The 72,089-nt window shown below is 36.4% G+C and overlaps 2 protein-coding genes and 2 long non-coding RNA genes across 7 annotated transcripts; 3 read left to right on the top strand and 1 right to left on the bottom strand.

The window, feature by feature from the left end:
• The first annotated feature begins 19,695 nt into the window (after positions 1–19,695).
• Positions 19,696–21,128, top strand: LOC140004801 (uncharacterized). The gene is made up of 2 exons (XM_072044949.1): positions 19,696–20,794; positions 21,094–21,128. The coding sequence occupies exons 1-2, from the start codon at positions 19,696–19,698 to the stop codon at positions 21,126–21,128; spliced, it is 1,134 nt and encodes a 377-aa protein (XP_071901050.1).
• A 13,437-nt stretch (positions 21,129–34,565) lies between these two features.
• On the top strand, positions 34,566–39,343 carry LOC113740165 (PLASMODESMATA CALLOSE-BINDING PROTEIN 2). Its single transcript, XM_027267686.2, has 4 exons — positions 34,566–34,757; positions 35,341–35,580; positions 35,690–35,723; positions 38,817–39,343. The coding sequence occupies exons 1-4, from the start codon at positions 34,706–34,708 to the stop codon at positions 39,112–39,114; spliced, it is 624 nt and encodes a 207-aa protein (XP_027123487.1). The 5' UTR covers positions 34,566–34,705; the 3' UTR covers positions 39,115–39,343.
• A 2,880-nt stretch (positions 39,344–42,223) lies between these two features.
• LOC113739497 (uncharacterized) lies at positions 42,224–46,932 on the bottom strand. 4 transcript variants are annotated; one of them, XR_003460256.2, is made up of 6 exons: positions 46,678–46,932; positions 46,416–46,552; positions 45,454–46,319; positions 45,119–45,241; positions 42,839–42,956; positions 42,224–42,696 (listed from the first exon to the last, which is right to left on the bottom strand). It is a non-coding gene; the product is annotated as an uncharacterized lncRNA (long non-coding RNA). The 4 variants fall into 4 exon arrangements; XR_003460258.2 differs by having other exon boundaries at positions 45,454–46,342; positions 46,461–46,552; XR_003460260.2 differs by having other exon boundaries at positions 46,461–46,552.
• A 4,965-nt stretch (positions 46,933–51,897) lies between these two features.
• On the top strand, positions 51,898–58,859 carry LOC140005348 (uncharacterized). The gene is made up of 2 exons (XR_011813171.1): positions 51,898–52,432; positions 53,969–58,859. It is a non-coding gene; the product is annotated as an uncharacterized lncRNA (long non-coding RNA).
• The last annotated feature ends 13,230 nt before the right edge of the window (positions 58,860–72,089 follow it).

The raw sequence follows: 72,089 nt of genomic DNA, 5'->3' as shown, positions 1-72,089 counted from the left end.
CACTTGTTCCCCAACCTCACCTCTAGATCCAAGATTTTGGTCGGCACCCGACTCTCGGTCGCCTTCCATGTTATGAGATTGTCTAACTCCTCGCCCTCGACCTCTTCTACCTTCCTTGGTCTTATAGAGAGCGAACATTTTAAAATAATTATAAAGATAAAGTATTAGCAAGTCAAACTCCAAAGATAATCGAAATACTTTATATTCATATTAGAAAGGCGTACGAATACATCAGATGAGCATGCTTCTACAAAAGATATACGAAAGTCACAACCAAAAGTAAATATGAAAGTAGCAATCAAAACAGTTACGATAGCATGTATTTACAGGAATGAGAACCACTCTAACAGTTTCTTTCACAAAAGAAGGGTACACAAAAGCACTGCTTCCATCCCTACTAGCCTAATTCGCCTCAAACGCGGAAGTCTCCGAAGACTCGGAACTGGCAGTCCCCTCCTCTTGGGGTAGATCCGTCTCAACCACAGCTGCAGCCCCAGGAGACTCGGTCATAGGATCTCCTCCCATATCCTCATCACTAGGAGGTCCAACTGTAGGGTTCACCTCCTCTCGACTAGCCTCAAGTACTCGTCCAATCAACTCCTCGCACTTAGCTACAATGCCACTGGTTCGATCGCGAGCAACCCTCACCAAACTAGTCAATCGCTCAGTGGTCGCGCAAATCTTAGTTGTCTAAGCCTCCTCCACAGCCAAACGTCTATCAACTTCCTCTCATAACTCCCTATTGATCCTAGTCAGACGTCTCCTCTCATGGTAGAGTGATAGGACCACATGGTCAGGGTAGGCATGAGTCCTCCAACTCTCACACTGGCACCTAGCTCAAGTCATGGGGGTTATAGGCCACACAAGAACCTCCTAATCCCATGCAATAGCCGATCACTGGACAATGAATCCTAGGATGCTCACCATCACCCTGTTGATCCATACCCTACAAGAATAAATTGGATTAGATACTTAAACATTCTAAAACTCAGACACACCTAGTCTCTCTTGTCTAACACTTCGTTCTATCCTAAGAAAACTCATAAATAAATATCTTAATAACTCTAACACTGCCTAGATCATTCAAACTAAGGATCTGATACCACCTGTGACAGGCGCACCTTTCCCTAAGACGAACCAAAGGGTTTGGCGGGCTGCCTGCCCAACTTACGCCAGAACTCACTCATATGATCGAATAAAATACTTCCAAAGTACTTAAAATAACAATTCCACAACTTATAACATAACTAAGTTCAACTTACAACTCTACTAACAAAATATGATCCAACGTAGATACAATCAAAGTTCATCTTACAAGCTTCCAAAATATCGAATTCAAAGTTTAACAACCCAAAAGAAAATACAGAAGAAACAAGATCACACCCTAACTGACAGTGGCTTCACTCTGGTTCTCACTTCCTGTTAAAGAAAACAAATTGGAAAGAATGAACTAACGCCCAGCGTGTGACGGCCCCACTTCCCCCTAGGGCATACCCCAGGGTTCAGCGGGTCGCCTGCCCAGCTCTCGCCAGGACTCACTCACTATGGAACTCAAATCATGTATATACATCCATAGACAATAGATGCTCAAGTAAAAGATAAGAAACTTCTACACACCAGAAGTCTTCAAAGTTTTTACCATTCAAGTACAAACATCGAATATACAAGGGTTCTCATTCCTCATACAACCAGTCCGTGCCAAGCACTAGGGCGAGAACCATTACAAGGCCAAGGAACTAGATCAACTAGACTATACAGAACGCTCGTCCTTGCTCGCCTTCCCCTGCTAAGGAAAACAATTGACGTGGTATGAGCTAAAAAGCCCAGTGAGGTTCTATATATATAAGCAAGTAATTAAACAAGGAACATTAGTCATGTAATAACATTTAATCCAGAAAACATGTTCAATATAAAGCAATGATAATACATTCATTAAAAGGATACAGGCTCACGAGGAGCTATTTGTTTGTTCGTTCGTTCCCCTGACATTTTCCCTTATTCCTCCAATCGTTTGAAAATACATTTTTTTGTAAGTAGAATCCCTCGTTCATCCTTTTGTTCGTTCATCCCCTTTTCCGGACGTTGACCGGACTCCACCCATCCGGACATTGGCCGGACTCCAAGGTAATACTCGAGTATACCAAATTCACCCAGGTCACCATATCGCCCGACCGAGTCCGCTTCTGACTCGAGTCGATCGGTAACAAGAGCAAGGGCCCAGTTCAGCCAAAAGGCTTACATTCATGCGCAACTAGTATTTCAACATTTAATCACCGAAAATTTCATATTTATTTAGGTCGAGTGCGATAAAGTACACACTCACCTAGCAAAAGTTCATTTTAAAAATCATAGAAAACAAGTAACATTTAATCAAATAGTCACAAATAATCACATAGATCCAACAATCCACATAGTCATAGAAACAAAACGTATATAGAACACTCACCTATTTACGCACAATAACGTGCAAAATATCCTTCCGGATATTACCCTTAGTCACCAATGAAACCTATGGTTGAACAAGAGAGCATATTACAGTTTATCGAGCAAAACATTTAAGGGAAACAAAGAAACCCGACTAATTAGGAATGAAACGTGTAAAGATCACTTTCAAGTAAGAAGAGGGTTGTTTGAACCCAAGGATGAAAAATCATGTTTTAAAATGGAAAACCGGTCATGGTATTGGCTAAACAAAAGTATACAAGTTCAAATAGAAACCTAGCCCTCGAGCGAAATTTTGGGCAGCACGCCCTTTGTGTTTACCAAATTTTCCAGCCATTTCGGCTTCATTATTTTTCCTCAACCACAACCCAACATCACACATAAGCAATTCAAGTCAAGAGCCGTTCCATAGGCTCACAATATCATAAGAATAAGAAATACAGTAATAACAAGTGCAGAAATTCAATTTAGCAAAAGACAGATTTGACGTATGAAAGCGGAAATAACTTATCCGAGGCTACGCTTATCGGATTAACACGCAACCTATGCCGTTTCGAAGCTAAGACTCAGGGCTACAATGTTCATGAAGGTCACTTAGTCCAGTTTCTAATGTAACTTGGTCAAATGCTCGAATTACTAAACCAGAAACCAATTCGTCGGCTGTTTAAACGCAGAACACTGTAATGGACATATCTCAGAGTACACAAGTCCGAATCAGGTGTTCTTAGAGGCATTTGAAAGCTAATTCAGAATGCTATAACTTTCATGTTTTGGTAAAACACTAAATCAGAATGAATCCTAGTCAAAAAACGTGATAAACTGGACTTAACTGATCACACGGACTGCTTGGGAAATACTTAAAATAGTAAGGGTATTTTGGACTTTTCACATGCTACCAAGCTCGGATTGAGCTGAAATTTTACAGGTAACTAGAAAACATCATTCTATATAACTTTCATGTTTTGGGTAAGAACTGATTCGGCCTCTAACATAGAGTACTAAAACCGGGCAGAAAGAGAAGAAATGAAAACCCAAATCTGGAAATTCATGCATTCAAGTGTTAATCCTCCATAAAATCACATCTTTAACCAAAAATTAAATGAACAAGGACCAAGATCAGACTTTATACCTCAAAAGCAAGGCTTGAATGAGTGATACTCCACCTCCTTTGAAAAATTTTTAGTTCCACAAGCTTCCTAACTCACAACCCACACTTTAATCGGTTTAGAATTCGATTCTAGCACTTGGTTGGTGTAACTCAAGAAGAAAATTGTTTTCACTTGCTCTCCATTTCTCTCTCTCTTTGGTCGGCCATGAAGAAGAAGAAATGAGGAAGATTAAGCTTAGTTTGTCTTATAAGAAGGTTGGAAAGATAAGAATTAATTCTAGCCACAAGTTTGGCTAACACTTGGCTTACTTACAACCACAAAATTTTCTCTTTCATCCCTTGCACTTGGGCCACAAATTTCGGCCAATAGGAGAGCCAAGAGGGGGAAGATATTTTGCTTCACTAGTGTTAAACTTGTATGGCAAGAAAGTGGTGGTCAAGTGATGGTTCAATTGGTAATACACGGTACACGTCGGTGTGACGCGTTTTCTCTTAAATCGCACGTACTAGGGTTTTTACTCCCTATTCCCTAACTTTTTATCATTGCTTCTAATCACATATTATTTCTCACTTAAAAGTCACTCTTAAGCACCAAATTTGATCCCTACTCGGTACCGGATAATTATACTGCGGTTACACGAAAAATCCAATTTCACCTTGAATTGAAAACGAATAGGAAAACCCTAATTTCCTATGGTTATTGGCACTTTTCTAGGGTGATTGAACCATGGATAACATGAAATAATAGTTACCAAATAATTTTCAAATAAAAGGGAATTTTTGAGAAAAATACAAGAAATTTGCGAGTCCTCATGTGACGCCCCGAAAATTAGGGTTTTTATTTGATGGATCTTTTGTTGGACGAGTGGAGTAAAATAGGTTTTCAGCTTGGAAAAGAAGAAAAATTTTGGGAAACATGAAGGGGGCCAAATCCGGCCGGAAATCCGGCCAGTTTTTGGCCGGATTGCCTGGCCATTTTGAAAAAAATTGAGTTTGCTTCGGCCTCGAATCCGGCCAAGAATCCGGCCGGAAATCCGGCCAGATTCTGGCCGGATTGTGACGTGTCACAGCCGGTCAGCTTTGACCGGCTGCCTTTTTCTTCCTTCTTATCTCACTTTTGCACCTAAAATATCTCATTTTCTTTCCCTGGTTCAGCCGAGCTTCATAAGAGAGAAAACTCTTCAATTTTCTAGTTTTGATTTCTACCAAAATCTTGTGATTTCACCAATGATTTTGGACAATAATTCACACATGGGCTTGCTATGGTGGCTTAGAGCTTTTGATGGATTGTTTTTGGAGGGGAGGCTCTATGTTGATGGTTTTCTTGAATTTGAGGTAAGTGGCATAAACAAGTTTCCTTTTGGTCTAATATTGGTTAATTAATGATTTGTGGTGGTTAAATGTGTTATATTGTGAAGTATTTCATGGGTTGAAGGAATTGATGGTGAATTGTTGATTTATTGGGTATTTTCCTGATTTTATATGAAAGTTATGATTAGGATTGGATTGATGGATTGAAATGGTGTTAATTGAAGCTTTTATGCGTTAATTGTGATCGATTGCAGAAAATTTATGCTTGTAGTGTGATTTCCGGTTTCTAGGGTTTCGATTTGGGGAAAATTCTAATAGTTGGCTTATAAGCTTCTAATTGGCTTGCTTGAGGGGCATTGTGGCCCTAATTGAGTATATTTACTAGTCTATAAATTGTATGTACAAATGGAGTTGAATTGATATATATTTGGTATTGAATGGTAGGTTGGAAATGTGTTAAATTAAGGGGTAATACTGTCCCATTTTTGGAGAGTATATGATTGATTTGAAGTTGTGTGATCTTGATTAAATTTATGGAAATTCTTGTAAATGGGATGTTGGGTTGTTAAGAGTCCATAATGGTGACATTTCTAAGCTTTGTTTAAGTTCATTCATCCTTGTTTTGGCATGTACATGACTAGTATAGACTAGTCTCATGTTAAGTGAGGATTTCTAGCCCTTAATTGTGGTTAGTGATGGTTATTTGCAAAGATTGGCTTGGAAGTGTAATTTCAGCTTTTGTTGTATTATTTCTGCCCTGTTTTCGTACTGTACATTTGACCATGTTAAAGACTGATTCGGCTCTTGCTCAAAACATGAAACTTGTAGATATATGAGTTAGCTAGTTACCTGCAAAATTTTAGAGTGATTGGAGTACTGTAGCTTGTGAATTGACTGAAATACCCTTGACTGTTCATAGACCCTATTTTGCGGACAGTTTTCTGCCCTCTTCGAGATTTCGATATTTGATCCTGAAAATGTGTGATTTGGCCTTGGAAATCTTCATAAGAAATGTTGACATATGTTTTAGCTTTGTAACGCCATAAGATTTGTTTCGATCGGATGGGTGTAACTTTAAAATGCCAAAAGGCAATAGAAGCTTGTTAATGTTAGAATTTTCCTTGCTTGACTTGATATTTGGTTTTAGGATTCCAACTTGATCAAGATAATGAGGTTTGCCGAATAAGCTTCGTGAGCCGTGCTTGGTGAGTGTATCATTAAATGGTTCAATGTACTTGTTATATGACTTGAATAGGTCGAGAGTGTACTTGATCGCTCTTGACCACTTATTTGCATTTATCATTATCGTTTGGATGTGAAATGGTATATATACATGATTGAACATTTGATGGGGCAATGCCTTAATATTAATGTGAACTTGAGCTCATGCCCTTAGACCGTTATTCGAGTCGTGCCGGCAAGGGCTTGGGCGATTCGTTAATGAGCCTTTGGGTTCTTGATAGGCGAGTGGAGTGTTAACTCCTCGACCTTGTGGTATACTCGAGTATTACCCTTTGAAACTATGAGGTGTGCGGGCCCGATCAGGGGGTGAATGGTGGAAGGAAATGGTGAGAAGAGGTGTCTACGGTTCTTGGTTATCCTCGATGGTTGACGGAGTGTCAACGAGTACGATCAAGTATGGACATCGGAAACGGCCCTTGAGGGCCGAATGTATCCTTTTATAAATGGATGTTTGAACGAAGGCACTTATGCATATATGTTATTTGGCCATATCATGTAATTGTGCATTTGGTACCTCACGAGCGCAAGCTCACCCCCGTTGTTTTGTTTTCCTTACAGGGACACTGTTGGACTCAAGTTTTGAAATGAGTGGAGCTAGTTTTGAGTTGCTCCTCGAAAACTTGGAATTTTGATGTAAATGCATTCAAGTACTTCTGAAGTGTACAATTGAACCTTTCTCATGTATATATATGACACATATATATGTCCTTATCAAGTCTTGGATAAACTGCATTACGTGTTTGATGTGTTTATGCGAGTACCGGTTTCGAACAAAGGAAGAGCTGTATTACATTATCTGTGTACCTGGATGGCTTGTAATTTGTATAGTTTAGATTTGGAATCGTTTGTGTAATTGTTGGGCTAGGGGAAATTGGAATGGATGGAATTACACCTTGTACGGTTTGAATTTGGATCGCCTCTTGTGTAATAGCTTGTGGATATGGTTTGTAATGAATGATTGGACTTGAATGGACGTACGTGTACATTCCGCAGCGTTTGTGATATGTAGTTCTTGGAGAATTTGATGTATATATTTGGGATTTATATTGTAATTTTTGGAGAACTGTAGTGATTGACGGAGTCCTGGCGAGAGCTGGGCAGGCGGCCCGTTGACCCCTCTGGTTCGCCTTAGGGGAAAATGGGGTCGTTACACCTCACACAGCGAGTTCCTAAAAAGGCATACAGTCACATAGAACAGTTCAAATTACACTTCAAAATTCACAATTCAAGCAAGTACATAAAGCAATTCACAATATCAAGGGGTAGGATACGGGTGGTTCTCAGGAGCCAATGTCCACGAATCTTGATCTTATTTCACGTAATCGATACTCCGTTGACTTTCAAGTATCATCACCATGTAGAACTCCACTTACTTCATTCTCCTTCCAATGACTCCCCCAATCGGGTTCGTAATCCAAAACACTTAAAATGGGTATTGCTTGAACATATCATAGTTTTCACTTCAAAAGGGACAAGTCTAAACACCAAGTCCAGTGAATATAAAACACTCTTCTATGACTCGTCAAATCTCCTCGACCAAGTCCCATGACTGGTTCGAATCGACAGACTTACCTATAGGACTTAAAAATTTCCAAAAATTAACATGCACAATCAATCACTAATCATCGATGGAATAACAACCCAGGCAATATCACAACGCTTCAACAATTCAGAACACTATTCATCTCAGTCATAACATCAAGTTCACATCTATGTCACATTTGCAAATTCAAGATAGATAACATGCATGAAAACTCACTAATATATCAAAACTCCGATTCCAAGTTAGGATCGGTATCACGGTTTTCAATCACTCCTATAAACACAAAAAAAAAACAATAAGTGTCGCCCCAACAATTCGCGAAACTAAACCAAATTCACTTGAAATCGACACGTAATCTCGAATTATGAAAGCAATATGTATCTAGAATAGTTTTCCCTATAATTTGACGCGTGAAAACACAAAATCAAGGGCAAAATAATCTCGAATTCACCATTGCTGCTGGGATAGTTTTTAATCCAAAAATAGTGAAATAAAGTGACTTTTAACCATTAAAGTTCCTAACCTTCAACTCCAATTCAACATATAGTCATTGTTTAACATAATACCAAGTCACTTGAGTGAGATTTAGTCAAAAAGGGCACAAAAATGTCGAAAATGAAGGTGAAAAAATTAACCCTTTTCATTCGGCTAGCTCCTCTGAAAATTTCTCAAAAATTTCACCAACAAAATAACGATTTAGTCAACAAAACTCACTCAAATCTACCTTAGATCTTACTTAAATCAAGTAAATCTAACATTTTCATGGCTAGAAATTAAAGATTAAGGGTGATTTTTGGTTCTTACCTCAAGATCTAACTAAATCTAGTGTGATTCAATCTCAAAACTTCCTTCCAAACTTCACCCCTTCAAGTTTCCTCAAGAAATGTCAAATCTTCTAGGTTGCTTGGTGATTTCTTCCACAAATCCACAAGGAGCAAGATGGATGGTGTCCCTTCTCTCTTGGTTGTACACTCTCTCTCTCAAGCTCTCTTTCTCTCGCTCTCCGACTTGCTCTCTCTCCCTCAGTCCTCTCTCTCTCTCTGCCCTCAACAACAAAAGAAGAAAAAGAAGAGGAAAAATTGTGGTGGGTGATGGGTTGATTTTCAAGAGCAAGATGGAAGAAGAAATGGAGAGCTTCCAAGTCTCCCTCTCTCTCTCTCTCAAAATTTCGGTTGGCTCAAGGGGAAAGAGAGAGAATGAACTGTCAAGTCTAGTTTCTTCCTTTAAAGTGTGGTAGGGGACCACCTCACCTACTCGTTTATGTGTCGCATTCTCATGCGACATCTTATCCATAACTAGATTTCCCTCAACCAACATTATCCTATCATTTTTTTTTATTCTTTAAAGTCTCTGCATGCTTTAGATTTCATCTTAAGACTAAATTCCAAATCACCATTCCAAAGTTTCACACTTAATACTAGCCAAACGATAATCGAGCAATTATTAATAACAATTCAACTAAGATATAAAATGACATTTTAATAGATGAAAATACCAAAAATTTAGCAAAATCACATAATATAAATATTTTCATCATTATTATTTACCTTTCAAAAATAGTAAAATTTTTAGATCCTTCACATAACATATCTAAATGTTTTCTCAAACTTAAGTTGTGAATGTGTCTTTCGACACAAAAATCGATATTTTTAAATGAAAACCCCCATTTACTCAACAGTTGCAATCTTGAGTTGTTTTGCATACTATTAATTCAAGTATCATTTCACACAAAAGTCAACATTTTTAGCTGAAAAATTCCGATTACTAAGTCTAGAACCATTGAAGTAGAATAACTCTTTTTCACTTTTTTTCCCTTTTTCTTTTTTTCTCACTTTTTCTTTTTTCTTATTTTTTTTCTTTGTTTCCTAAAATAAAGATAATAAAATAAACTTTTTCTCAAAAGAATAATCATAGGAAGCATAATGCATTTATTAACTACATTTATCAATCAACTTTGCAAAATCAAGTAAAGGGAAGGAATTTCATCAAACATGTAAAATTTAGGTATAATTTTCTCCACTTTATAAGATATACTTTCCAAAATATATAAAATTTCTAATCACATAATAGCCATTTTCAAATTAAATAAGAAATAAATTTCTCAAGTCACATATATTTATCTCAAAAGTAAAAGAAATTTGAGTTACTAATTGTATGGAACATATTGTCCTTTGGATTAAAATGAAAAAATTTGACAATTTTGGGGGAAATTTGAAATTTTGGACAAGTTCTTGAAAAAATTGTGGTAGATTTTCTCCTTATAACAGGAAGAAACTTCCTACCAACAAACCCACATTTGAAAATTTTTGTATCACAATAACATTTCCAAGCTCAAATCCAATATTTTGAATCAAAATTCAATCACATATAATGCATATAAGCACAAGTTTTTCCCTCCCCCACACTTAGACCGCACATTATGCTCAATGTGTAAAGCAGGTAAATAAGATTAAAAAAAATGAATACTCCCCTATCGATCTGATTGAAGTCTTACGGAAAATCATGAAGTACACGATTCATTGTCTACTTAATTCCAAATCTTCGCGGGTTTCACTTGATAACTAGTAGTACCTTAAAAACGAAAATGCAAAACAAACTTCAATGAGTCAAGAAATGCAAAAATAACAACAAAGACACACAAAACAATGCTCTGTAGCTCTACGCATTTTGTCTCGAATTTGTGCCTATATAAAATTTGATAAGAGACACTTATGGTACAATGCAACACTTCACTTCCTACACTTCGTATGCATTTAAGTGGCCTACAATGACCACACATAATATTATTAAGATATTCTCTCATTAATTACTCATTAATTAGAAGGATAAACAACTATGGCCCCATTTGGGGTTGCGGTACTTTTGGTAAAACAATCACTTTTAGGTGCTAAAAGTGCTTTTAAAGTGTTTGATGAATATTGTAACATCCCGAATATTAGGAGGTTGTTTGTGAAAAAAATATTAAAGTATATTTCTTCGGGTTTGATTTAAAACCTTATTTTATTTTAAAAGACTAGAAACCCTAATATTTTAGTCAAAAACCCTAGTTTACTTGTGACTAACCGGTTTTCTTAAATCTCTCACATTTTAATTGAAACCCTAATTTTAATTACTGGAATTGGAAAATTCCACACGTTTTCTTAAAAATTTCCTTTTATTTGGAAATTATTATTTATTAAGGCCCTACTACCCAATTGTTCAACAATAAGTGCAGATGAACCTGGAAATAGGGTTTTACACTTCGGTTTCAAGATTTGAGCAAAATTAGGGTTTTCGCGATTTTTCGCCGGATGAATTTTCGGTACTGACCAATGATCAATTTGGTGATTAAAAGTGACTTTTAAGTGAGAAATAATATGTGATTAGTAGCAATGATATAAGGTTAGTGAATGGGAAGTAAAAACACTAGTACGTGATTTTTCAAGAAAAACAGCGCGAACCGGCGGGTCCCGCGCACTACCGATTGAACGCACCGCTTGACCACCATTTTTCTTACCAAACAAGCTTATTGAACTTGAGCAAAATATCTTCTCTCTTGGCAGCAAGGTTGACCAAATTTGAGGGTAGAAAAATAGCAAGAAAGAAAGAGAAAAAAAAGAAAGGTGGTGGTGGCGACAAGTGTCGCCACCTTAGAGCTTCTTGACCAAGACTTGGTCTTTCCATTTAAACCCAATTTTCACATCTTCTACCCCTTATTTCTGTTGCTTGGCCGAGAGGAAGGAGAAAGAAAAACACTAAGGGAAAACACTCCATTTCCTTCTTGATTTACTTCAACCCAAGTAACAAATCCAATTCTAAACCGATTAAAGTACTAAGTGTGAGTTGGGAAGCTTGAGGAACCAAGAAATATCAAAGGGGGTGAAGGATCACTCTACCAAGCCTTGCTTTTGAGGTACCAACATTTGATCATGATCTTTGTTGCTTTGAATCTTGCTTTAAGATGTGTTTTTAGCTTAAGTTTTGGCTTGATTTCATGATTATGCAAGTGGGTGTGATGAATTTGGAAGTTTTCCCCTTTTATATGATGAACTAGGGCTTGAGGAATTTCTGCCCAATTTGTTGTATGATGCTTGTATGTTGCAATTGAGGTTGTATAAGGTGTTTTGGTAGTGATTAGAACAAGAAAATTGAGAAAGTTCCATTGATTACAAAAAATTCCAGAATCTGGAAAATTTTTCCCAACATTCTGTCCGAATTTGTAACTGTATGTTAGAGGCCGAATTGGCCTTAGGTCAAAGAAGGAAAGTTGTAGAGAATAGTATTTTATAAGTTCCTAAAAAATTTCAGCTCAATCAGAGCAACGTAGGTTGTGAAAAGTCCAAAATACCCTTACTATTTTAAGTTTTTCCCCAGCAGTCCGTGTGATCAGTTTGTCCAATTTATCGCATTTTTTGACTAGGATCCGTACTGATTTAGCTTTTTACCAAAACATGAAAGTTGTAGTATTCTGACTTAGCTTTCAAACGCCTCTAAGAAAACCTGAATCGGACTTTTGTAACCTGAGTTATGACCATCACCGTACAATGCGGTTAGACAGCCGACGAGTTAGATTTTAGTTCTTTAAATTGAGAATTTGACTAAGTTACATTTGGAACTGGACTAAGTAACCTTCATGAACATTGTAGCCCTGTGTCTTAGCTTTGAAACGGCATAGGTTGCGCCTCAATCCGATAAGCGTAGCCTCGGATATGTTATTTCCGCATTCACACGTCAAATCTGTCTTGTGCTAGATTGTATTTCTGCACTTGTTATTATTGTGATTCTTATTCTTATGCTATGATGAGCCTATGGAACGGCTTTTGATTTGAATTATGATATGTGTGACTTTAGGTTGTGGTTGAGGAAAAATAATGAAGCCTAAATGGCTGGAAAATTAGATAAACACAAAAGGCATGCTGCCCAAATTTACGCTCGAGGACTATAAAATTACACTTGCGACTTGGGTCGAATTGATATGAATAGTACTTGAACCATCTAGGGTACTTGAGTCTTCTTGTTCCGAGGTATATAAGTAAGGACTTGGCCGAACTTGTACCCTTGAGAAATGCAATCATGATTGCTCGAAGTATGTTTTCCTTGTATTTTCCACTCGCATGACAATTTCAAGTATAAAAGTTACAAAGTTTTACCGTTTAAAAAGCGAGCAAGTGTTTCACTACTACCATCCGAGTGAATTTTAATTTCTTGATTTTATTGAACGAAACGTCTAAGTTTCGAATCTTAGTCATGTTTCAAAGTTCTCAAACTGAGTTTTATCGCAGATTTGGACTCCGAACCCGGAGTATAACCTGAAAGTGACCAGTAAAAGCACTATATCTTTTGGTGAGTGCTTTCAAATACTGAATTGAACTTGATACTTGTACTTGATACGTGCCAATATGATTACATGCCACATGCGTGAATTGTTAGGGCAAGAGTGTACTTTATCGCACTTGCCCTTACATGATATACACTTGTTTATTGTTGCAATTGACTTGACATACTTGTTATGATGCCCGCACTTCTTGGAATTCCAGAAACCCTGTGGCTAGTTAATCGAGTCGAGCCGGCAAGGGCCTGGTCGATTAGATAACGAACCCTGGGTTACTAGTTAAGTCGAGTGGAGTGTTATCTCCTCGGCAATCCGGTATACTCGAGTATTACCACCCGTGTTTATTGAGGATTTTGGGCCCAACTGGGGGTTTGAACGGTGGACGGAGAGTCGTGTAAGTGGTGTTCTACTGGATTGGTTACTTACTTGAAAGTTGACGGAGTGTCAACTACTACGGGATCAAGCTTCTCGTAATGCAATGGGAATTTGGCTCCTGAGAGTCATCCGTATCCTTATACTTTGGAGTGATTATTGTTTATTGGATTATTGTTTCTTTTGAAAAACTTCTACACTTGCTCATTTTAAGATTGCTACTTGACATGTTACTGCTCACATTTATGAACTCTTTATGCTCGTTACTTTGCTATATCGAAAACTCGTACTTATAAATAATGGTCAATTTGCTATTTGGAACCTCACTGGGCTTTTAGCTCATTCCACTCCATTTGTTTTCTTTTCAGGGGTACGAGCGAGGTGTGAGATATGTAAAGTCTAGCATAGACTAGTTGTTTGATTTTGACTTGTACTCGCGCTGTTACTCGAATAGAATGTTTTGTATCTGGATTGTGTATACTTTGAACCAGTTTGGGTATATTGAGGTTTTGTATCTTGATTTTGCATCAATGTAAATTATAAGCTTGAATTGCGATGTTATTTGTGGTCCATGAATGAATGCACGTGATACGAGTGAGTGAGTCCTGGCGAGAGTTGGGCAGGCGGTCCGTCAAACCCTTTGGTACGCCTTAGGGGGAGGTGGGGTCGTCACAAATATCATTCCATAAAATTAAGAGTAGAGTTTTTGGCGTTAAAAACACTTTTAGCAAAAGCTCAAATTTGGTGCTTTTAGAATAGTTTTTGTGGTTTAAAAAATAAAACATCAAATTTAATCATTTTATCCTATATTATGAACCCAATAAAGAGATAAATACTTTTAAAAATTTTCAAATTACATATTATCCAATATAATAAGTACTTATTGAACTATGTTTGCAAACAATATATTTAAAAGTACTTAAGTAGTTAATAAGTACTTTAATTAAAACTCTAACAGGGAAGTACTTTTCAATGAACTACCACAGCTCCAAATGGGCCCTACATAATAGAAGATATTGATAACTAATTACACAATTCTGAAAGGAATAGATAATTAATGGAAGTAAGGAGATGTATGTTATAATAAGAGATCGGGTCAGCCAATCAATTATAACAAGAGGATGCAACAGTTCCTCTCGAATGCTAAGTCCTCTTTGCTTTCTAATGATTAATGCCATAAGCATTCTTGTTTGGAACATATGGGGTATTTCTCGATCAGACACCCAAAAATTTTTATTAAATATATGTTCTAAAAATAATGTAAAGATTTTGTGTTACTTGAACCTATGACAGATATGGCTCAAATAGATTCAATTGGCCGAATGCTTCATGTCTCTAAGAGCCAGTCTTTTTGAAGAATAAAATCTGGGCTCTATGGAAGGACGAGGTGACTATGGTTCCTCATGTTTTGGTGAGCAACTTGTTCATATGGAGGTAGGACGGTTAGGCTTTCTTTTCAACTTTTCGGCTGTCTATGCCAAATGCACGAGAGTAGGGAGACGTGAGTTGTGGGGGATGATGGCTATGGTACATGCTCAGTTTTCTAGTCCTTGGACGGTGGCAGGGGACTTTAATGTCATATTTAAGGTTGACGAGAGGTTGGGTGGTGCCTCCCCGAACCCGCGGAATATGGAGGAGTTTAATGAAGCGATTTTTCAGTGCAATTTATCTGAAGTAAGTTTTGACAGGTCATCTTTCACATGGACTAATGGAAAGGTGTGGCAACAGTTGGATCAGGCTCTGGTGAATGTAGATTGGGCAAGGTTGTTTGATTGTACTAAAGTATCACACTTACTGCGAGAGCGTTCAGATCATGCTCATTTGCTGATCAAGTATGGGAATCCGAGAAATAGAGGTTTGTCGTTCCGTTTTCTTAATGTATGGTAAAAGCAACTGGAGTTTCTAATAGTGGTAAGAGAAGCATGGTAGGCGCCAGTTCCAGTTGGAGGGATGGCTGGATATTTTTGGAAACTGATGAATACCAAGGAGAAACTTTGGGAATGGAATGTGCAAGTTTTTGGTAATATTTTTTCAGCTGTAAAGGATGCGGAGAAGGTTCTACAGCTGACGGAGGCGGAGTATGACCAATATTGTGATGAGAAATCTAAGACGAGAGTGGCGGAGGCAAAGGCGGACCATGCTTGAGTTTTATCAATAGAGTGCGAGTATGGAGACAAAAATCTGCTATTAAGTGGATTATAGAGGGTGACGCAAATTCAAAGTTCTTCCATTCTGTTGTTAATCAATGCCGCAGTAGGAACTTCATTGCTTGAATAAAACATAAGTCTGGCCACTGGTTTGAAGACGAAGATCAGATTTTTAATTCAGCGGTTTACTTTTATGAGAAGTTGTTCCAATCTAACCGGGTGGGTAGGGTGTTTCCACAGTTGGACTTTCCTTTGCTTGGTTTGCTACTAGAAGATAACGATTTCTTGCAGAAGTTACCCATATTGAAAGAATTGAAGGAGGTGGTGTTCTCGATGTCAAGAGAGAGTGCTCCTGGGCCAGATGGGTTCGGTGTAGGATTCTATCAGGGCTATTGGGAAATCATCCGTGAGGACTTGCTGCGGCTTGTACAGGATTTTTTTAATGGGGTACAGCAACCTAGGGGTTTTCTAACACAACTATTGTCTTGATTCCCAAGATACCAGGAGCATCTTGTTGGAAAGAATTTAGGCCAATAAGTTTATGTAATTTTAGCTCCAAATTACTCTCTAAAATTCTGATCAAGTGATTAAATTCCTTGCTGAACAAGTTAATAGTTCCATGGCAGTCCGATTTTGTTCCTGGCAGAGGGATCACTGATAATATTTTGTTAGCACAAGAAATGGCCCTGGAGTTGGATCAAAAGTTGGGTAATCCAAATCTAATGTTGAAACAAGATCTGGAAAAGGCGTATGGCAGGGTGGAATGGAGCTTCCTCTTATTGATGTTGTGCCAATTCGGGTATCATAAATAGGTGATCGACCTTTTGTTTAGGACCTGGTCTAATAATTGGTTTTTCTATGTTGATAAATGGGGTTCTAGTTGGGTTTTTCAAATCTACCAGGGTTGTTCGTTAAGGTGATTCGCTTTCTCCGGCATTATTTTTGCTTGTCTCAGAATTTCTTGGTCGGGGATTACTGCATTTGCTTATGCAGAATTAGAGCAGATTTTATGTTACAGCAGGTTCCAAAGTGCTGTATCTTGCCTTTGCGGATGACTTTTTATTTTTGCCATATGTTCCGAGAACTGCTTAGACGCCCTAGTCGATCTCTTTTCCCAATATCAGGAATATTCGAGTCATTGGATTAATACTCATAAAAGTTCATTTTTGATTTCGAATAGAGCAACAAATGGTCAGGTGGCTATGGTGATTACAAAACTGCACTTTCGACATCAATCTTTCCCTTTCACTTACTTGGGAACTTCTATTGCAAGGGGTAGAACCGGTGTATTTTGTTTGATCTGATTCTTGTCAAAATGAGAGACAGGTCATTTCATGGGAGTGCTAAGTTGTTGTCATTTGGTGGCAAACTGGTCTTGTTGAGGCATGTTATCTCTTCTCTGCCTATGTACTTGTTATAAGTTTTACATCCGTCCAAGGCTGTCTTCCAGCAATTGGCCAAAATTTGCAACTTATTTTTATGGGATAAATCTGTGGAGACTGAAGGCATACATTGGATATTGTGGGAGAGAGTTTTCTATCCGCTGGAGGATGGGGGTCTTGGATTTCGATCATTTGAAGATATGTCCTGGTCATTTGCTTGCAATTTGTGATGGCGATTGCGAAAGAAGGAATCTATATGGGCAAAATTTATATATGAGAAGTATATTAATGGTTGTCACCCTCTAATAGCTCAGGTTAATAGAGCACCACCATCCTGAAGAAGGTTACAAGGTGTTCATGATTTGGCTGAGAGTAAAATTTGGTGGTGTTTGGGTAAGGGTTTTGTTGATTTCTGGTATCATTGATGGCTATTTGAGACGCCAATAGCTAATATGGTTTCTATATACGATCCCTCTCATATGTTATTGGCCAAATTCTATAGGGAGAATGGTTGGAATGTAGAGCGGTTGAAAGCTTGGTTGCCAGCAGAAGTTGTCGTTAAGATTTAGGAAATACAGTTGTACCCAGACCAAGAGAACTGCATGGTATGGCTTGATTCACCTTCTGGGGATTTCACAGTTAAGTCCGCTTGGGAGGCTCTAAGGCCACGAAGGAATAGATCTACAGTTGATAAAATTAGGGAAAATCGCCAATTTTGTTCCTAAACTTTTTTTTATTGTCGATTTAGTCCCCATAAATTTTTTATAGCCAATTTAATCCCTAAACTTATATTTCGATTCCAATCAAGGAGTTTAGCGGCGACGCCACCGCATAATTTCCATCAGCTCAACCCAGAAGGGGTATTTTAGGAACTTTCATTCTGGAGCCTTAACCAAAATTAATCGAAACCAGTCTTATGAAAAATACCCACCCAAAACCCAAAATGAAAACAAAAATGACCTGTTAATGTAGATTACTCAAAACAATGCTTTCTTCGGCTTCTTCTTATAAGCAATTTATCTCACTTTTAGTACTCACAGCCTCTTTTTTTGGAGCAACGGCTTTTTTGGCTTCTTCTCACCGGCGACAACAATGGCAATAGTAGTCTTCACAGGAGCAGGCTGCTTGGATGCATTATTCACCTTAAATAGTTCTTCCAATGCCAAATGCCTTTTTCAACTAAACCGACAAAAGCTACTTGAAATTTGCCAGCAATTTCTACTGCTTTTTATGAAATTTGCAGACAATCGGGTAGGGACCAGGTCTAGCTCTCTCCTTTATCACAATAATTGCCTCCTTAATCATCTGAAAATTGGCCATGGATGAAAATTGAAAATCGCCATTGCTGAAATTGAAGACCGAAATTTGGATCAGATTCAATAGCGACCTTGTTGCGACCAAATTTGACATGGAGGAGATGGGTGGAAGTGCTAGAGACGGAGAGAAAGATGGAGGAGGGGGGTAGAATAGGAAGAGGGAGGTAGAGAGGTTGCGGTTGTGGGAGAGTGCGGCAGTGGAGGTTGGGAGGGGAGTGATGGTGAAGGAGGGGATGTTGGGATGGGTGTCGGGAAGGTGGTGGCGGTGGTGATGGAGGAAGGAGAGGTGGTGGTGTTGGTTTGGAGACGCAGGAAATTGTGGAGCAGAGGAGAGTGGCATTGGAAAAGTATTTGAGGAGGTTGGCCAAGCATCCGCCCATTCGGAGGAGTGAAGAGTTGAGGTTGTTTCTAGAGTCGCAAGGAAAGCTGCCACTGGTGAAACCTACGGATGCTGCGTCGAGGATGTTCGATAGGGCGGTGAAGTTGCCGAAACAGTTGTTTGGTGCGGAGGTTGTTGCAGGAGTGGTGGATGTGAATGAGGTGACCCAGCCTGCAAAAGGTGGGAAGGATTTGCTGAGGCTTTTCAAGGAGTTAAAGCAAAGCGTTACTGATGATTGAGGTGCAACGAAGCCACCTTTGGTAGAGGAGGACAAGGAGTTTATGGAGAGGGAAGATAAGTTGCAGGAATTGGAATAGCGGCTCAGCAACGTCTCTCAGTAGGATTGAACCTTTTTTTAATTTTGGTTAAGGCTCCAGAATGGAAGTTCCTAAAATACCCCTTCTGGGTTGCTCGATTGGGAAGCTGATGGAAATTATGCGGTGGCGCCGCCGCTAAGCTCCTTGATTGGAACCGAAATATAAGTTTAGGGATTAAATTGGCTATAAAAAATTTATAGGAACTAAATCGACAATAAAAAAAATTTAGGGACTAAATTGGCGATTTTTCCATAAAATTATATGGAATAAATTAGTTCCGTTAAAAGTTTCCTTTTTCTCTTGGAAAGTTGTGCAGGGGTTTGTGCCAGTGGGGTTAAACCTTAAAAAGCATGGAATCAACTTGGTTTCACGCTATTTTTGTTGTGGTAAGCATGAAGAGTCTGTGATCATCTATTTCTTGCTGGCCTTGTAGCATCCAAGGTTTGGAATCACTATAATTGCAGATTTGGCATTTTAGAGGTCAAGGCTACATCGATCACTGCCATGATTTTATCTTGGTTTTATTCATCCACTTTTGTGTCCGCAGATCATATTAGGGTTGCGTTGCTGTTGAGATATTCAATCATATAGCTGTATATATTGTTACCATATATATTTCTGTCATGACGTGATTGTAGGAGTAGTTTTAGCTTTCCATTACATGATTTTAGGAATGATTGTATCTTCCCATTTTTGTCAAATTCTTGTAACTATATCAGTAGACTATGGCAATCAGTAATACACGCTTGAAGTTTTTCCCAATCTGAATCCTTTTCTTCATGGCATCAGAGCAGGTTGAGCCTTAACAATTGTTGACAATAAAATATGTCAACTCCAGAGAATTCAACGAAAGGGGGAGAGGTTACAATATATGATGACTCCCCCCATGTATTGTACCCTTCTGATCATCCAGGGCTGCAATTTGTCTCCACACCATTCGCAGGAGAAAATTTTGCAGCATGGAAAAGCACCATGGAAACAGCCCTATATGCCAAAGGCAAGGCTGGTTTCATTGACGGCAGTCTAGAAGTGCCAGATCTAAAGTCACCAGACTTTCAACGGTGGAAGAAGAATGATGCAATGGTTAGAGCCTGGCTGAGGAATTCCTTGGCCAAGGACATAGAAGAGAGCGTTGTCTACACCGGCACGGCACGAGAAATTTGGACTGAGATTTGTGAAAGGTATGGACAAAGTAATGCACCTCGACTTTATAAAATAAAAAAAGAATTTTTCAACATGTTCCAAGGAGATGGGCAGCCTTTAACTCAATATTATACCAAGTTCAAAACTTTATGGCAAGAACTGCAAATCTGTGATCCATTGCCTTATTGCAAATGCGAGGCAGCCAAGGATCACTTATTACGCCGAGAAAAAGAAAAAGCCCTTCAATTTCTACTGGGATTGAATGGAAATTTCGATCGGTTGAGATCTAATGTGCTGTCCATGGAACCTACACCTTCACTCAGTAAACTGTTTTCCTTGGCTTTACAAGAAGAGCAATCCTTTGTACGAGTAAATGAACAAACATCACACAGCCTGGAAGGAGCGGCTTTTGCAGCAAAAACTGATCGTAGGGGCAACGAAAATACCAGGAGTCAAGCCCCAAGAAGTCGATCAAGTAAAAGGTGTGAACATTGCAAGAAAATGGGACATCTCAAGGAAGAATGCTTTGAGATAATAGGGTATCCAGCAAATTGGAAGAATAATCAACAAAGCAAAGGTGGCAATCGTGGTGGAGGCAAGAACAATTCAGGGCAGATGCAAATCTATGGCAACATAGCAGCAACTGACCACCAATTTATCAACCCAAGTGAGAAGTCACAGTCACAACAACCTCTTGGATTGACAATGGACCACTACAACAAACTCATGCAAATCCTTGGACCACCAAATCATGATAATGAGGCCTTGGCCAACTTTGCAGGTAAATGCAATTCATTCCATAACTCATGGATTTTGGATACTGGTGCCTCTAACCATATGGTTGGAGACAAAAGTATACTTGACAATGTTAAATGCATCTCTTCATATCCAAATGTGAGAATCGCAAATGGCTCTAGTCTCCCTGTAACTCACGTTGGTAATGCCTACCTAACACCAAATATCAATTTGAAAAATGTTATTTGTGTGCCTGGTTTCAAGTTCAATCTCCTCTCTATTGCCAAAGCTACAAAGGAATTAAACTGCTCAGCAACCTTTCTTCTTGATTCTTGTTTTTTTCAGGACCTGTGTACGAGGATGCTGATTGGAGTGGGTAGGCTCCGAGATGGGGTTTATCAATTAGAAGGAGGCCACGGGCTCGCAAGTCTTAGTGTTACTGAATCTGATGCTACCTTGTGGCACATGCACTTGGGTCATCCTTCCTTTAGCCGATTAAAATTAATTTCCAGTATTCCTTTTCCTAGCAATTTTAATCACATTTGTGATGTATGCCATAGGGCCAAACAAACAAGATTGTCTTTTTCAAACAGCAATAAGAAAAGTGTTAAACCTTTTGCTTTGATTCATGTTGATCTTTGGGGAGCATATTCTGTCTCATCACTTAGTGGTGCTCATTATTTCTTAACTATTGTTGATGATTTTTCACGATGTACTTGGGTCTTTCTTTTGAAAAATAAATTCCAGGCCTATGATTTTCTAACCATGTTCTGCCAATCTACACAAACTCAATTTGGTTACCCAGTACAGGTTGTGAGAAGTGATAATGGGAGTGAATTTGTCTCAGGGACCATGAGAGTTTTTTTGCTAGTCAAGGGATTGACTATCAAACCTCTTGTGTTGATACTCCACAACAAAATGGGCGAGTGGAGCGCAAACATCGCCACATTCTTGAGGTTGCGCGAGCATTGCGTTTTCAAGCCCATTTACCTTTGAAATTTTGGGGAGAATGTGTTTTGACAGCAGTTCACCTTATCAATTTGATGCCCACTCCTACTCTCAAAGGCAAGAGCCCATATGAGGTACTTTTCAAAAGAAAACCCAATTACAATCATTTGAAGGTGTTTGGATCACTTTGTTATGCTCATAATCATGACAAACACCGAGATAAATTCTCGGCTAGAGCCCATCGGTGCATTTTTCTTAGTTATCCCCATGGACAAAAGGGCTATAAAGTCTATGATTTGGAAAGAGAAAAAAATATTTGTATCACGGGATGTGATATTTTATGAGACAGAATTTCCTTTTCAATCAAATAACGAGTCTAAACCTTCAATGTGGAGTGTGCAACCCCATATAGATCAGCATGATTACTCACAATCTGACCCAATTCCACCTCCTATAAACTCCACTTTGATGGACACCACACCATCTCCTATTGAACATACATTTTCCCAACAAACCCAACATGAAAAAGATAATTCTACACTACAACCACATACTGGCAGCCCTAGTGGAAATATAATTCCTTCCTTGCAGCGTCTACATCGAGTAAGGCATGTGTCCACAAAGCTTTCTGGTTTTGATTATAAGTTGTTACCCTCCTTGGAACCATCTCGGGAGTCCCCTCCATCAGCAAACTCAGGTACAATTTATCCTTTCTCTCATAACTTGTCCTATTCTCATTTCACTGATGCCCATAAAGCTTTTTTGGCCTCCATCACTTCATTAGACGAACCAAAGTTTTTTTCCCAAGCAGTTAGGGATCATCGTTGGAGACTTGCTATGCAGCAAGAAATTAAGGCACTGGAGGAGAATCAAACTTGGACCTTAGAGCATCTACCACCTGGTAAGCATGCCATTGATTCCAAGTGGGTGTACAAAATCAAGTACAAGTCTGATGGCACAATTGAGCGGTTTAAGGCACGTTTGGTTGCTAAAGGTTTTACACAGGTTGAAGGACTCGATTACCATGATACTTTTGCTCCAGTTGCAAAGCTTACAACTCTACGTTGTGTATTAGCTATGGATGCAGTACGACATTGGGAATTACATCAGCTGGACATTAATAATGCCTTCCTGCATGGAGATCTACGTGAAAAGGTATACATGAAAATACCACAAGGCTTTGCAAAACCAGGTGACAATCGGGTTTGTCGACTTCGGAAGTCCCTCTATGGCCTTAAACAAGCCTCTAGAAATTGGTTTCAAACATTTTCAAGTTGCTTGCAGAATATTGGTTTTAGTCAATCTGCTACAGATAATTCACTTTTTACATTCACCAATGGAGCACACTTTACTGCCTTGTTAGTTTATGTAGATGATGTTATTGTGGCTGGAAATGATTCAACCACCATCAATCGTGTGAAGCATCATCTTGATTCAGCTTTTCGCATCAAAGATCTTGGGCAACTCAAATATTTTCTTGGCATTGAGGTGGCTTGTAATAAGGAAGGAATTGTACTTAGCCAGCGAAAATACACTCTAGACCTCCTTGAAGAGACTTGTCATCTCGACGCACGTCCTGCTGACTTTCCTATGGAACAACGACACAACTTGGCAGCGGGAGTTGGCGCAGTAGTTAAAGATGCTGGTCAATATCGTCGTCTCATTGGAAGGCTACTTTATTTGACGATAACTCGACCTGACATTAGCTATCCAGTACAAGTTCTCAGTCAATTTATGCAAGATCCACGTGTTCCTCACTTGGATGCAGCTTATCGAGTCCTTCGCTACCTCAAAAGGGCACCAGGCCAAGGTATATTCTTGTCATCTGCTAGTTTGCTACAACTCACTGCTTATTGTGACTCAGATTGGGCCAGCTGCCCAACATCTCGACGATCAACTAATGGTTATATTATTTTCCTCGGTAATAGCCCAGTTTCTTGGAAGTCCAAAAAGCAAACTACAGTTCCCCGCTCATCCGCTGAAGCAGAGTATAGGGCAATGGCCAATGCTACTAGTGAACTTCTCTGGCTGCGTTCTTTGTTTGCAGATTTGAAAGTTTCGTTAGCATCACCCATGTCTCTCTTTTGTGACAACCAAGCTGCTCTACACATTGCTGCAAATCCAGTTTTTCATGAACGAACAAAGCACATTGAAATTGATTGCCATTTCATTCGTGATCGCATACTAAGCAACGAGTTGCAGACTGTTCACATTCGCTCATGTGATCAAATTGGCGACTTGTTCACCAAAGCACTTGGGAAAACTCAGTTCCACTATTTGTTGAGCAAGTTGGGCATTCGCAATCTCCATGCTCCAACTTGAGGGGGAGTGTTGAGATATTCAATCATATAGCTGTATATATTGTTACCATATATATTTTTGTCATGACGTGATTGTAGGAGTAGTTTTAGCTTTCCATTACATGATTTTAGGAATGATTGTATCTTCCCTTTTTTGTCAAATTCTTGTAACTATATCAGTAGACTATGGCAATCAGTAATACACGCTTGAAGTTTTTCCCAATCTGAATCCTTTTCTTCAATTGCCAATACTAGTTCTATGGATGCTATGGAAGGCAAGGAACAAGGCACAATGTGAAGGTGCTCAATTTGAAGTGCATCAAGTTATTGCTATGATACATCGGTTTGTGGATCAATTAGGGAGGGCAAAGGTCTTTGTTGTCTCCAGCTTCAAGGGTGACTGTAGCGACCCCTGGGCTAGATTTGTTAGGCACTTTGTCGTGGGTTGTACGGAGTGTCTCAGTGGTGTGGAGGCGGCCAGCAAATCCTTTTGTCAAGTTGAATACTGATGCGAGTGTCTTTCAAGGGCGTGCTTATGGGGGAGGATTGCTCAGGGATCACAAGGGTCGTTTGATTTTTGTCTATTACAAGGAGTTTGGAGAGGCAAATGTACTACTGGTAGAGAGATTTTTATTGCTATATGGTCTTCAGATTTGTAAAAACAGGATGGTTGATAACTTGCTAGTTGAAGTGGACTCGGTAAGCTTGGTAAGGTTGGTAACCTCCAAAATGGTATCTAAGTGGCCGCTTTGTAATGTTTTGCGAAGAATTCGAGCTCTGTTATGGGGTTTTCCCTTGTCTGTTACTCATATCTTCAGAGAAGCTAATACCTCTGCGGATAGATTGGCGGCGTTGCGATCTTCTCCACATCTTTTTTTGTACCTCTCTTTTGCAGCTGCCTGGGGATGTTAGGGCTGCTATTCGACTTGATTCCATGGAGTTTTCCTTTTTGGGTGTGCAAGTTGTACCGGAGTAGTACTCCAGCAATCTGATTGCGTTAAATTACGATTGGTTTCTACGAACACTGTATTCTGGTTTTATTCAGTAATAAAATAGTATGGTTTTTCTTTAAAAAAAAAAAAAGGAGATGTATGTGAAATATATTTAGACTCTTTTATGATCATCTAATTAGTAGATGGAGTCTATCTACAACTCTAGACCCATGATAAGAGGGCTTCTAATCTTTATATATAATCAAGCTCTTGGTTTCTCTCTCTCTATTCAAGAAAATTTATGTTCGTCTGTTTATCCATTACTTAGTATAAACATAATAGAAAGATAGAAAAGAAAGATCAAGACTATCAACTGATCGCCTAGACAACCATATTAATAGAGTAATTGTGGGTGCTTAATATCAACAGATTATGGAGTTATAACTTATCGCTCATAAAAATATTTTTTAAATTTATTGTCTATGGTTCACAAGTCTAAACTAAGATCTTGTTCTTTATATCTAACAAGAGACTTACAAGTTACTTTTGGGGCGAGTGCCCTTTATTTGTAAATGCTTGTAAGTACAAGAGACATTTCGATATGAGAGGAAACAAGAAAATATAATAGTCATGGCTAACGATTTAGTAAATAAATATTAATATCATTGTATTGGCAATGAATAGAAGAGATGCCAAGGAGAAGGAGAATGAAAGATGCCTTAAAAGCAGGATCTAACTACATGAAAAGAACGCGTGCCATTAAATTTGTTAATGGAAACACATAAAAATTATTTTGTGTAAAAAATACTCACGAAACTATTATCCAAAAAGCATATATAGTAAAGTTAGTAACCAAAATATTTCATCTCAGAATTTTAGCTGTTCACTACAAGCATGCCAGCTATTTTACCACATTCATAGCTCCCCTCCTCTGATAGATGTTCATGATTTGTAGTGGAAGATCTTAAATAGCTAGTAGTAAGTTGTTGAATTTATTGAACTTTGTTTCACGCTTTTGAATAGAAGTAAAATACTTTTGGAACTTAGTTCTTGATTTGGAAAAAAAAAAAAAAGGATAGAAAAAACTACCTAACAATAGGTCGTGCGAGAAGCTTGGACTGCGAAATGAAGATGGAAACATGGGAAACCCCAAAAATTCTCTAATTGCCAAAATTGATATCGAACAAGAGTTAATCACACTTTGTCCGAGGAGGGTTGGGTGGTACGGGGGGAGGGAGTGTAAGCAAGAGGTCTCGGGTTCGAGTCCTCCCGCTTACAAAAAAAAAAAAAAAATCACACTTTGTCCGCTGAACTTCAGGAGTAGTCACACTTTATCACTTCCAAGCAAGCAATACCATTAGTATTTCTTAACAGTGACAACTTACATGAACAATTTTATATCAAAATTGCCTCTACAGTAATATGTGACTTTTTCAAAGTTCAAAGAGGCAAAGTTTATATTTTCAAAATTTAAAGGTTATTACATCTAAGAAATAGGCGATTTGTAAGATAATAACCCATCATTTTTTCATTTTTCCGCTTAACAATTTATAATTCAATTTAACTATATGCAAACGGTCAAAAGGTAACTGTGACAGTTCTCAGGGTCACATCACAGGGTACCTATCAGCTTGCCACCCGCACGCGGGCATCCCCTACGGAGAGTTTCTGTGAGAACCCAGAAAAAAAAAAGAAATTTTTTTTTTAATTTATTTATTATTTTATTCCTGTGCACCGTTTTCTTTTATTTTCTTTATTATATTACTTTTATCAGCATTTTATCAGTAAATATAGCTTTTAAATTATTTTTCTAGTGTTAGTGAGTTCGCGAGAAATTAGGAACATATTTTGGGCGTGGGACCCGCTACTGCATTAAGTGAGAGAAATTCGGCCGATTAGGTTAAATTTTGCGTAAAGGGATTTTATTACTAGGTGTTGGGAGATGATTAGAAGTTATCTAGATGGATTAACTCTGGAGGGACAAGAGGATAACTCTAAACAAAACAAAGTGACAAGTGTCAAAGTGTTATTGGACCAAGCTACCTAACTTTGCCTAACTTTCTTGTCATTACATAAAAGTCAAAAATTGGACCAAATCATCTTCATTCTTCATTCCTTCTTGGCCGAAATTCCTCTAGCAAGAAAAGGGAAAATTCCTCAACCTTCTCTCTCCAAATCCTTGCTCAATCTTGAAAATCAACCGATTGTTTCTTGAATTAGTCCGTAGAATCATCTTGCTAGGAGTGTTTGAAGACCTTGGTGGTGTTATTTTGGAAGGAAACCCTCTAAGCTTCAACCTTTCTTGAAGATCTAAGGTATCTTGCTTGAAACTCATCTTTTGTTTCTAATTTTGGCCAATTGGTGCCTTATAGTAGCTATTTATGCGATTTTACGGAAGATTTGGTGGATTGGAGTGAAGTTTTCTAATTTTCTGATTTTTCTTGGAATTTTTCTGTTTTCCTATGATGGATATGATTGAACTTGAATTGGTGGTTCTAAATGGTGTTTTCTAGCTCTCTTGTGCGTTAATTGCGGGTAATTGCGGGAAATTTCGACTTGTGCGGAAAATTTCAGATTTAGGGTTTCAAATTGGGGGTTTTCTATGGTTGATGGTTGATCTTCTAATTGGCTATAATTGAGGGGTATTGTGACCCTAATGAAGTATATTGAATGGCTTATATATTGTTTGGGTGCTTGTGGTTGTGTTGGATGGCTTTTATTGGTGGTCTTGTAGGTTGGAAAAGCTGAAATTTTAGGGGAAATGCTGTGCAAGTGTCTAGGGTATTGGATTCTTATGTGTTGGGTTGAGATTTGATAGAAATGAACGGTCATAGGGTTTGTTTCTACCTTTAGCCCTAAATGTTATGTATTTTCATTTCCAAGATATATTTGGGTCTTGCCTTGATAGTTCCTATTAAAAGGTATTCGACTTGTGTTTTGGTCTTAATTGTACTTTTTTTATTATTATAGGGCGTGCCGGTGACCCGAGGTTCACGTCGGGCGAAAACTTGTGAAATTTCTTTGTTTGACTTGGTGAGTGTACTACTCACATGTTTGTTATTCCGTGGCTTTCTTGTACTTGAATTCTGTGATTTGGACTAGGTGAGGCGAGGGTGTACTTTACCACTCTCGTACTCTCTGCCCTCTTGACTGTTTATTATATCACTTGAATACCCTTGAATGTACCTGATTTGGTGTCGATTGGATACCATTGTTTACTGTATCTCTGAACCTTTACTGTTCACTCTGAGCTCTACCTCATTGGAAGTCAATGGACTCGAGCCAGTAAGGACTTGGTCGGGGACATTTGACAAGCCATGGGGACTGTATTTGGGAATCTTTGGGTATGAGACCCTTGATTCTGGTATACTCGAGTAATACCAATTCTGTACTGTTTGGTGTTCGGGCCCGATAAGGGGAAAGTGAGGTGGACGGATAATTGGAGTAAAGAGGAGTCTACGGTCATGATTACCTGATATACATTGACAGAGGGTCAATGAAATGAGATCAAGTATGGCAAAGCGGAAAAGAGCTCCTGAGAGCCACCCGTATCCTTTATTCCTTACACTTAGGTGTGGTTACTATTGCTTACTTGACATGCGTATTTGGATTGAATATTTCTTGTGTTTACGTGCTCTTGGTATATGTACGTGATAGTACCTCATTGGGCGAAAGCTCACTCCGTTAATTTTGTTTTCCTTACAGGGAATTATCTTTTGGACTTTTGATTTTGAAGAATGAGTTGAGTAGAGCTAGTCAAGAGATTTTGTATAGCTCCTCAATAGTTGGAACCTTAATTGTACTTGGATTTAATACTTCCTTTTGGCTTGTAAACATACGAATGTGGTTTGTAATAGTGAGCGTACTCTTGTCCAATGTATTATATTTGGCTTTTATATATTCTTTTAGTGAATGTTAGATTACCTGTATTCGATTGGGTCTTGGCGGATGGTGACGTGGCAGTCACTATTCACCCTACGTTTTGACTTTTGTTGTCCGTTTTACGATTGTTGGGTTGGCTTAGCGCGCTAATAGTTTCCCGAACGACTTGAGTCAGGATTTGACATTTTAGTAGTCCTGGCGAGAGTTGGGCAGGCAGTCCGCTAACTCCTTTGGTACGCCTTAGGGGAAGGTGGGGCTGTCACAGTTTCGCTTCGTGACTCTTCACGAACGAGAGGCTCGGGGCTTTTCCAGTAAAAGGACGTAGAGTCCCAACCGTCGGCATATGACTCTGATACCAACTGTGACAGCCCCACCTCTCCCTAAGGCGAACCAAAGGGTTCGGCGGGCCGCCTGCCCAGCTCTCGCCGGGACTCAGTCGTTCACTACATTCCTCAAACAGATTACAATATAAATCTCAAAAATTATATCAAATTCTCCAATAATTACATGTTAAGCGAAGTGGAAACGATTCCCCAAACTATACATCAAATGATTCCAAATCCAAACTGTACAAGATATATGCCATCCAGTCACGTGAATAAGTACTACAAGTCCTTCCTTCGCCTTGAGCCCTGTGGAGGGGAATAAAACATTTTGGGGTGAGCTAAAAGTTTAGCGAGTAACTAATAAAACCAGTAAGCAAATCAGTTTCACAATCGTTCATTTCAGTGATGCCATGATTCCAAGATCAAATGTACATTTATTGCTCTCGTGAGCCAGTGAAATCGTTGTACTGATTACAGCAGAATGTAGTTTGTGAACCTGTTATTGTGGTTCTGGTTTAGTGTCTTGCATATTTGACCTGGTTGTGCTAGGAATTGGACTGAGTGATCTTCTACATTATTGTAGCCCTGTCTTTTAGCTTCGAGATGGTGGGTCTTGCACCCTCATCCGATAATCGTAGTGCCAATGGTGCCAAAACCGCTAATGACATCAAATCTGTTTTGGATTTTAGGGCTTGGATTCGGACAAGATAATGGTATATGACGGATGGGTTCTGAGCCGTGGAGGTGAGTGACCCTAAACTGTTTCCAAAGTTACTTATGAACCGTTTATTGCACTATTTACTTGATTGCATATCATGAGTGCTTGCATGTGGCCCATGACATGTTTTGGCTTAAATGAGTACTTGGAATTCGTGTGCTGAACACCAACGTCTCCACCTCTGTGTACTGTTCATCTGGAGCAAATGGCTCCTCCTCTGATTGTTTACTGTTAAATGTTTGTTTGGAGCGTTGGGTGTTTAAGTACAACGATTTCACTGGCTCACGAGAGCAATAAAAGTACATTTGATCTTGGAATCATGGCATCACTGAAATGAACGATTGTGAAACTGATTTGCTTACTGGTTTTATTGGTTACTCGCTAAGCTTTTAGCTCACTCCAAAATGTTTTATTCCCCTCCACAGGGCTCAAGGCGAAGGAAGGACTTGTAGTACTTATTCACGTGACTGGATGGCATATATCTTGTACAGTTTGGATTTGGAATCATTTGATGTATAGTTTGGGGAATCGTTTCCACTTCGCTTAACATGTAATTATTGGAGAATTTGATGTAATTTTTGAGATTTATATTGTAATTTGTTTGAGGAATGTAGTGAACGACTGAGTCCCGGCGAGAGTTGGGCAGGCGGCCCGCCGAACCCTTTGGTTCGCCTTAGGGAGAGGTGGGGCTGTCACAGTAACCATATAATTTCAATTACATGGAATAAGTTTAATTTCAAAATATTTTTAACAAAAATCCCATCTAGTTCTTGACAATTTCATATAGCTTCAAAATAAATTCAAAATCTCTGATCATTAATTTCACAATTTATTCTAGATAGAGTTAGTGCCTTCCATTATTAATGTTGTTTACCATATATTATAGACAACCGTATTTGTTTAAAAATCTTTTAAAAATTATGGGTATTAATCTCAAGATCTTTGATCTCAATGAACACCTAAGAAAGGAATTGAGGTACGTAAAAGGTTTAACAGATTTGGTATCAAAAAATCTTTTTCAATTTTTTTAAAACAATGTTTCAAGCTATTTTTTTAAAAAGCACTTTGTCAAGATTATAACATGATAGTACATAAAATATCACCAAAAATTGATGGCTATTTATTTTGGTTATTTCAAAATGATATTGATATATTTTATTATACTTAAAACTTTCTCCTTAGCAAGAAAATATATTTATTAGAAAAAATGCTTAATAATAATAATAATAATAATAATAAACGTAATATTATTTGTACTCCCCATATGTTATTTGCACTCCCACTATCTCATTTTTATTTTGATGAGATCATATTATTCCCTCCATAATTTCTTCTCCTTGCCTGTGAGTTAATTTTACTAGATTTTTTCTTACATTCTAAAACCAAATAATTATTCCATTACACATTAAAATGGGCAATTTAAAATTGTCACTAATGTATATTATGTATTTTTCTACAAAACTTTATGAAATTTTATGATGTCAAAGATCAATCTAGCAATGTAATATGAACATATTCCAAACTTTAAGATCAAATAAATAAATAAATAAATCTCAACCTTCAAAGATGACCAAAAACTGAGTATAAATACAATGTCTCATAAATAAGACACTAAACTTTCAAAAATTCTATCAAGAATAGCTCATATAAGCCCCATAGAGGGAGTAAAACTTTCTAATATATTTCAACAAAAACACAACAACATCTGGTATCCAGATGATGCAATGGAACCTCAATTGTGCTCATCAAAAATCTATAAAATTGAAATTGAAATAAGAATATGAAAAATAAATTAAAAAAACAGTTATGTAGATTTAGAAAAAGAGAAGCAAATGTTAAATTTTTTTACCTTTTGGACATGTACGACAAGATAGGGTATGAAAAGAAATTAGACCAGGGGTAATATGGTCTCATTAAGATAAAAATGGAGTGGTGGGAGTGCAAATAATATTACCCTAATAACAATAATAATAAAAGCATGCCTTTAGACAATTGTCAATATCAATTCAAACAGAAATCATTTTCTTTGGATCCTTAATTGAAATAATTGATAATACTAAAAAAAAACATATATTTTTGTATGTTCAAGTTTGATTACTCTTAAAACACGTCAAATTTTTAGGTAATTAATTTTTGCTATAATGTCAAATAAGTATGATACCTAAATTTGGATTTTCAACTCTCATAAAAGGAAAAATGTCATTAGAATCAACTTTTTGACAGAATTGACTTCTCTAACGTTTAACCAATTTTTATGGGGGGCAAAGTATATATTTTTAAGGTTGAAGATGGTAAAGTATAATTACCTCTAAAGTTCAGGAGGACAAAATGTAATAAACTCTAACCCCAAGTTTGATATGCAAGAATGGCCTAGAAAGGAAAGTCCTTTCGAGCATGTTCATTCCATTCCAAGTTTAGCATGGTTCATTTAAGTGGGAAAGGCCTTTTTCCTTGAAATGCTCTTTCCAACTTTTTTCTAAAATTACATTCCTCAAAAGAAATCTTGGGAAAGTTCTTTTTAATTTCATTCTAGAATGCCCAAATTAACAGGATGTCAAGTTTATCCTTATAAACTTTTGAAAATTTTTGTGAATTTTTTTTTGTATTTTATATAAAAATAAAAATAATATGTTTTAAAAATATATTATATTTGTTTGGCTTCATGTAATTTATAGTTTACATTGCTAGTTAATTAATTATATTGCTAGTGGACGTAAAATTTTAACACAAAAATCTATATGCTAGAATGAATTAAATATTACAATTGAAAATTTTTAATATCAATCATCAATTATTTTGAAAGCAAAAAAATGTCAAAATTCCATGTAAACAAACAAAAACATAGTATAACAAAAACAAATATTATGTCCTCTAAACTAATTTAGCGCAATTAATTCAAATTTGTATTAATTATATTCTATTATGATATTTAAATATGGATTATACCAAATACCAAAAAATGAATTAATATTCTATTTTGACTTGTTTACCACACACTGAAATGATAAAATTTTCTCCCTACCATTTTGGGTGGAAAGATATTTTGGATAGAAAGACATTTCTATTCTGGTTATTCCTATATACCAAATGAGGGGTAAGAGGAATGTACAACAAAAATAACGTTAAGGAAGAAGGTATAACATCACATGAAACTTTTGGGGCTTAGTCTTGACCCTTTCCTACCTTCTTTGTCAAAAGAAAAAAGATATATCTAAGATGTATTTCAGATATTAGATTTTTAAACAATTATGATTAATTAGAGAAAATGTATAAATATAAGTGGATTAATTACAGAAAGGGAAAATCGTCCAAAACGTCCCTCACATTTTGTAAAATAACTGTTTTCGTCCATCATTTTTAAAAGTGTAATTTTATATCCCTTACATATTCACATCGGACAAATTTAGTCTCTAACTAGGTTTCCGATCATTTTTTGGTCGGAATCCATCATGTGCAAGGCACGTGATCATTTTTTAAGGGTAAATTTGTCAAATTAAATTTTACATAATCTGATCTATAGTCCTCCACATTTTATAAAATAAATTTTTTCGTCCCTCACATTTTATAAAATGATTTTTTTCATCCCTCACATTTCACAAAATGAATTTCTCCAACCTCACATTTCAAAAAATGAAATTTTCATTTCTCACTAATTATGTGTATGAATACATTTTTTTAAACACATGTATATGTCTATTTGATTTTACTTAAGAATAATAGCATAAACACATGTATGTAATTTGGCCCAACTTGTGGGGTATCTTCTTTTTTTGTATGATTATGGCTAATATTTACCAATAGAACCTTAATTTGCATATTCTCATTGTATTTTGACCGAAAATAGCTTTGGCCAACTTAACAATGAATACAAGATTATTTACTAACTAATACCAGATGAAATCAAATGATCACGTATAATATATGGTATTCGTATTATTAAGTGAAATCAAATAAACACATACATATATTTATGCTATTCATATTATTAAAGCAAAATCAAATAGACATATACATGTGTTTAAACAAAATGTATTCACACACATTATTTTTTAGGGTTTCCCTCACATACATAATTAGTGAGGGATGGAAATATTCATTTTTTAAAATGTGAGGGATAGAGAAATTCATTTTGTGAAATGTGAGGGATGAAAAAATCATTTTATAAAATGTGAGGGACGAAAAAATTTATTTTATAAAATGTCGAGGACTATAGATCAGATTATGTAAAATATAATTTGATAAATTTACCCTTCAAAAATGATCACGTGCCTTGCACGTGATGGATTCCGGTCAAAAAATGATCGGAAACCTAGTTAGGGACTAAATTTGACCGATGTGAATATGTAAGGGACATAAAATTATACTTTTAAAAGTAAGGGATGAAAAAAATCATTTTACAAAATGTGAGGGACGTTTTGGATGATTTTTCCTTACAGAAAGTTCATAAATGCAAGAAAAGATAGTCATTATTAGTATGTATACATACATGGTAAATTAAGTGAATTGTAAGTGTGTTAGCAAGTGTTTATTGAATTAGAAAAATTCAAAAAACAAAGAAAAAAATGGTTGGACTTATGAACCGACACCAGCCTGGGCCATGTTCAGCCCGGGCCACGTCCAGCCCACCATGTATAATAAACATTAGCTCTTGCGCAATTGATTTTTTCCTGTCTACAAAATCTAGAATTCTACCCATTTGCTAGCCAAGAACGCCACTCTACTCACCTACTCGCTCACTTCTCATTACTGACAACGCACTAAACTCACAGCACACCCAAGTGCTCAGCACATTTTCTGTTAACCAAATTATATCTCTTCTTCTTAATCTTGTATTTTTCTCTTCTCAATATCATGGCTGGTTGGGTGATAGGGATGCTTATTTTGGCCATGGCCGGTCATTCAAGTAAGATTTTTAACTTCTTTTGTTGCTATTTACCTTTTATTCATTCTTTCTTCAGCTGCTAAAGCTGCAACGCATCATATAATATCGTCTGCATTTCCATTTTCCAAGGTTGGCTAATTTTCTGATCATAAACTTTGCCATATTCACACACCCCTTTCGAACTTCATCTTCTGAACTGTCTATGGATAGATTTTCCTTGTTTACAGCCAAAATATAATTTACACAACAGCACTAAATATAATTTAGTACCACTTTACTTACTGCTCATGTTGCAAAACGTGGGTTAATCTTTTTTTTTTTTTTTGTATTTCTTTATTTTTTTTCGGTTGGATACAAATAATTCACTGATAACTCCTAACTTTGCTCAATCTTCTTCTTCCTATCTATTCTCTCTTCTTTTCGTTTCTTTTCTTATTTTTTTTCTTTTGTTGGTTTGGACCATTTTGTTTATTTTTTATCTCTTTTATCTTTCCACAAGAAAAAATTTATGTTTGTAGAGCCTTTTTTTTCTTTTCTTTTCTTGGTGCTCCCATCTCTATATTATTTCAGCCAAAATCCTCATTCAAGATCTGGTGATCTGCAGGTGCAACATGGTGCATTTGCAAGGAAGGAGTGAACGATGCAACTCTACAGAAAACACTGGACTATGCTTGCGGAGCTGGGGCAGATTGCTCAGCTACTCATCAAAATGGGGCTTGCTATAGCCCCAACAGTGTTAGAGCTCATTGCAGCTATGCTGTCAACAGTTTTTTTCAGAAGAAGGGCCAAACTCCTGGCTCCTGTGATTTTGCTGGCACTGCCACTGTGGTCACAAGTGATCCCAGTGAGTGTCACTAGAAAAATTATTTACGATGATTGTAAACATATTCTTTCCCCAACAAAAAAAAAAAAAAATTTACTGAAATTTCTGTTCTTGTGACCAATTATTACAGGCACAAATGGTTGCGTTTATCCTGCTAGTGCAAGGTATGATTTCTTGATTTTCACAGTGCATGTTTTATTTCATCTTGTTTAATTAATTTATTTAGTTTATTGGCTAAACAATACACTAGTAGATTTAATTATGCTATATTAGGGTTTTGGATTCTTGTATCCATCCTGGAGTGTGACACTTCATTGAGTACCCGCTGAGGTGTGATGTTGCCTTTCGTTGGTCCCAAGGCTGAAATACCTATTCTAACCTTAAAAGTTTCCAGAGAACTTAGAAACAAATTTATAGTCATGTTTTTTATTTCTGGAAAGAATTGTTAGTAGTCACATATAACATTTGGTAGAATTTTGAAGAGTCATCTTAATTTCCTAGTCCTTTTCATTCTTGGTTGTGTTAAAGGGAAAAAAGAAATTATTGTCTAGGTATTGATAAAGTTTCTAGGTAGCCTGGACCATTTATTTTAATTCATTTGAGCAAACTACTGAAATTATTTGATGTAGGTAAATAAAAATGCTGCCGGATTTTCAAAAGTTTTCCATCATTCCCATAAAGTTAAAGTGCTACACCTCCATGGCTCCACCACCAAGATGAAAGGGGTTGTGGTCAATCACTTTGCATCATCCAAGTAGCACCTAGAATCAATTTTTTCCGATAACCAAATAAACAAGCATATTAACCTTATGTACCTTAGAATAAATTTTTGTACTGGGTCACCTAGGGGTTGCTGAGATGAAGTATATTTATTTTTTTTTCAAAAAAAAAGGTTTATTAATTTATACTACAGAAGAAGAATCAATTAGACAATAATAATAGATGTGTTTGGATTGTATACATGGTTTATTTTTCCTCCACCTAAGGTGCTCCATATTCTTATATTTTTCAGCTTTAGTGGGATGGGCATCTCTCCTATTCTTTCTCCATAAAGTATACCTTTGTATTAAAGCACTTGAGTATCTATCCGTCCTGCTCATTCAGATGATTCCTTATCTTTTAGTAATCATACTTCGTAGCTATTTAATTATAAAAAAGAAAGAAAAATGTTAATCATACTTTATTTTTTATTAATTGTATTCTCAGTACAAATGATAGTAAAAATGAGATTAACAAAAAGCAAAATACAACTATCATTTTTAAAAAAGAAACATACTTTTTTTTCGAGAATTTGAGAAAAAAAAAAAAAAAGAAACATACCTTGTAGCTGCATTTTGAAGGTCCAATCATGTATACTTTATCTTGCACTTTTGTTCTCTTGTGTGTGACTGCGTGTGCCCTTTTTGTCATTTTGACTGTGTGTTGTAATTGCATGATGGTGTCTCTGACCATACCGCCTATTATTGATTGTACTGCTGTTTCTAAAGATGGCGCAATTATTGTCATGACTCATCATAGGCTCATAGCATCTAAAGTTTTTACCTTTCACTGTTTCACTGTAACTGTGGTAAAACATTTCATATTGTGGTACAAGTTTTTGATGTATTATTTATTTGTTTTGACATTTTTAGTTTTGAAAAAGGAAAAAATATTCTTAAATCTTGATTTTAATTACAATTTTATCGTGAAGAATTATAATAATTGTCTAATTTATATGTCAAACGGCCAAAGGAAGTGTCAATTTTTTTTGTTAAACAACCAACGGAAGTGTCATTGTCATAGACAAATTAAAAAGCTACAAACATTCATTTCCTGTTCCTGTTTAAATAAAATTTGCAAATAATAATTCCCCAGTTTCAAACATTTCACATAAATTTATTCAGATAAAAAAAATCTTTCCGGGGAGTTTTGTGTCTTTCGGGGATTGAAAAAGTGATTTTATGTTTCTCTATTTCTAGTCCTTTTTTTTTTTCCAATTTTGAGTCTGGGGTGGTGGGGTATGTATGGGGAGCCAAAGAATTCTCTGTTGCAGATAAATTTTGGACCGTACTGAAAGGGCACCATCAATCTTTGCTGGCTCGAGAATTTATGCCAGGTTGCTAAAAGCCGTTAGATTAGATCTACTTTAAATGGTTGATATCCTCTTGGGTAGTGTGATATTTTTATCCCACAACTTTTTTCTTTGGGGAGCGTTTTAACTTTTATCCCACAGTTATTTGGTTTTGGTCGGGCCCGATTTCCAAATTGCTTCTTTTTATCGAGACGTCCAAATGAATAAAGTAGTAACATAGCACTATTAACTAGTAATTTTTGGTATATTCCTTGAATTTGGCCAAAACTTTTTGGACCATTTGAGAAACTCTCGCTGAAACATCACAGTACACATCTTTTTGAAAAAGAACAATTTTTGAATAATATAAAATGGAGTCCTAAATATATTTCTTTTTATCCAGAAATTACTGCATGAGTCCTTTTTTTTATTTTTCCACTTTTCATTTTCAAATATATGTTAAGTCCAACGAGAATATTAACTTGTTGCTGGAAGTGTAAATTGACTAAATCTTGTAGTACAGAGATCGATGTTTATAAATTGGAAGAGACATATTGGATTTAATTAGTGGAAGTACATCTGCAAAACTGTAAATTTGACTATCTTGCTTGTGCAATTTGGGCTCTTTCTACCATATCAGCTTAGGACAAAGAGTGGAAAATAATATCATGGTTTTCTCCTTTTTTTTCTGTTCATTTTTACAATTCCTATTTGGTCACATGCCTTCTTTGTCCTATATTAATTTTCGTAAAAAAAAGAAAGAAAAAAACAAATATGTTCAATATAAATTTCTCCGAGAAAACTCACTCTAAACTTTGACTTGAATGACAAGCAAATATAGAGTGTGTTTGGATTGCATTTTCCATGAATTTTTCGTTGGAAAATTACTGTAGCGATTTGATGTATGTGAGGTAAAAAAATGATAGGAAAATGTGTTCACGGAAAACAAGACCATTTTTTGGTGAAAAATGGCTATCCAAACAAGCCCATAAACATTCCCTTTTCTTTGTTTTCCCTGTTCAAAATTTGGGACTTGGCTTATAAATATCTCAAGTGTTTAACATTATTGTTGCTGTTCATTTCGTACCCAAAAATTTTTTTTTTAAAAGTAAAAATTATTACCGTTATCATTTCTTTTTGGCCAATTTGTTGAGCTACTAATTGTCCCTTCATGACACATTGAATCGCTCCAATCTACTCGGCCCAGTGGCACAATTGCTCCTCCTGGGACAACCACCACCCCTGCCACGCCGACCACTGCAACCCCGACCACCGCCACCCCCACCCCCACTATCAATAGTCCCACAGGCACTTCTCCTCTAGTCACAACTCCATCAACATCATCAGGACTCGGAGCTGGAGGATTCAACAATGGCTTAGGTCCATCTGGCACCAACCAAGACATGAGTGAAGCTGCAGGCAGGGTTTTACTAGCCAAGATTTGCCCAACATCCTCTTCCTTGATCACTCTCCTGTTTTATGGACTTGTATTTTGGTGGGCTTGATCAAATTGTAGTGGGGAGATAATGCGTGGCAAAAAAAAAAAAAAAAAAAAGTTATGTCCAGAAGCAGTTGTATCTTGTATGCATAGTGCATGTGAATTTTAACTACTAGTGGCATGAAATGTTAAAGAGTACTATGCAGGGGAATATATTGTATAAGCTAATCCAGCCAGCTTGATTTTGTTGTCTTGCTTGCCCCTGTTATATGCAAATTATTATGGGCTTCGGATTCCTTTTGGATGGTGCTGCTACTGCTCGATGCTGTCTGATCTGTCATCTCGTCTCTCCTAACTTTTCCTATTGCATTTGTTAAGTTCCGGGAATTGTCTTCGGATGGCAGATTTTTTGCGACAATTCTTTTTTTTTTTTTTAAATGATAACATATTTTTTATATGAAATAAAAAGAAATAAAAAGTGATTGAAAAATAAATTGACGATGAAAATAAATAAAAGTTGATAAACAATCTACTATGCAAACAACTAATTATTTATTACAGGGTTATTATTACTTTATCCCTTTAAAATATATCATTACTATTAATTTACTCCATCATATTATCTTTTCGTCATTTTATCGATAGGGATGGCAACGGGGCGGGGTTGGGGCGGGGGACCCCTCCCCCGTCCCCCGTCCCGTTGCCTATTAGTTCCCCCCGTCCCCCGCCCCGTCCCCCGCCTCCTGCTCCCCCCGCCCCGCCTTCTCCCGCGGGTTAATAAAATTTTATTATATAATTTTATTATAATTAAATTTTAATAAATAAGCAAGTACTAAAATATCAACACATCATCAAATTATTATTCATTATAATTTTACAATTGAAACTCATAAAAACAATCAAACAGAAGTTATTTGAATACAATCCAATATGATGAAATAAATATAACTAAAATAGTCAAATTTTCACTTTTAGTACAAATGCAATCACTAATTCATCATTGTGTTTGTGCTTTTTTTTGAGCAAAAAGTGTTATTCTATTAAGTGTAATTAGAAATTTAGTATAAATGTATTAGTAAATTTAGTATAACTAATTAATAAATTCTATTAGTAGACATGTATAATTATTCATATAATTCATAATATTAATTATATTACATAAACTAATATACATTATATAATACATCTAACTAATAATATCATTATTATAAGTTTATAACTAATTAACTTACATATAATATATAGTCATTTATATATATATTTATATATATACATTTTTTTTTGTTTTGCGGGTGGCGGGGCGGGGGATGGGGCGGGGGTATACTCCCCCACCCCTCGCCCCGTTTCTAAGGGGGGGGGAATTTTTCCCCCCCGCCCCTGCCCCACCCCCCGCCCCAACCCCATTGCCATCCCTATTTATCGATAGGTAATTCAATTCAATATGTTAAATTTTTTTTGACAAAAGTACCATTTTATTTTATAATATTATTACATTGCTATTATCATTTTATCCCTTTAAATTATAGTGATATAATTGTTTTACTCTTTAAATATTTTGTCCTATAGTTAATCTAAAAAGTATGTTAAAAAATGTTTAAATGTATTTACCCTTTTTATATATAATTAAAATAAAGAAGTTGGAATAATTATTCTTCCTTTTTTTTCACTCTCCAAAAACATAAAAATAAAGAGTTTTCTCAAAATTCTTTTTTCACACTTATTAATACTTGAAAAATAAAAGGAGATAGGATAGAAGAAAGCAGAAAATTAGATTTTGTTAAGAAAGAAAATAAGGAAAAACCTAATATTATAGTATTACTTTAATGTCCTCAGGATTGGAATTGAGTAATAAACTAAAAAGCAAAGTAATTTTAAAATAATAAAAATATTTAATTCTTTCTTTTTTGTATTAAAAAAAATTGAGCTATCTCTCTCCCTCCCCTATTTTTTGCAATATTAATAAGATTGCCAAAAAGAAAGTGATTAATGTTTTGATTTTTTTTCTTGATACTAAAAAGGAGAAGAGTTATTCTAAATTCTTTTATTGTTTTTATTATACAAAAAAGAGGGTATTATTTTCTAAAGTTTTTTAACTTGTTAAGTTGGTTTAATGGTAGAGTAAATTGCCTAAATAATAAGTCTAGGGGGTAAATTAATAATAAAATTATAGTTTATGAGGGTAAAATGATAATAATTTTAAAGGTTAAACATGTCTTATCACTTGAATTAATAAATTACGTCAAGTTTGGCCATTAGTCATAGGTGTAAAATGACTAAAAAATAATATTACAAGAAAAATTGATAGTGACGCCAAACTTTAAGAGGTAAAAGTGATAATAACCCTTTATTGCATGACGTGATTTGAGGCCTGAACTGGCTTATCTTGACATGGATGGATCCGACTATTGAATTCAAGTCTATGAAAACAGAAAAGGAAAAGTTTCGCTTTTAGTTTCAAAGCCTAAAAAGCCTCGATAGCATGGGGCAATATTCTCGAGAAGTTAACTCTTTTTATCGGAAAAAAAAAAAGCTGGTTCAAAGATTTTTCTTTTTAAAAAAAGGCAATTGATGAGGCACCTGGTTCTTTGTCTAGTTAGATACGTCTGTTTGGATTGTAAGTTATTTAGGATTATTTGAGATATTTTTACTGTAGCACTTTTTGTGATGTGATGTATGTGAGATAAAAAGATATTGGGAAGATAAAAAGGTGTATTGGAAATTGTAAAGATGATGTAAGCAAATAAAATTGGGAAAATATGAAGCAATCTAAACAAACCGCGCCGGTTTTCGGTAATCTGATAATTATTGTTGGGTTTTTATGAAATAACTAAAACATCTAGTTCAAGTTCAAACTACTTTTTTTTTTTTTTTTTTTTTTTGTGTGGAGGTGGTAAGCTTTTATATTATAGACTAGGAGGTATAAACCGCGCGATGCGCGGTGGATATAAAAATGTGCATGCCCAGTTTAGCATAGATAGCTGTAAAATATCTAAATTTCCAAGGACATTACTATTCTTTGAAACATAAAGAAATTGGAGTAAAAAAATATAACACAGGATAGGTTTAATTTAAGTTCTAAAAAAAAAAAAGCTCATAAATTCAGGCTATTACATTTACACGATATATACCAATTGGGACATTTGACGGATCCCATTACGAGTTGAAAAATATTTTATCCCAATAATAAAATCTAAGCTTAGGATTAGCAATGAGTCAAATCGAGTTCAAATATTGTGATTATGCAACTATGCAAATAGAAGAGATAAACTATGAGAGAGAGTGTGTGTGAATATGTTGTACACCGTGCAAAAGATGGGTAAACAACCAATAGTGAGAGACAGAGAGAGAGAACATACACAATCTGTCCCTCTCTCTCTTTTTCAGACACACACTCTATCTGTCTCTCTCTTTCACACACAAACAAATGTATACCTTTTTTGGTCAACAATTACAATTGCAATACTAACACCGAGGGAGCTATACAAATCTTTTGGCAAGTATTTCATAAAATGCAGGAGAAGAACTTCAGTTTCAGACTTCTAAGTGATTACCACGTCAAAGTAATAAAATCTTTAAGGATAGCCCTCTTCTCGTCATTGTAGTGAAGAAAAAATGCGAGACCACCAACTCCACCCAAAACAGTACCATGCTGCAAAAGACAAACTAAGTGAATAAAAATGGCAGGGAAAAAACAAACTAATAAAAAGATGTGTGAACAGGAGAATTAAAAGAAAGCAAGAAAGTTCAGTCATAAAAGGTTTTCAAAGAAAAGAGCAAGTTAATTAGCATACAACTATATAAGGTCTCCAGGAATTAGAGGTGTTTTTTGGAGGCAATAAAGGACGAGAGTTTGTGCTCTTTGCTGATTGCAAACATCTGCCAGAGTGGAAACTCTTACAGGGAATAAACCTACAGTAGTATAAAAAGAAACAATATCATTAGCTTTAATGTGCCAAGAAGGAGGTTCAGGGCTGTGTCTCTGTGTGTGTGTGCGTGAGAGAGAGAGATCCCAGGAAGGAAAAGAAGACTTGCAAGCTTAGAAGAGGATTTATGTTTTACAACTTCATTCTGCCACAACATTTTGTCTCATTTGAATAACTCTAACAAATATCCTCAAGATTAGACTATTTCACTTTTCTTGCACATACTGAGCCCCAACCATATAAACAAAACTCAATTGAACTCAATTTGAATATGTGCATGAACATGCATCAACAAATTGACATGCCATCAATGTCAGCAGCAAGATTGTATAGTGAAAAATTAGTCATGTACATACACAAAAAAAAAAAAAATGCATAGGTTCCTCATTAAATCCAAAAGCCTCAAGTCCAAGTCTTAAAACATTCAAGCTTTATATATTGATGAAAGTTTGTGTGTACTAAATCACGAGAACAGGAATAATGGCGAATCAGAGGGACATCTCTACCCAGAGAGTTGCATTTTCTTTTCAATATCCTGCAGAAGTCTCCTAGAGTAGTTCAACGTGCTTTGAAATGTTCTGATTGAACAATAAGAAACTCGCTCATCCAGGTCATGCAAAAATTTAGTAAAATTACTGGCAAAATGAAATTTCTAATGATATCTCAGAAAAAACCAACTAAGTTGGTCTTTGCCTCCACAAAGAATCTTCATCAGCAACTTAAACAGGAAATGGCAGTTTCTAACCATCCATCTGACATCCTTCAGCACGATAGTTTTTATAGCTGACAACCTGACCAGTAATAGAATACTCCGTTTCTTATTCAAGTCCACTAACACTAAATTCATCATCAGTTTATTTCTACATATCTTGATGATAATCCACCTCTGCTGTGATACATCACCAGAGAGATAATAATAAAAAAAAATCACTGCCAAAATGCCTAACATGATAAGTACTGGATATCCTCCTTAAAACGCATTCATTATGATTGAAATGAAATATGCTTTCATATCTCTCAATCTTACCGCACAGATAATAAAACTTTGATATCTATAATCTACACAGAGAGAATAAGGGTAATGAATATTTTTACATAACCAATTGTACATCTCTTATGTTGATTCGATCAGCAAATATGGCAAACGTTCAAGGATTGGCAAAACAACGAAGTCATGCAGAATAATCACATTGCCCAAGTAATGCAGAATACTGCCTTGGAATCTCTTACTCTTCTAAATCAAACAAACAAACCTCATAAGATACATGCTATTTTGTACGTTCTAAGCCTCCATTATTTTAGATTTACCATTTCGCATTTTCAACCGCTCAAGCTAAGAACAGTTGACTAAAAATCTATATGAGCCCATTTCCAACGAGACTTTGCAAACTCCTCCTTGGCCATAATGCATTAAGGAAATCTCAGAAAAACTTGAAAATTAAACTCAACCCAGAAGAAAACTAAAGAGTTGAATTGCAGAGTAATCAAACAAACAAAAATAATCACCTGAAATAAATTACTAAACAAAGCTCACATGCTTAAACATGAAAACAAACTATACCCACAAAAAAAATCTATCAAAATATGCCAAAAAAAACAACATAGATATGTGATGTGTTATACCTTTTTAGAGTATTAAAGGATTCTGCAGAGAGATTTCTTAAGAAGGAGAAGATAACCCTTGACATTGATATTGGTACTGATACTTTTTCCCCCCCTTTTCCTTCTCAATTTTCTACTTTCTTTTACAAATTTGGCACATGGGTAAGTGGGGTTTTCTTTATTTTGCAATAAATTTTGCCTGACCACAAACAGAATGCAAGAATACAGAAAATAGGTTCACAAAAATCTGTAATATTCTTCACCAAAAACAATGTTCAAGTTGGCCATTTAAAGGTAAAAAAAGGAAGGAGAAAATCGCATCTAACAGTATGAAACCAAAACAGACATGCAAAGATGAATCCTCCCAAATTTTATCAGAGGCATACAAGGCAATGACAAAATGTAATTACAACCTCCCACCCAAATATTCAGTAGATAGCCCAACCCAAGCTAGAAATTTCCATCTTCAATGATGTCAGTGACCCATTTGGCAACGTGGTAATTAGAAAAAAAAAAGAAATGCTAAAAAATATCGATTAGGCCAACCTCAGGTAGTTTACTGTAGCTGAATAATGAAACGGGTCAGATGAAATGCCCGAATTGGCTGAACAGAGAATCCAAGATGTCTATCTTTCTTTATTGATAGAAAGAAACAACATCAAAATTGACCTGCCACAAGAAGTTTAAAAAAAATGAAGATTTACCATTTGACATATATTTCATCTAAGCAAGTTTAAAAATCAACAACAAACTAATCGGACAAAAAAAAAGAGAAAAAGAAAAAGAAAATTGTGCTGGGACAAAAAGGAAATAAGAACTATAGAATGGAACCAAAGGGAGCATTAACTGAAAACTAAAGGTAGATTTTGTAGAAAAGTTACCTGGATTATGTTGATAAACAGTTTCGTGTAGATTTTTTTTTAAAGATGAAGAACAACATCACCAAAAAAATCACTCGATCTGAAAAGGGTAAGAAAAATACGGCACAACAACAACATAAAAAAATTAATTTGATCAGAAAAGTAAATAGGATAAAATAAAAGACTTTCTAACCCAGAATCTATGCAAAGGTCTACCAAAAATCTCAAACTTTGAGTTAGAAATGATGCCCACAACACACACTGAAGAATTTCAATACCAACTTCTCCAATCGCCATCGCCTAACAAAGCTGCAAACTGACACAAATAAGGAAGCTGCAAATTGACAAAAAAATAAGGAAGTTGCAAATTGACCAAAAAAAAAAAAAAAGAAGCTAAGAGCGAGGAGGCTCATCGCTACAGCCTCCACTGGTCGTATCATTTGGGTGAGGAAAGGGGCGGAGAGGAGAAGCGGCGGAGAGGCATTTGTTACAACAGAGTCTATTTTTTTACGCATAGACGACAGTTTTTTGGGAAAACACAAGACAAAAAAACGCAACACCCCAAAGACCAGAACATCACGTGTCAAAAAACGCACAACCACGTATGGTTCCAGACAGAATAGAAAGAGGGATATGTTTTTTTCTTGCGTCTGAGGCACACACCACAGGGGCCTTCAGGAACACAGGCCAATAGCAAACACCTGTAGACCAGAAACCGGAACCACCAAACCAAACATAGCGCAAGTAGAAGGGAAGAAATACCAATCCTAGGATATAACTTACCGAGAAAACTCACAACAAAGACTGCTCCTAAGCTGAAAGGAAGGAGAAGACTTACAACGAAAGAGGAGGAGAAGAACCAAACGGATGACAAGATCGTACCTCTCCTGAGAGCAAAACAGAAGATATGCTAAAAGGTAAACAAAGAACAAAAAAGAACAGAAAATATCAGTTCCAGGCTAAAGCTTACAGAGAAAACTCACAGCGAAGATTGCACCTCACCGGAAAGGAAGAAGAAGAAATCTTACAACGGAAGAGGAGGAGGAGGAGAGCCAAAGGTATGGCAGATGATCCGGACCACCGCAACCCAGAGAACGCGAGAGACAAAGGCTCGATGCTCCTTTCGTGGTTCGGAAAGGGAAACAAAGAACAAAGAACAAAGATATCAGCTTCAGGCTAAAACCTACGGAGAAAACTCAGAGCGAAGACTGCACCTCTCCGGAAAGGAAGAAGAAGAAAACTTACAAAGGATGAGGAGGAGGAGAACTGAACGGATGGCAGATGATTTGGACCACTTCAACCCAGAGAACCCGAGAGAGAGAGGCTCGATGCTCATTGTGTAGTAAGAAGAGAACCAAATATCTCAACAGGCTCTTGTACCAGAGCTCAGAACATCCGGATAAGCAAGAGTGCAACATTGTCCAAAAGGAGGAGAGAGAGAAGGTAGCTGGAAGAAAGGGCCCGGGATTCTACCAGATACAGAAACAAGTATATCAATGCGGCAGACAACGCAGCAGAAGGCACATGGGATACTGCGAGAGGAGAAGTTGAGAATAGAGCGGAAGCCGTCGCGCGATGCGCGAACAATATAATGCCCTCAACCCACTTGCACGGCACGTGAGAGGACGACGAAAACCTCCAGGTCATCACAGCTCTTCGCACGTTATCTACTTATGTTGAAAAGTAGGGTAAGACCTAGCAAATATACATGAGTTCTTCGGAGAGACTTTAACCTCTAGGAGTAAGGATTCACTTCCTGCGGTCATCTAAAATTTTTATTTAACTGTTTGGGATAATTACAATCGATTTGTAAAGTGTAGTTGATTTCAAAAAATATCTAATTACAGTGGGCGCAATAATTGTATTTGTATGTAGTCACATAATAAGTATAATTTATGTGTGCTAACGAGTACTCATAGATTGAAGACTTTAGCATGTTGGATAGGAGATTATTTGAACTATTATTTTAAATAATTACTGTAGCAAATTTTTTATGATGTGATGTATATAAAATAAAAAAAAATTTGGAGGGAGAACTAAATTCACACTCTTCCATATTGAATTCACTAGGGGTGGCAATCGGGTCAAGTTCGGGTTGACGGGTCGGGTTGAACCCCAAGTATAACAAAAAACTCGCTGACCCGAACCTGACCTGCAACCCGAAACGGGTCAGGATACCTGACACGAACTTGAAAATTTCGGGTTGGCGGGTCAATCCGAAATGACCCGAAACTTAATTTTAATTTATTAATTTATCATTGTAATTTCTAATAAAATCAATTTCTCACAAAATTAATTACATCATCAAGTAATAAAAATTTAAATAAATAATTTCAAACCAAATCTAAAATAAATTAAACAACGTAAAAGTGTTTTATCCCAAATCAAATATAAAATAAATTAAAACAGCATAAAAGTAAAAAATAACATAATATATTATTTATCCAAATATAATAATTTCAACTTCACACAAGTTAAATAAATTCATTTAGGATTAAGTAATTAATACCTTTGAAAAAAAATGATTTAGACTATTTAGTTTAGTTAGATAAAATAATTTTTATATTTATTAAATTATTTTTAATTCGTAAACGGGTCATATCAGGTCATCACGGGTTGACCCGAAATCGACTTGTTTTCTTTTCGGGTTTATCGGGTTCTACTCGATTTTGACCCGAATCCCCAAAACCTCAACCCAAACTCATTAATTTCGTGTTAGGTCCGTGTCGTGTTTTCGAGTCATGTCAGGAATTGCCACTCCTAGAATTCACACCTCATCCATTCATTAGACAATAATCCCCTCATTTATTAAGTTTATTTAATGCTTCTTATAGTTTTAAGAATCATATATTCATGGAAAAAAAAGAGGGATAAAATGTTTACATTGTATAAAAGAATATTTTGAAACTTTTTATACACACTTAAGAATATTAATTTGTAATTTAAATATAATTTAGCATTCCACATTTTTCAATAACGACTAAGCATATAAATAACAATATCTATATATTTCAATTCCATAAAATTAAAGTCATTGCAATTTTGAAGGTAGAACATGCAATCATAATGACTTCTTCATAATAATATATGCTATTTGATTATGCATAAATTATTATAAAAAATAATTCAATAGAATAAAGCTAGTAAACTCATAAAAAGAAGAAGAAATATCCCAAACAACATCAAAAAATATATAAAATTTGAAATGAAATAAACAAGAAAATGTGACGACCCCACCTTCTTTTAGGGCGTATCCTAGGGTTAGCGGACCGCTTGCCTAACTCTCGTCAGGACTGACTCACTCACTTTAACTTAAGAGATAACATTTCATTAACTAAAGTCATTAATAGTCCATCATACATTCCCACAAAAGTAAAGTTGTCTTAGCCTACAACATTTAATATGTACAATTCTTAAAAATAATAAAGTCGGTAAAGTTATATCATTAAGTACAAAAAATTCATCCAAGTACAATTCAAGTCTCGGGCTTAATTTTGGCTACTCTCTACACCTATCCTTTTCTAAACGGATCAAAATACAAGTTGTTCAATCAATTCACTAAATACAAATAGGATGGCAATTTACTTAAAGCAAAGACTTCCACTCTTGAGCTTACTATTCCTCGATTCCACGTTTCAACCCTGGTTAAGGAACACAAACTAATTGGTGAACTTATGCCCAATGAGGTTCTAAAAAAATAAGTAATTTTAAATACAACATTTCACACTTTCAGTAATATAATAGGAATAACAAACCAATTAATATCAGGATAATTTGTGAAACAATTCTTAACAAATGGCACAATCAATATCAAAGGATACGGTATGATACAGACCCTAGAGGTGGCTCCCATCCGTTTCCAGACGTAGCACTTAGCTCCGTTCAATAATTCATTGCACAACTTCCTACAATTCACTTCACACTCCACCATCTCCTCTTTGTATCCTCCTAAACAGTAAATAATCCCCTTCAATCATTAGTCACTTTGTCACTCCAATAGGCGCCTCATTAAAGGGGTAATACTCGATTATACCAAACATTTCAGTGCCCAAGGTCTTCCAGCCTACTCTACCAAGGCCGTTATCGGCTCGAATAGATTGTCCAACAATGGGATTTGGGGCCCAATTCAATTGATGTGATAAAATACACATTCGGCTTACATTCATGCACAATTAGGCATTTATCATTTCCAAAATTCACCTAGGTCGAGTGCGATAAAGTCTGTACTCGCCTTTCAGTAAAAGAGTAGCAATTGACAAATTTCACTCTAAACAATTCAAACATCAATAATCCAACAAGTATTGATCAACTAAACACATAATATTTATGTTCATCATGTATTCAATCATTACAAACAAATATAAAACACTCACTCTAAGAGAACAATTTACACCTTGGCCTCAGGGTTCCCTTCTTGCACCTTATTGTCTCTTGAGACAATTTATAATCACCATATTATTTAACTATTCACTTGGTAAAACTCTTAAGAAAAGATCTACATACATGCTATTTCCTAGCCTCCAATCACAATTCCAAAAACTATAGCCACGTTTAAGTGAAGCAAATTACCATATTATTTACCTATTCACTTAGTAAAACTCTTAAGAAAAGATCTACATACATGCTATTTCCTAGCCTCCAATCACAATTTCAAAAACTATAGCCACGTTTAAGTGAAGCAATCAGCTCACCTTTCCCAAATTCTCATACAATAATCCCACTTTTAATTTTCAAAGGAGTTCAATCATGCAACCAATGTACATCTAGTAAAATAGGTGGGAAGTAACAATTCATCAAAACCATTAAATTTTACGGCTACAAGCTGCACAAATAACCAACTCAAGTTCGGCCAAATTCATTAAATAAAACTTCAGGAATTTTGTTCCTCATTTTCTTGCAAACTCACCCAAATTCCTTGCTTAAATCAAGTAAATTACCACATGCATGCCAAGTTTTAGATATTAAGAGGTATATGAAGCAAAGATATACTTATCAAAAACTAAAGTTATGGAGTTAAAGCTGAAAATTCTCAGCTCTCCCTCTCTTCAACCCTCTTCAAAATTGCTAGCAATGTTCCTTAAGTTTTCTCTCTTAAAACAACCAACTTTCACTAGAACCAAAAGCGAAACACATGATACGACATCTATACAACAAAGAATGAGCACATAACAAGAATTCTTCAAGCCAAATTCCAAAAAATTGGATACAAGTTTGGGAAACCAACCCCTCTTTTCTCTCGGCCAAAAAGCTATAAAAATTCCAGCAAAGCAAATTTTTCTCCAATAAAACTCTTCATTTTACACTCAAATCCAACATGCATGTTAAGATTAAGGTGCTGTAGACACCAAATTTTTGGTGTAATTTCATTTACTTTTTATTTTTAGTTTTTTATTTTAGTTTTATTCACTTTTTAGTTTTTAGTTTTTTTTAGTTTAGTTTTTATTCTTAGCATAGAATTTCTAGAAAAAAAGAAAAAAAAGAAGGAAAAATATTCAAGAAATATGTTGAGTTGTTTTAATACAATGTTTTCTTAAAGAAAAATAAAAAAAAGTGAAAAACGAGAAAAATGAAAAAAAAAGGAAAAATGGAAAGTTGCATTTTGTTGTTTCTAGTTTATTTATTTTTATCCAATGTTAATTAAGTTGTTTTTGTTATTATTATTATTGTTATTATTATCAATTTTGTTTAATTAATTAGTTGAAAAAAAAAAAGAGACGCGGCATGAAGCTGCGTATTGGCCGCAGCTTGCAAGGACAGCCACGGAGGGCTGGATGTGAAGGCAAGGGAGGTTTTGCATCCTCACCATTGGGGTGAGGGTTTAGGAACCTTGGGTTCCATATAAAAGGTAAGACAAACAGCAGCCGCAGGGAGAGATTTGGAGGGTACGGGGATAGGAAGTTTAGAGAGGGGACGGTTGAAACCAGAGAAAGCGGAGAGAGTTTCTTGAGGGAGAGAGGGGACGGCCAAGAGGAAACTGGAAAGCAAGAGAGCGAGAAAAAAAAAAAAGCAGAGGGGGATAGAGTGACGGCTGTAGACACCAAATTTTTGGTGTAATTTCTTTTACTTTTTATTCTTATTTGTCGTGGTCGTTTTTTAGTTTTTTTAGTTTCTAGTTTTTATTTTATTTTTAAGTTTTAGCGTAGAAAATCATGCAAAAGAAAGAAAAAGAGGAAAGGAAAAGAAAAATCATGAAAAAAGAAAAAAAAAAAGAGAAAAAAAAGGAAAAAATGATGAAAATGGAAAAAAAAAAAGAAGAAGAGAAAAAATTGGATTTTACACTTTGTTGTTTCTAGTTTATTTGTTTTATCCAAGGTTAATTAAATTATTTTTGCTATTTATTTTTATCGATATTGTTTTGATTAGTTTAAAAAAAAAAAAAAAGGTCATGCATGCCAAAAGCTGCGTGTTGCCGCAGCTTGCAAGAAGAAATTGCAGGGAGTCCTTGGGGAGTAAATTTGGCTACAAAGGCCAGGTGTCTAGGACACCTGGCAGGGGGATGAATCTAGAAGGAGGGGGGCTAGGTTTTTGAGCTAACGGAGAGAGAGTCTGTGGGCTAAGAAAAACAGGAGGGGGAGACGGCTGAAAAAAGGAGGAAATCGAGAGAGAGCCGAGAGCGAGCGAAGGCTTGAAGGCTGAGAAAAGAGAGACCGAAAGGAAAAAAGGAAAAAAACTGCAAGCGGTTTTTGGGCAGATTAAGCAGGCTAGAGAAGAGGATCAGGAGACAGCTGCAAATCTAAAAAAGAAAAGGAAAGAAAACTGGGAGAAATCGGATGAGAGTCGCGACCGAGAGAGAACGTCTGGAAAGTAAGGGCTGCTACCAAGAAAGAAAAGGGAGGTTTTTGGACTGAGGAAATCAAGCAAAAGAGCTCACGGCTGAGAAAAAGGGCTGGGCAAAATCAGAGGTCCGGGAAAAGAGTAAGCGGAAAAGGAGATCTAAGGCAGGAAACCCAGAGTCAGGTTTGGTCGTTGATATCCTCATCGAGCCCAGGCAGCACAACAGGTAATCCTCAATTTTTTTTCCTGCTCGTTCGTCTTAATCCCAAATGGAACCAAATCTGCTAAACTGAAGGCTGGTGATTTGCTTGTTTGCCGGTTTTTGCTAAAGCCAAATCTGCGTTTTTAGGATGATTAAGGTTGTATTGGTATTGTTTTCCTTTAGTCGAGCAAGGTTACTGTTTTTATTGTCAAATATTTTCCTCTCCCTCCTGTTTCATGTTCACCAAGAATCTGCTCCTTCGTTTGTGAGTTTAGAAGGTCAAGTCTTAATGGTGCTGTTGTCTTAAATGGTTTGCACTAGCTGTCGCGTAAGATTGTTAAAGTGTCAAAGTTCCAAAGATTGCCGGAGTTGCATGTTTTTCTTCGGACTTTTCTGTGTTCAAATCCAGGTTTTCATGTTGAAAAGTATAAAGAATGTTTGATAATCCTGTTGATTGGTTTTAGATTGCGCATAAAAATCTGCTGCAACAAGTTTAAAGTTCTCGGTTTGCTGCAGCCGTACGGGCAGACAATTTTTTTTTTTCTTTCTTGAGTTGCTGAAGTTGTGGCTTGTTTGATGTCCTTGTTTTTGTTTGCTGCATAACTGGGTTGCCATGGACATATTTGCTATCAAAGCTGCATTTAGAATTTTCCTGTTGGAAACTTAGAGACAAAAGTCATTAGCTCTCTTTCATGCGTGAAACCAATAGGGAAAAGCTGCGTTCGTTTCTTATGTTTCTGCTGTTTTTTCCTGGCGCAATAGCTCATAAGCTGGTTTTAGTCATTCAATTTGCTGGTTCAATCTTGTGTTTATATGATCAATGATGAAGCTGTATGTTTTGATCCGAAGCTGCTAATGTTTTGGTGTGAATGTCTTGCTGAATGGGGTTGCAAAAAGAACAAAAGAAAAAACAGAAAATTGCAGAAGCAATGACAGCTTCGAATGGCTAGCAATTTACGTATGCATGCATTAAAAAAAAAAGGGAAAAATTGCAGTCCAACCCCTTGGCTTCTATCTAATGCCACTATGACCCAGAAAATTGAGAAAACTAATCAATTGGGTCCCTCTGACTTTTGCAGCAATACATTATGGCCCAATTACATTACAAATTCTTGCAATCAGGTCCTGAAGTAGTTGCATTTTAACCTTTACTTGACTTTTTCTTTGCCCTTGGATCCTTGAAGCTCTTAAAAATGTTTAATTAGGTTTGAGTGCTTGGCTAATGTTCGCAATTGAGTCCTTGGTAGCTTCAATTTTTCAACTTGATTGTTTGTTTGCTTTCATTAATTACCATGTTTTGTTAGAATTGGTGAACTTTGAGTCTAAACGAGCTTGTGTTTCTCCTATTTTCTTTAATTCCCCTAAATAAATTGGCTTTGGCCTTTTTCTTGCTCTTTGACTTTCAAAGTTTCTAAAATGTTCAATTGGCATTGAATGGTTGATTAATGCTTGCAATTGGGTCTTTGGTGGATCCCTTTATTGAAAACCATGTATTATTTGATTTCATTTAAATTGCAATTAGGAGAGATTTGGTGACTTTGTCATACTTTACTATTTGAGGTACCGTGACCTTTCTATTGTTTTGAAGCCATTTTTCTTTCATTTGGACACCAACTCAAGGGAGGTATAACTTCTTTTATCTTTTTTGTCTCTCCTTATGTGAACCAACGTGCTACGTGAGAAATACATGTCTACTTTGCTTTCCTAGTCTTTCTTTAATTTCTTTCATTTACTTCATTTACTTTTGCTTTTTATTTAAATTATTCTTTATGGGGTATGTGTACACCTCTTGGCTTGTAATAGTTAGGGATTTAATTATTTTATTCCTTTTTCCCCTTTTAGATTGTAGTAGGGTCTCCTTAATGTAATAGATAGGGCTTGGAGGAGCATTCAATGAAAACCTATCGAAGTCATGTGCCTAGCTAGCAAATGTAATAGTTAGGGCTTTAATTGTCTTATGCGTCTTGCATGCTTAGTTGCTACGTGTTAATTTGCTTTGTTAGGGCCTTGCATCTAGTCGAGCATGCTAAGTGTTATGTGCTATGTGTTTACGAGTGTTTGGCATGTCTACTCGCTTTCCATGGCCATGAATGAATGTGATGGATGAATATACGTTTCCGCTAGTCCAACGCTAGTCGGAGTTCATAGAATGGGCTAGTCCAACGCTAGACCCTTAGGGATTTCCCCTCGTTAGTACATATTTGCATGTTCATTACATGTCATGCATTCTTTCTAGTTTTATCATTTTGCATGCCCCTCGAACCCCTTTTCCCTTCATTTTAGGATTTTTGCATTTCATGCTAGTTATAGGGTTCATTTGCTTGAGAGTCCCCTTTAAATATGGGATATAGACGAGTGTGGCTTTTTCTAAACCTTAGCACGCTTGTATTCCCTCTATAAAAGGGCAAATTGAGTCACGATTTAGGTCTCCCCGTACCCAATATGCATGAATTCCCTAGGTTCATGCATCCACTCTACCATTTTCTACCCTCATCACACTTTCATTTTTTCCTCCCATTTTGCACATGCGCACCTTTATATTTTCACTTGCACACGAACACTTTTATCATCACTTGCAAACATGCATTTCATATTATCATTTCACATACCGTACCTTGCCCACTCACATGCACATTTTCATTTACGTATTATTGCCTTTTATGGTTTTTTCAAACTCATGTCCTCATATTGCATACATGCATTCCATTCATTTGCATCCCACTCGCATTATTCGTGACTTCTTCAAAGGATCGTTATTGGGCTTCACAATTAATGTGATTGGTACCACTCAACCTTTGAAGAGAAATTTCCCCCAATACCCTTAGGTCTAGGGTTTGCATTCATGTAGTGCATCCAAATGTAATAAATTCTTTGGTTAAAACAAGAAAATCTTTGATTAAATCATGCAACTAGCCTTGGCTAGGTCAAAGGGGTGCCTTGGATTTTATCCTTGCCTTCCCCTTTGTCAAATGTGACTCCCGAACCTTTTTTCTTTGGTTTACGTGGATTAGGAGTCGTTTAAAAGGGGTTTCTTACTACTTTTTCCTACTTTTCTTTAAAAATTCATTTTTTGGTGACTTGGTACACCTTAACTCGTTACCAAGTGGCGACTCCGATTTTAATTTCAAAAACCCTTTTTAAACTACATTTTGGGTCAAATCGTCGCATTCTCAAAACCCCATTTAGACCCATTTTCTTTTTAAATCTCAATTCATTTTCCAATCACAAATACATTTTTTAAATCATTTATTTATTTATCAAAAAATGGGGCGCGACAACGGCCGGCTAGAAATCAGAGGGGAGAGGTTTTTGGAAGAGCAAGAAAGAAAAACAGCGGCTAAGGAAGTGAAGAAAAGGGAGAAACCGAGAAAAATCTGAAAGGGAAGAGGACAGAAGCAGAGCATGGAGGGACAGCTGGAAATCTGAAAAAAGGGAAAGGAAAAGATCTAGTGACAGTTGGAAAGGGGCAACCGAGAGAGCCGAGAGTGAAGGGAGCTTAGGGCAGCGGAAGGAAGGAAACTAAGGGAGAACCCAGAAGAGCCCGCAAAACTCCATAACCACCGCCCACGAACCTCCAACCACCAGTCCGCATCTGCTGCTTCTACTGCTGTGGACTTCACCAGCACACTTCACTCCAAAGCCCACTGGCGCAACCTCCATCGCAGTCACCCACAACCTCAACCTTTCTTCTCCAGTGTAACCAACAAGTGGCCAACGGTTTGCCGAAGAACCGGAGCCGCCATCGCTACTGGAACTGACCATCATCCTCTTCATCGAAGGAAAATATCATTATTGTAAGTAGTGTCCTCTTTTAAATTCCAGAATCTCTTAAAACGCAGACCTTTGAAGCTGTCCCAGCATGTATGAGTGTGGTTGGAATTTGTGAACCTAAATTTGTTAGTTTTCGTGTTTCTTTTCTGTCATAAAGAATGAAACGGATGTCATCTGTGGTTGATTTTTTTTTATGGCTCAAAGATGCTGTCTTTTCGCTGTTATTGTGTATGATGAGGCCTGAAATTTAGTTGGTATTGATTGTATTTCGTTCCTAGGCTTTAGTTTAGTAGCAAGATCCCAGCTTTACCTGGTCTGTCCGTTTGAAATACTAGATATGTTGCAAAATAGAGTGGCCTGCTCCATGTTCTTTTTGAATCTGTCCTGGCTTGTGCAAATGTTGGAGTCTTGTTCTGGTTGCTGCTGAAACTTTTAATGTGATAGAAATCCCATCTATGAGATCGCTGTGATCTAAAACAACAATCAGTAGCAACGCAGGCCTGCTGTCTTTCGTGGTGCTGTCTGCATTTTTCTTGTTCCTGTTCGTTTAGTTGCTTAAATAGCTATCTTCTTACGACTCTGTGGAGTCTTGCTCAAGAGCACGTTTGAGAGATTTTGATTTGCTTTACTATGAATCAAGACTTCCAATGCTGTTTTTCTTTTCATAATGCCAATCCAGCATGAGTGTTATTTGGTTAAGTAACTTCCCCTGGGTAAATTCAGAACGGGTGGAGATCTTTTAAATGAATCAGATTCTGCAAACCTTCGCCTTGTTGGTTTTATCCCCTTGTACGTATGATAATGCATGGAGATGATGAGTTTTAATAAAAATTTGGGGTGGGATCTTTGTTTGAGGCAGTCGTGTAAAGTTTTGTGGAAGTTCATGGCTGTTGGTCTTTGTTAGATAATTTCCGGATTTTTGCAGAATATAGTAAATTCATCTGGCTGTATGATCTTGTGCTAGACTCCAAATCTTATGTTATCTAGTTGAAATGATGGCTGAACATTAGAGTTACATGAAAAAGGCTTCATTCATGCAAGATCAAGTGTTTTGTTTTGGTGTGAAATGCGGGTGCCGCTGCTATGTTTTATAATAGAAGATAGAATTGCATGAAAGCTTCAAGTTGCAGAAATTCTTCTTCTACGTAGATTGCATGCATGAAAATCTTTCAAAAATTGCATTCCAACCCCCCAAGTCTCTCCTTGTTCCACTAGGACCCAATCAATTAAATAATTTCATCAATTTAGTCCTTGGTAATTTTAATTTGCGCAACTTCATTGCTTGTTTGATTCAATTAACTACCATACTTTGTTTCAATTGCGCTTAAGTCATGACTTTAGGGACTTTATGATCAAGTGAGTTTTGTTTTGCACATTTCTTTTAATTTTTCTTAAATAAAGTGGTACCTTGACATTTTTATTGTTTTGAAGCCATTTTTACTTCATTTGATTACCATCGAGGGGGAGGTATAATTTCTTTTATCTTTTTTGTCTCTCCTATGTGAACCAACGTGCTACGTGAGAAATACATGTCTACTTTGCTTTCCTAGCCTTTCTTTAATTTCTTTTATTTATGTCATTTACTTTTGCTTTTTATTTAAGTTATTCTTTATGGGGTATGTGTACACCTCTTGGCTTGTAATAGTTAGGGATTTAATTATTTTATTCCTTTTCCCCCTTTTAGATTGTAGTAGGGTCTCCCTAATGTAATAGATAGGGCTTGGAGGAGCATTCAATGAAGACCTATCGAAGTCATGTGCCTAGCTAGCAAATGTAATAGTTAGGGCTTTAATTGTCTTATGTGTCTTGCATGCTTAGTTACTACGTGTTAATTTGCTTTGTTAGGGCCTTGCATCTAGTCGAGCATGCTAAATGTTTTGTGCTATGTGTTTATAAGTGTTTGGCATGTCTACTCGCTTTCCATAGCCTGAATGAATGTGATGGATGAATGTACGTTTCCACTAGTCCAACGCTAGTCGGAATTCATAGAATGGGCTAGTCCAATGCTAGACCCTTAGGGATTTCCCCTCGTTAGTACATGTTTGCAAGTTCATTACATGTCATGCATTCTTTTTAGTTTTATCATTTTGTATGCCCCCTAAACCCCTTTTCTCTCCATTTTAGGATTTTTGCATTTCATGCTAGCTATAGGGTTCATTTGCTTGAGAGTCCCCTTAAATATGGGATATAGACGAGTGTGGCTTTTTCTAAGCCTTAGCACGCTTGTATTCCCTCTATAAAAGGGCAAATTGAGTCACGATTTAGGTCTCCCCGTACCCAATATGCATGAATTCCCTAGGCTCATGGATTTTTAAATCAACTCTACCATTTTATACCCTCATCACACTTTCATTTTTCCTCCCATTTTGCACACGTGCACCTTTATGTTTCTTCACTTGCAAACGAACACTTTTATCATCACTTGCACACATGCACTTCATATTATCATTTCACATACCGTACCTTGCCCACTCACGTGCACATTTTCATTTACATATTTATTATTTTTTATTACTTTTTCAAACTCATGTCCTCATATTGCATACATGCATTCCATTCATTTGCATCCCATTCGCATTATTCGTGACTTCTTCAAAGGATCGTTATTGGGCTTCACAATTAATGTGATTGGCACCACTCAACCTTTGAAGAGAAATTTCTCCCAATACCCCTAGGTCTAGGGTTTGCATTCATGTAGTGCATCCAAATGTAATAAATTCTTTGGTTAAAACAAGAAAATCTTTGATTAAATCATGCAACTAGCCTTGGCTAGGTCAAAGAGGTGCCTTGGATTTTATCCTTGCCTTCCCCTTTGTCAAATGTGACTCCCGAACCTTTTTCTTTCGTTTACGTGGACTAGAAGTCGTTTAAAAGGGGTTTCTTACTATTTTTTCCTATTTTTTCTTTAAAAATTCATTTTTTTGGTGACTTGGTACACCTTAACTCATTACCAAGTGACGACTCCAATTTTTATTTCAAAAACCATTTTTTAACTATAATTTTGGGTCAAATCGTCGCATTCTCAACCCCCCATTTAGACCCATTTTTTCTTTTAAAATCACAATTCATTTTCCAATCACAAAAAATACATTTTTTAAACCATTTATTTACTTATTTATTTATCAAAAATGGGGCGCGACAGGTGCTATAAGGTGTATTGAATCACAATATGAAAGTTTGCAGTCAAAATTCATAGCGGAAAACTAGAAAAATTCTTCCTTTCTCTCTCGGCCATCTCAATAGATTTCCAGCAAATTCCTTCAACATTTTCAGCCAAGTTTATCAACGTTTCACTAGTTTCAAAGATAAATATCTTATATAAGACAAGAGACAAAATATATATCATGCATTCCTAGTAAAATTTCTTCCAAAATTTTGAATGAAAAGCTATGAAACTCAAGCTTTCTTCCTCTCGGCCAACACAGAAAACTTCCAGCAGGTAAATAGTTTTTAAGCAGAGTTTTCCCCCAAGTTTTTACACTGATCCTTCTTTTCTTCAAGTGAAATTCTGCATGCATGACAAGATAAAAGAGCTAGAGTGTGTGTGTTGCACACAAATGGAATGCAACAAATTTTGTGAGAAATAGCCACAGCATTGCAGATAGATCACTTGCAGTGTGTTTAGCAAAAAATATTTCCAGCTTTCAAGCATTTTTTTCCCAGTTTCAATTCGTCTTTTCTTGATAGTAGTTCAAGTTAAGACATTATAGAACTAAGGTAGAGAGAAAATGAGGGAAATTTATCAGGTTTTACCTCTTGTTTCCTCACAACAAAAACTGGAATTTGTAGACTATTTTCTTTCCTTCTCCCTCGGTTTCTCAAAGGCAAATGCTCTAATGTTTCTCCCTCAGTGTAGCTGATTTGGACACCAAGAAGCTACAATCTCTTCTTCATTCTCAACTCTCTTTCTTGGTTTGAAGTGATAAGAGGAAATGGTTTAACTCTCTCGATTGTTGGCTGGAAGATTAAGGAACTAGAAATATTTTCTCTCTCTTTCCCACGATCAAGAATTGTTTTGCATGTCAAGGGTCAAATATGGTGGTTTTAGCTTGGTTTAGTAGTTGGACAAATGTCCAACTCAAGCCAAGTGTCAAATGCATGAACAAAAATATTTTAAACCTTGCACTTTCATTCCATCTCACTATTACCCCACTGGTTTCTTGTCTAATGATAGCCCCACCTCCCCCTAGAGCGTATCCAAGGGTTTGGCGGACCGCCTGCCCAACTCTCATCAGGACTCAGTTGTAATTCATGAAAATTTACAAATAGAAGCTCAAAATAAAACGATATTAATTATAACCATCAATATAGATACATTCATGGACCTTCAATGTCCACACAATATATATTACAGCAAAAGAATCGAACTTGCCAAAAATCAAACCAAACAATTCGGCTAGACACCTATGCAGTGCTCACACGAGCCACTAACAAACTTAGAAGAAATTGAGGCCTTCCTCAATTCAATCTCTCCTGTTCTCACCCTGTAAGGAAAACAAATGGCATGGAATGAGCTAAAAACCCAGTGAGATTTCAAGTAACCAAACAGGTAAAATAAGAGACAAGATAGCATACCCAGACATTAAGAAACAAGTCAAATTCAAATGAATCATGACCCAGTATAAAGATTAGAGTCGTTGGCTGTTATCCAACGCTCACACAGTAAAGATTGGAGACGTTAGTTGTCACTTAACGCTCCGTATTCAGAAATAAACAGTGGTGGTAATACTCGAGCATACCAATTAGTCGAGGAGATAACACTCTACTCGACAAAACAGGATAGAGGTACTGAGACGGGATGAGAGGCACCTCCCACTCGGATGGAGTGTGGTACATGTGACCGCTCAGCATTAGTATCGACGAGATAACTCTCCAATCGACTTAATCAGGATAAAAGTATTGAGAGGGGATGAGAGGCACCTCCCACTCGAATGGAGTATGGTACATGCGACCGCTCGGCACTTGCAAGTCAAGCACAAGTACAAACACAAGTACAGGTGAATCAAGTTCAAACGAGTACAAGATCATTCAAGAAGGGGAGGCCGAGTGCGATAAGGAGACACATGCCTAGCCAGAATTAAGTTACAAATACTGTCCAGCAATTCACATTCTCAAGTATTTCAAACATTTCAAGTCAATATATAGGTCATATAAAAATCATGCTACTGGCTCATGCGTAAATGTGATATCAAATGTTTAGTCAAGTCAGGTAATTTGAGTGTACATAAGAGCACACTCGCTTAAACAGGTTCAAGTCATAATTAAGCTCAGCATATCATGTTTCAAGCATTTCAAGTATTTCAAGTCCAAATAATTGAAAATCAGGTGGTTAAGAACTTTGATCAAATAAGAAAACTGGAAGAAAGCTGCAGAAATCAGAAATTTTCTCAACAAATCCCGCCAAATATTGGCCGGATTCAAGGCCGGATTGACTGGGGAAACAAAAAAAATTTTGAAGCTTATTGCTTGAAATCCAGCCAGAAAGTGGCCAGATTTTGTGTGACGACCCCACTTTTCCTTAGGGTGAACCCTAGGGTGTCGGCGGGCCGCCTGCCTAACTCTCGCCAGAACTCACGCACTCATTCAAGCTTAATAAAGAATTACAAGTCAATCATCGACTTAAATAAGAAGTACTTCGAATATACAAGCCATAACTTCTAAAACTAGCAATTACAATTACCATCCACCATACCCAAAAATAACAGAATTCACACTTTAAAAATCTCCAATAACATACAAAAGGTTTACTAGCTTCCACTAAAAGTCGCTAGTCTAGAAGCCCCAATTTCCACTTCCAAAGCCTGTTAGGGAAAACAAATTTAAAGGGATGAGCTAACGCTCAGTGAGGTCAAGAAAAAAAAACAGGCAAGCAAGCAAGTACAACAAGTATTAAACTTATAAAACAAAGGCAGTCATAATATTCATGAAATTCATAAAAGAAAACAAGACACAATCATTAAAGCATACGGGAGCTCTCAGGAGCTAACTCCACACTGCTTTGTCAAGGTCTTGATCCAAAATTTCGAGTATTGACATTTTGTCAACCGAGCAAGTATCAAGTCCGTAGAACCTCACTTACTTTCTCCATCCACCATTTCACTCTCTCGGATCCGAAACCAAACACGCACCAAATGGCTATACTATTCGAGTATGCCATGCAAGATCTCAAAAGTTCAAGCTTTATAATTTTCCATGATTCACCAAACTTCTCAACCAAACCCATGCAGGCTCGAGTTACAAGGTTAGCCAATGAGATTTGGGCGTCCCCATGAGTACAAGTATAAGTCGATGAGATTTCTCTCAAATCGACACCAAGTCACGCACAAGCACGAATATAATTATTGAGTACGAGCAAGTTAATTATATAGTCAAGCAAGAGAGAACGAGTGCGATAAAGTATACACTCGTCTCGACAAGTCCAATTCACATGTTCAACAAGAAGTAGTTCAAGTATTATGCAACAAGTCATGCACTTGACACTCACCAATTTCGAAAGCAAGTGAGCAAGAAATTCCTTTAAAGTTCCAAGCCAGAATTCCTTTCGAATCCCTCTTGAGCACCTAAAGAAATATTAACCAACCATCACTCACGGATACCCTAGGTCATTGAGCATACAAAGAAGAAAGTTCGTTTGCCTAGAACTAGGACAATGCACCAAAAAGGTTTATTTCATTGAAAATCGAGATTCACAAATGAAGGTTTAAGGTCACAAGTTTGAGTCAAGTTAAAGGAGCTTTTCAAGCTAAATCATTGAAATAATGATCAAAGAGAACTCAAAAGTCGTTTTTGATTCATGTCGGGGTAAGTAAATCTCAATTCCAAAAGAAAGTACCATATTTACTTTCGGCACGAAAATCGAAAAAAGGGTAGATGGTTTGCATCTCTCAAAACTTCTAATCTCATATCCAAACTTTAGAATATAAAGAACATTCATATTTTTTAAACTAACGGAGTCAAAACTCATCCAAAACTCCACTTATTTTCATAGCAAATGTCAAAGTTAAAGGTTCCAAGTTTCGAGTATAAAACTAGTGAAATTCTCCAAGAATTACTCTAGTCAAAACGCTCCCTTTTTAAATGTTCAAACTCATGAAAATCAAGGGCACAAAACTAGGGATTGAAGTCCATTTCTCAAGTTTAAAAAGAAGTGCCATTAACCAAGAAAGTTAAACAAGCAAGAAAACGCATCAAGAGAGGTTTAATCCTTTGGAAACCAAGATTAAAAGTGAAGGTTTAAAGTTCAAAGAGATCTTGTATCCAACCATGAAACTAAGCTTAAAACGGACTAACATTCTCAAAGAAAGTTTGAAAGTGCTTAAAAGAGTACTTTGTTTGAAACCAGAAAATTTCTAACTTGGTGCGACGCTACTTGGAAAAATCATATTTCGAGTTTTGCAAGTCCAAAAATTGGAAAATTTATACCGTTGGAAACTAGACTTGATGCACTAAAACTCTCTAGAAGTTCTCAAACTCCAATTCAAAATCATTCAAATTTTAGCTCAAAGCCACTATTCTAGACAGGACATAGCAAAACAGGCTTGCAATTTCAGTAAAATTTGAAAATTTAGAAAAATTTGTAGAAATGGAATAAACCCTTGAAATTTATATCACAAATAGAACTCCAATTCTAGTTTCAAATGCAACAAACGAAACTTAATTTGGAGCTTTCTACACCAAGATACAATAGTTTTAAGAAAGCTGAGTTTTGGAACCCGTTTCACGAAATTTCTAGTTTAGAAGGCTTGACAGCATTTCAAAGTCTGATCATAACTAAGCTACACAACTCAAAATTTAGTATGGTTTGTGGCATTGAAAACTAGATTCAAAATGCTCAAAATCACTAGAAGGAACTGTCCTAAAATTCGTTTTGCAAGATAGGTGAAATTGAACTACAAATTGCAGCTAGGCTTGTTTCTCGGATGAAACCAGTGAGAAAAATCAGTCAATTTTACGGTTCACTACGGCTCATAGGAAACGAATTAGGAGGTGAATTTTATACCGTTGGAAAGCTTTCAGAGTCTAGTTTCAGATTCCATAAATGCACTTGATTTCAACTCTCAGAAAAAAAGTTATGACCCAAAATGTGAACACTGGTCGGGTCTCCTGATCAGAAAATTTGCCAGATTTCTTCCTCACTTTAACCCTACTTTAACTCAACCAATTGTAAAGCTTTTTGGGAGATATTGAACACACATAAACACCAACATATATCAAGCATTATAGCACCAAAATAAAAAAAAAATTTGAAATTAACATGAGAGATTCAACCAGCCAAAAATTCTGACAGCAAGCCTCTTTCTTCCATCTAGTTTTCTTTTCAACTTTCCAACCAAAACTAAACCATATCTTCTCAAAACAAGCATCAAACAAACAAGTAAATACACAATAATCCTCAAGGCCTCTACCTATAAAGCCACCTCAAGTCCTCTATCTAGTGTCAAGGTTCTTGTAAATCCATCAACAGCTCAAAGACTAACTAGATTAACTGACTAATTACTATAAGTTGAGAGGGAAAAGATGAGAACTTGGAGGGTTACCTTGCTTCCAAGAATGAAGACCAACCACTAGTGTATAAGCTCTTGAACCACCAAAGTTCCTTCCTCCTTCAAGCCACCCTGCAAACTTGTATGATGAACCAAGAAAAGAAGCAAGTTTGGAGTGGAGCAAAAATGGAAGATTAGGAGCTGAAATTTTTGGTGAGAAATGGGGGGGGGGGAGTCGGCCAAGAGGAGAGGAGGAAGAAAGTGTTTTGGGTGGTAGGTGGTGAGTGATTGAGTGAAGAAAAGAAATGACATAAAGGTGATTTGATACCCCAAAAGTCAATGAATGAATAGGAGGTCATTAGTGCTCCTAATTGAGCATAATTTAACTCACTCACCTCTAATCCCTCAATTAACTTTTCTTAGTCTACTATCGATCATCCTTAATTCTCCAAGATTATTGCACCCTCGGATCGAACTTTGCCTCAAAAAAATGTGTAATCGCTATTTCTCACTAAACGAGTCGCAGAAAAATTATATTTGCTAACGAAACATTTTAAATTATAAAATGAGACATTGTTCCAAGCTAATGAATTTAAAATGAATGAAATGAATTAATCGGAGTAAATGAATAAATAAATGATTAAATAAGCCAGTAAAATAAAATAAAAGTAAGTAAAATAAGAATTTGGATCCTCACATTCTGGCCACTTGTCAGTTGTAACAAAACGGCTAACATATATTTTAACAAAATCTCACAAATTGAGTCGAGTTAGGTCAAGTGCGATAAAGTACTCACTTGCCTATGAGACGAGAAATCAAGTACCTAGCATTGTCTAACAATAATGAGCATGTAACACGTAAGTCGGTGGGATAACCACCCGAGTGACCAACAAGTCAAGTGCAAGCAAAGCTCTTCATTTCATATCAATATCACGAAGTGAACTACAATGGATCGAGTATGATAAAGTACTTTCTCGTCCCAAAGGTTATCAATTCAAGAGCAATTACTTTAACCAAGTAAGCATGTCATTCAAGCAGGGAGACATTCCATGTAAATATTTTCATGTACTTGGAATACTCACCAATCAATTTCCACCCTTCACTTTAACCCTGGTTCGTCCTCTTGAACTCACTCGTGTCTTGTGGTCATATACTATATCAAAACATTTGCAATACCAAGCCAAAATACATGAAGAAATTAAGGTTGCTAAGACTTCATTTCTTTTCACTTAAACCTTAATTCCAGTCATAAACCATACCCAAAATGATTTACCAATACAAAACTTAAAGTGGGAAATGAAAGTAAAAACGGTTATAAGAGAATAGAATTTCTTGGCTTTGCACAATACTATTTGAAAAATCATATCTTAAGTTTCTTAAGTCCAAATTTGATAAACTTTATACCATCGGAAAATAGATTCAAAGGGTTACAATTTCCCAGAAGAACATTTGTAAGATTCAGTCCGCAAATTAGTCAAATTCTAGCCTCTAGTTGCTGCTTCATCCAGTCAAAAGACAGAACAGGTATGAAAAATCAGTCAAATTTGAAAAATCACAGATATTCATAGAAATTAAGAAAAGTTATGAAATTTGTACAGTAGAAAATACTCTAAATCTAATTTCAAATGCAACAAACGGAAAGGCCCCTTCCGTCTCTACTATTGCACCACAAGCCCCGTATCACCCTCTCAAACCAAAATTTCTTCCTTTCGAACCACAATTGAAAATTTTCACTTAATTTCAAGACTAAATTATAGTAATAGATTCATGGATAAGGATCCAATACTGCTCAACTACCAATATTTAATATCACTTATAAAACAACCGGTACCAACTCCACTGTTCCAAACGGGAATACAACTTACTATATAAAAATTTCACTACACATAGTCTAATGATTACAACTATTTTAGGCAAAACCTCATTAATGGCTAACTTTGACTAAGAATGTCTTGATATGCTATTCGACTAGACAAATGCACTAATTCAAACTTATTCCACACCTCTTCGAGGATCTCTTCGAGGATCTCTTCATATTTCTTTTTTTTTTTCAATTCTATATTCTTATGCAGTAGCTCAATTTTCTCCGAATAGTCCTGTTCCTATTGCCCTTCTCAGTACTCAACTAATATCTTTTGAAACTCTACTTGCTTTCAGAGAATCTCTATTTTCTTATACAGATCAGTCAAATTTGTCATCTCGCCGATTCACTTAACTCAATGATAGCTTCCCGGGCAAATCAAAGGAGTAGAATAAGTAACTAATTACAATTGAAAACTCTAGCCATATAACTTTTAAGTCCATTCACTTCCAATCCAACCGTGAGAGATTAAACTTAGCTATTCTCAAATGAGATAGACAAGGAAGTAGAATACAGGTAGGGCAATATATCAAAATGCTATGCCACTTATTCTTATTCCGAGATTTTAACACAAGGAGTATCCCTATTACTTATGTACATAATGAAATCTTAAAGCATACTTCGTATCTCAAAAGTTCCACACCCTATCTTAAGTTTTGTATATAGGTATAGAACCCAAATTTTTTTTTCTCAAAATTCCTAATCCAAATCCTTTTTCACAGAATCTTCATACATGATCCAAAACTCTCAATCTCAGATAATATACAATCTTACACGTTTATCAAAGTACTAATCACTAACACAAAAGTGTCATGCAATTTATGGCCTTTAGTACTTCATCCCTTATCTCGGCCCTGGGTTCTTGATTTGGTCAGCCGCAGATTTTCAATCACCCTTCCTTAATCCCGAGGTTGTCTAAACCTATACAGATGGCCAAATATCATTTTCCTAGCTTTTTTTTTCCATAAGTCCATATATATATATACAGAAGAGGATAGGATTCAGTTGGCATGTAAACAAAGGCAGTCAATCAAGAGTTCAAAATACATTTATTTGATATATCACAAAATAATTACATATTTAGTTTAAGTTAGTCCATATCAAAATCAAATAAACACATAACAAATTTGCACATGCATAGGAGAAATGAAATAGGTTTGCAAAGCTATCACTTTAACATTCACAGCAACTATTAAAGTTCACAGCTACCCACAATCTATCAAAACCCTAGTCAAACATTTATTGGACCAGTCCAAGATAGCATTTATCGTTCCAATCTCCTCAATCGGTTCAATTTCAAGTCCAATAAAAGAATCCTTCGTGCTCTGACCTTTGCCATTATAACTTATCTCAAATTCACTTATGATTTCTATTCACATCATAATACATTAGACTATATTCCTTCCAAATTCACAAGTATTCCCTCAAGAAAAGTATTTAGTACTCAAGTACAAGAATCCAAAACTAGGAGAATTTACGACTCAGGCCGTATGCTCTCAAGTATAAATCAACAAAGTTTAAGATTTCTACCTGACGTACATATCTATCTGTCTCAAGTATCATGGTAAAGGTTTTACGCTTACCACTTTCATAATTCACAACTTACGCCCAAGAAGAGCACTTAGTTCTTTATACATATTCACATAATTGGGACTGTATCACTACTTGGTCCAAGCTCACTCCGCGCAGAGACCACGCGACGCAGTTCTGATACCACCTGTGACAGTCCCATCTCCCCCTAGGGCGTACCCAAGGGTTTGGTGGACCGTTTGCCCAACTCTCGTCAGGACTCAGTCACAATTCATGAAAATTTATAAATAGAACCTCAAAATGAAATGATATTAATTACAACCATCAATATAGATACATTCATAGACCTTCAATGTCTACATAGTCTATCATACAACCAAAGAGTTGAACTTGCCAAAAATCAAACCAAACAAGTCAGCTAGACACCTATGCAGTGCTCACACGAGCCACTAACCAACTTAAAAGAAATCAAGGCCTTCCTCAATTCAATCTCTCATGTTCTCATCCCTATAAAGAAAATAAATGGCGTGGAATGAGCTAAAAGCCCAATAAGGTTCCAAGTTACAAAACAGGCAAAATAAGAAACATGATAGCATACCCAGACATTAAGAAACAAGTCAAATTCAAATGATCATGACACAGGATATAGTTAAGCAAGTAGCTAGATAAATCATGCAAAACGGTATAGTAAAGAACACATTCATGGCAAAGGATACAGGTTACTCTCAGGAGCAAGTTCCACAGTAGCTTGATCAATGTCCGTTGACTCTCTGTCAGCCACGAAAGTATAACGTCCGTAGATCTCCACTTTATACCAATTTCCATCCACCGATCAAGAAGTACCAAGATTTGTCGATCTCCTCGACCAAGTCCTTGTTGATTCGATTCGACCAACTAACCCTATGTTAGACTTGGAGTTCCAGATATTTAGTAATTCAGGATATGGCTTATAACCCCAAGTATTCAGATAATCAAGATTGAAGTCATTGGTTGTTATCCAATGCTCACACAGTAAAGATTATAGACGTTAGTTGTCACTTAACGCTCCGTATTCAGAAATAAACAGTGGTGGTAATATTTGAGCATACCAATTAGTCGAGAAGATAGCACTGTTGTCGACAAAATAGGATAGAGGTACTGAGACGGGATGAGAGACACCTCCCACTCGGATGGAGTGTGGTACATGCGACCGCTCAGCACTAGTGTCGACGAGATAACTCTCCAATCGACTTAATCAGGATAAAAGCACTAAGACGGGATAAGAGGCACCTCCCACTCGGATGGAGTGTGGTACATGTGACCGCTCAACACTTGCAAGTCAAGCACAAGTACAAACACAAGTACAGGTCAATCAAGTTCAAACGAGTACAAGATCATTCAAGAAGGAGAGGCCGAGTACGATAAGGACACTCTCGCCTAGTCATAATCAAGTTACAAATAATGTCCAGCAATTCACATTCTCAAGTATTTTAAGTATTTCAAGTCAATATACATGTCATATACAAATTATATTACTGGCTCATTCGTAAATGAGATATCAAATGTTTAGTCAAGTCAGGTCATTTGAGTGTACATAAGAGCACACTTGCCTAAACAGGTTCAAGTCATAATTAAGCTCAGTATATCATGTTTCAAGCATTTCAAGTATTTTAAGTCCAAAAAATTGAAAATCAGGTGATTAAGAACCTTGATCAAACAAGAAAACTGGAAGAAAGCTGTTGAAATCAGAAATTTTCTCAACAAATCCGACCAGATATTGGCCAGATTCAAGGCCGGGTTGATAGGGGAAACTAAAAAAAATTTGAAGCCCACTGCCTCAAATCCGGCCGAAAATCTGGCCAAAAAGTGGGCAGATTCTGGCCACTTTTCAGTTGTAATAAAACAGTTAACACATGTTTTAACAAAATCTTACAAATTGAGTCGAGTGCGATAAAGTACCCACTTGCCTATGAGACGAGAAATCAAGTATCTAGGATTGTCTAACAACAATGAGCATGTAACATGTAAGTCGGTGGGATAACCACCCGAGTGACCAACAAGTCAAGTGCAAGCAAAGCTCTCCATTTCATATCAATATCACGAAGTGAACTACAAAGGATCGAGTATGATAAAGTACATCCTCGTCCCAAAGGTTATCAATTCAAGAGCAATTACTTTAACCAAGTAAGCATGTCATTCAAGCAAGGAGACATTCCATGTAAATATTTTCATGTACTTGGAACACTCACCAATCAATTACCGCCTTTCACTTTAACCATGGTTCGTCCTCTTGAACTCACTCGAGTCCCATGGTCGTATACTACATCAAAAGACTTGCAATACCGAGCCAAAATACATGAAGAAATTAATGTTTCCAAGACTTCTTTTCCTTTCACATAAACCTCAATTCCACTCATAAACCATACCCAAAATGATTTACCAATTCCAAACTTAAAGTGGGAAATGAAAGTAAAGACGGTTCTAAGAGAATAGAATTTCTTAGCTTTGTGCAACACTATTTGTAAAATCATATTTTAAGCTTCTTAAGTCCAAATTTGATAAACTTTATATCATCAGAAAATAGATTCAAAGGGTTACAATTTCCAGAAGACATATTTGCAAGATTCAGTCCACAAGTTAGTCAAATTCCAGCCTCAAGTTGCTGCTTCATCCAGTTAAAAGACAGAATCGGTATGGAAAATCAGTCAACTTTGAAAAATCACAGATATTCATAGAAATTAAGAAAAGTTATGAAATTTGTACGGTAGAAAGTACTCTGAATCTAATTTCAAACGCAATAAATGGAACTCAATTCCGATTTTTCTACACCAAGATATAACAGATTTCCTAATACTGCCCAAGGTTCCCTGCGAACAAATTTTCAGCAGCACTTCCTTTGTGTTTACTAATTTTTCCAGCCAATTCAAGGCTTTATTCTTACCACAAAACAACCTCAACTCAAGTATATACATACCAAGCCAACAATTCACTAAATAAAAAAAATATATAGCATATAACCATCACCTATTCAAGTTAGAAAATGAAACCCTAAGCTGAATTTCATAATCACAAGCCGGAATTTTCTTTAGGCAAGTCAAACTAGCATATAAAAGCTAGATATTTCACATAGCAAAGCTACCAAACCATGGACAACACTTAAGCATCATATGTGGGCAGAAAATTACCATAAAAACTGAAAATTTCACATCACAACTTCAAACCATGAAATTTTCTCATGAAATTACCGAAATTGAAACCCTAAACCACTAGTTTGCATATATTTGAAGTAAAAGAAAGTTTATTGCTAAAGTTACCTTGTACCTCCAAGAAAGATGGAAGCTTAGTACTTTTCCTCCAACAATCTCTCCACTCAGGCTCTTAATCTTCCCTAATGAACCACTTTTATGGAGTATTTTGCAAGCTTGTGGATTGAAACTCAAGATTCAAACATGAAGTTGGGATTGAAGAAGAACTTTGCTCTCTTGTTTTTCCTCTCCATATGGCCGGCCAAGCAAGGAGCAAAATGAAGAATTTTTGGGTCAAATTTGGTTTTAGTAAAGGTTAAGAAAAGTCCAAGTCAAAGTCCAACTCCCAATAGTTTCGTGACAGTTGGCGCTCCTAGAGTTTAATCTTATCTCTTTGTTTACCAAAGGTTAATCTATCTAGCTAACCTTCAATTATCCCTTAGCACATTATAAACTAATGTCCCTTTATGCAAAACTTTACCTAGTCATCAAAAATTTATCGCACTTACTGTACTAGCGGGTCCCACATTCATAATACACTTCAAACTTAACATGAACTAACTTACACCAAGAAAATGATTTAAAAACTTGACTCCCTTATAAAAATATTGAGGAAATTAAGGCAATTATTTAAAGTAAAGAAAATGCATTCAAAGAAATAAATAAATACAACCTAATTTTTTGGGTTCTCACATAATTCATATTAAATTCCATGAATGTGAATCATGCATGAATTTAAAATATTCTAATACACTTAAGTATAAAGCAATCAATTAAATATTCCAAGTAGTCAATAATCTAACAAGATTGCA

This window comes from Coffea arabica, chromosome 4c, assembly GCF_036785885.1.
Source record: "Coffea arabica cultivar ET-39 chromosome 4c, Coffea Arabica ET-39 HiFi, whole genome shotgun sequence".
Classification (NCBI taxonomy): Eukaryota; Viridiplantae; Streptophyta; class Magnoliopsida; order Gentianales; family Rubiaceae; genus Coffea; species Coffea arabica.
This window is presented reverse-complemented; position numbering and strand designations above follow the sequence as displayed.

Excerpts from the sequence above, each read along its gene's own strand:
- LOC140004801 (XM_072044949.1), top strand. The coding sequence starts at position 19,696 with ATGTCAACTCCAGAGAATTCAACGAAAGGGGGAGAGGTTACAATATAT. Across the intron at positions 20,795-21,093 it reads GGCCTTGGCCAACTTTGCAG|GACCTGTGTACGAGGATGCT; the intron begins GTAAATGCAATT and ends TGTTTTTTTCAG.
- LOC113740165 (XM_027267686.2), top strand. The coding sequence starts at position 34,706 with ATGGCTGGTTGGGTGATAGGGATGCTTATTTTGGCCATGGCCGGTCAT. Across the intron at positions 35,581-35,689 it reads TGTGGTCACAAGTGATCCCA|GCACAAATGGTTGCGTTTAT; the intron begins GTGAGTGTCACT and ends CAATTATTACAG. Across the intron at positions 35,724-38,816 it reads GTTTATCCTGCTAGTGCAAG|TGGCACAATTGCTCCTCCTG; the intron begins GTATGATTTCTT and ends TACTCGGCCCAG.